This window comes from Triticum aestivum, chromosome 7B (genome assembly GCF_018294505.1).
Source record: "Triticum aestivum cultivar Chinese Spring chromosome 7B, IWGSC CS RefSeq v2.1, whole genome shotgun sequence".
Lineage (NCBI taxonomy): Eukaryota > Viridiplantae > Streptophyta > Magnoliopsida > Poales > Poaceae > Triticum > Triticum aestivum.
The window spans coordinates 44,833,459-44,905,547 of NC_057813.1; positions in this window are offsets into that span (position 1 = coordinate 44,833,459).

Genomic DNA, 72,089 nt, shown 5'->3' on the forward strand with positions numbered 1-72,089 from the left:
TAATCCATGATCCATGTGAGATGATTTTGGACCAATCAGAATGCAACATCCCTTTTGATGATGTTAAGACCATTTAAATTGGTCGTAATCGATTGAAAATAAGAGTTTAAATCATGTCTCCTATTTGACGACCTAAGAAATTTATAAAAATAAATTGAAATAAAAAACCTTCGCATTGTGTCACCAAGTGCGACCTACTTGTTAGTAAAAATAACAAACTTTGAATAATGTAAATACCATAAAAAAGTGTTCTAAGAAATGAGGTTTTTGTAAGAGAATCATTTTTCGAGTGCCCAAAATAAGTTCTTTTGTGAAGGACCTACCTTATATTTGTTGCAAAATTGAACCAAATCAATTTTCTAAAATATTAGGCCATATTTAATGTACAATTGACAAAATGGTTGGGTGTCAAAAGATTTTATCCACCTATCGTGAAAAAGATAAGTTTTCGCCGATTCAGTTGGAAGTGGGTCAAATTTGAACTGTGGCCGCCTCATAGTTTGCCCTTTATTTTTTCCAAAAATTATTTCTAGGTACATATGTATCTATTTAATCATAGAAACACAAAAAAATTCCAAGATTCAACCAGTAGCTAGGGACTGTCATGCCCGTGGTTTTGACCTCAGTTTGAAACGGGCATGAAAAATTCAAAAAAACAAAAAATTGGAAAACCTCCGCATTGTGTCATTATATGGGACCAAGTTGCCAGAAAAAATAATGAATTTGTAATATGGAAATTATTATTAAAAAAGTGTTCCTAGAAATGAGCTATCATGTGTGAAGATTCATGGCTTCCAAGCCAAATGATTAGTCTTATGGCCACATTCATGACATAGTTTGTTCAAATGACCTCATCTCGTGCACAAGGGCGCATCTTGGAGTGGCCGACAATGTTGCCTAAGGAAGTTTTCATTTTCTTTGGACGAAAAATCAATTTTCCATTTTTTGAGTGCCCAAAATGAGTTTTTTATGAAGGACCTACCATATATTTGTTGCAAAACTGGACCAAATGAATTTTCTAAAATAGTAGGACATATTTAATGCACAATTCACCAAATGGTTGGGTGTCAAAAGCTTTGATCCACCTCTCATGAAAAAGACAAATTTCTGCCGATTCAGTAGGAAGCGGGTCAAATTTGAACTCCACCTCCCTCATAGTTTGCTCTTTATTTTTTCCAAAAATCATTTCTAGGTACATAAGTATCTATTTAATCAGAGAAACATCAAAAGTTTTCCAAGATTCAACCACTAACTAGGAACGGTCAAGCCCGCCGTTTTGACCGCATTTTGAAACCGGCATAAAAAATTCAAAAAATTCAAAAAATTGGAAAACCTTCACATTGTGTCATTATATGTGACCAAGTTATCAGGAAAAATAATAAACTTATAATACATCAATTCTTTTAAAAAAGTGTTCTCAGAAATGAGCTATCATGTGTGGAGATCAATGACTTTCAAGCGAAATGATCAATCTTATAGCCACATTCATGGCATATTTTGTTCAAATGATCTCATATTGTGCATAAGGGTGCATCTTGGAATGGCAAACAATGTTGCCTAAGGAAATTTTCATTTTCTTTGCACGAAAAAATCATTTTCCATTTTGCGAGTGCCCCAAATGAGGATTTTTTGTGAAGAACCTACCAAATAATTGTTGCAGAATTGGACCAAATCATTTTTCTAAAAAACCAGGACATATTTAATGCACAATTGACCAAATTGTTGGGTGTAAAAAGTTTTGATCCACCTCTGGTGAAAAAGACAAATTTCCGCCGTTTCAGTTGGAAGCGGGTCAAATTTGAACTGCGGTTGCCTTATAGTTTGCTATTTATTTTTTCAAAAATCATTTCTAGGTACAAAAGTATCTATTTAATCAAAGAAACACCCAAAAAAATCCAACATTCAACCACTAGTTAGGAATGGTCATTCCCGTCGTTTTTACCGCATTTTGAAACGGGCATAAAAATTAAAAAAAAACAAAAAATTGGAAAACCTTCGCATTGTGTCATTATATGTGACGAAGTTACCAGGAAAAATAATAAACTTGTAATACGACAATTCTTTTAAAAAATGTTCTCAGAAATGAGCTATCATGTGTGAAGATTCATGGCTTTCAAGTCAAATGATCAATCTTATGGTCACATTCATGGCATAGTTTGTTCAAATGATCTCATATTGTGCACAAGGGTGCATATTGGAATGGCAAACAATGTTGCCTAAGGGAGTTTTCATTTTCTTTGGACGAAAAATCAATTTTCCATTTTCCAAGTGCCCAAAATGAGTTTTTTTTGTCAAGGACCTACCATATATTTGTTGCAAATTTGGACCAAATGAATTTTATAAAATACTAGGACATATTTAATGCATAATTCACAAAATGGTTGAGTTTCAAAAGTGTTGACCCAGCTCTGGTGAAAAAGACAAATTTCCGCCGTTTCATCTTGAAGCAGGTCAAATTTGAACTGCACCTGCCTCATAGTTTGCTCTGTATTTTTTCGAAAAATCATTTCTAGGTACATAAGTATCTATTTAATCAGAAATACATGGTTTGGTGGCGATACATTGAGGTTTGCACGGTGGCCGAGGGGCCCAACTCCAGAACGCGTAAACTCGCATGTCCGCCGCGTGGTCACCGCGTGACCGTGGTGTTGCCATGCGTTCTGGGCGGCCTAGGCATGTGTAGTGGGTTGGGCACTCCCCAGGTAGGTGCTAGAAAGAAAATTACAACATAAGATTCTGACGAGGAGACCGATCTATGCTCAAACATGAATTAGCAGCCAAGTGTTTGATTAGCGGTACGGGAAATGCACATGGCTAATGGGCGTGAGTTTTGGTTGAGGATCATTAGTTACTAAGAAGACTGTCTTCACAAATGTTCAGCTCAAAAGGAGGATCCTAGGTGGTACTTGCTTTGCAAAGCACCACAATGGACATAAATACGAATGTTGAAGCTGGGCTCAAAATAATGAATGGATTGAGCTGAAATTTGGTGGAGCATGGTTATTTGGGCATAGGAAAGCACTGTAGAAAATGGATACCATTTGGACATGCCAAAGTGGTACTTTATTCACAATGCTCTTCTCTGGACAGAAACTTCGAAAAATTAGTGAGAGAAATTGGCTAAATTAAATGAGCTCAAATTTGGTGTAGGTAAGTTACATAGGCATATAGAATATGTGGCAAAAAATTCAACTCATTAGGATATGCATAGCTCGTACTTCTTTCACAAAGGCTCTAGGTGGACAAAAACTTTGGAAATTTGCCGAGGAAGAGTTGCTGGGAAAATGGAGCTGGATTTTTTCATGAGGAAATGATTTGGATAAGAAAGAGTACCCAAAATTTTTGAGGGCAAACAAGAATATATAAATAGCCATTCAGTTACAATGCTCTTCTCTGGACAGAAACTTTGGAAAATTAGTGAGAGAAATTGGCTAAATGAACTGAGCTCAAATTTGGTTTAGGTAAGTTACATAGGCATATAGAATATGTGGCAACAATTAAACTCATTAGGATATGCATAGCTAGTACTTCTTTCATAAAGGATCTAGGTGGACAAAAACTTTGTAAATTTGCCGAGGAAGATTTACTTGGCAAATGGAGCTGAATTTTGTCATGATGCAATGATTTGAATAGGAAAGAGTGCCCAAAAATTTTGAGGGCAATCAAGAATATATAAGTAGCACTTCCTTCACAAAGTGTTATTCTGAACAAAATAGGAAAATGAATATTGTTGAATTATTTTTGAACTTGGCAAGGAAGTTTTTTTACATATTTGATGAAGATATGACCCAAAGCATTTATGAGATTTTTTTGGGGAATTTTAGGAATGACAGAAATATAGGTTGCTTCACAACATAGGGCAAAAATTGACACATGGACATGACACATAGGCAAAACTGATGAGGTGGCGCCTAGTCATAGCAACCCACCACAATTTACAAGGTTATGACCATCTATATTGGTCGTGATCAGCTAGAAATAAGGCAGCGGACCAGTGCTATCTGCTTTATGGCCTTTTTGTGTAAGGAAATTACGACCTTTGTGACCAAAATGGTCGTTATAGTTCAGGGTTTGGAGCCCCCCGAACACCTTTTGACCAATTGGTCTCAAATGGTCGTAGATTTATGACCAATTCTTCCAGGGTCACTGACAGAAGGTCACAAGTTGACATATTTCTTGTAGTGCACCCACCCTCCCCCCACCCCCCACCTCCATTCTTTCTCTCATTCTTCCCTCCCCTGCGTCCACCAGCGAGCCCCTCTGCTCTCCCTCGCTCCGATCTAGAGAACTCCACCGAGAGGTGGAGCCGCCGCCCCTCACTGACACGTTTCGCCCGGCCTCCGCACGTAGTTCACCATCCTGGATCACCATTGCCCCTTCCATCCCCGTCCCCATCCCCGATCCACCACCACACAAGAGCAGAGCAGAGGAGATCGAAATCCAGTAGACCTTCCCCTGAGCCGACAACCCCCCTCCCGCTCCTCCTTGCCAAAAATGACCAACCATGGAAACGCGGTACTGGATCGCTGCCCTGCCCGCCGCCGATGACAAAGTCACGCTGGCAAGACCGCCCTCTGGGCGCGCCTCCAGGACGCCATCTCCCACCACTCCTTCGACACCCTGCTCTACCGCGTAAGCACCCCTCCCTCCTCCTCCTCCTTTCAATAGCCTTCTTCCACCTGCCCCTGACTGACCTCCTCCTCCGCGTGCAGCTCACCGTCCCGGATCTCCGCCCCGGCATGCTCAGCTCCCTGCTCGCCCTCAATGACAACCTCGACAAGGTACCTGCTTGCCCCCATCCTGATCTTGCCTCCGACCCCTCTACTCTTACCACTAGCCTGATCCGGCCCTGGATGCAGTCCAACATCTTCATCGAGGGCGTCTCGCACAAGATCCGTCGACAGATCGAGGACCTGGAGCGCGTCGGAGGGATCGAGCCCGGCACCCTCACTGTCGTCGGCGTCCCCGTCGACAGCTACCTCACCAGGTTCGTCTCTGCCTGTGCCCAGTGCTGCTGCTTACATTCCTCATCTGCCCACCAGCGCTTTCTTATCTGGCGAGGATGGATGGATGGATGCAGGTTCATGTAGGACGAGGGCAAGTACCCCGTCAACGCCCCGCTCATGGACACCGTTGCCAGCATCCAGTCCCAGGTCGCCAAGATTGAGGATGACATGAAGCTAACTCTGCTCCTCTGTCTCTCCATTACTCCAGTTCTTCTTCATGTTGACCAAATCACACATGGATGCCAGTAAGATTTTGGAACATTGGCAGCAACTTAACACTACATTAGCAAGGCTAGGTGGGTACTATGTTTTTAATAGTGTTGCTTATAAGAGTTAAATTTTCTCCTCACCGCTCAATTGGAACATTTTGGATGTAGCTTAGCTATTGTTTTGTCTTGGTTTGTTTGGTTCCTACTAGCTATACCTATTTGCGCAGCTAGTTTCATCAGTATTTAGTCTTCTGTCCCCTTTTCTGGCATTGAATTGCCCCAAAATGTTCATTACACAAACATCTGTTGGACAGTGTTGCTTACCAGTTACATATGATTACTCCCGGCTTGGTATGTTTGGTTCCCTCTCACTACCTATTTGCGCAGCTACTTTCAGAGTTATTAGTCAAATATGATTACTGTTGGCTGTGGAGGGGCTTTTTTCTGGAGCAACCAGTCAGTAGGAGGGGCCCTTTTCTGCTGCTTGTTTTTGCTTCAGTTGGGTACATGAATCTCTGGTTATAAGGATTTCAGAGCCAGGACTTGTTTTGAATCTCTGGTTGTTTCATGGTGCTAGTCCGCACTTACAGTATATACTCCTAAGGTGATGCATCCATGATCAGTACCAGTGTGAGATGTCGATTCATGTATCCGTGTTTGGTGCGACATTCATGCACCTCGTCGTGTGTAATTATTTGGTGTGTACGTGACCTACGGTATATACTTACCAGTACTGTCTACTATGATTGAGTATTTATTGATGGTGCTTCGACTGCGTATTACTTACCCATTTACATCTTCTTAATCTAGCATCAAAGGCCCCCCAAATAACTAATAATCCTTTAAATGATGTATAATTTACTGAGTACTTTTTAGTTATTGAACGAACTCATACTGGTTAGTGTTGGTCATATGCAAGTAAACTGGATACCCACCAGAGTAACTATTTCCCAAAGTTATAGTGATACATTCTGTACTACACTGCTAATGCTTATCCGAGTTTGTTGTTTTATTTTCATGGTAACTAAATGTTGATATATTAGCTAATTGTGTACCTAAATATGACCCAGGTATAGCGGCGCTGTTGGTTCCTTGAGGCCAGGTCGAGTTCAGGTAGGGGATAGGAAGGTTGAGCCACTCGGGTGCTGATCATGTACAACCGCGCTCTTTTCAGCGTTGATCCGACCAAACCAATGATGCAAGGCTTCTCCTGCTACTGCATGTCTTCACCAACTTATTTCTTCCACAGGGAGAGATTTAAATCCTTCACTTGTTCACTATGTAAGGTGCAGATTACTTCTTCCATTAATCACCTAGTGCTCCTGTTAGTGAGATTCATCTAGTATATTTTTGCAAAGCATGCAATGGTTTGGAGTAGTTGATCATGGCCTGATGGAACCTTTATGTCGTTAGCATGTATATATGTAGTATTACAGCAGCCAGAAGCAATCCATTTTATTAAATGCATTTTGCTAGCTTGTCCTCCCTGTCTCAAATTCGTTGATGCCAAAATTAGCAAGCCATTTTGCTCTGTTTCTGAAATATTTGGCAGCTGATCCACCTCATGGTCTCTGCTTCATTCTGTTCATTAAGTGGTCTTCTTGATGCCTCATATAACTACTTGTTGAACTAGAGAATTGATTTAACCACTTGATCAATGGTTTTCATAAAAGTCAAGTTTCAGTGTGTTTCCTGTTTGCACCCGTCATCATAGCTGACACTGAGAAGATGCGTATTTTTCTTCATGCTGGCATGCAAGCTGCACCTGGCATGTGGAATACTTTGGAGCACTACTGACTAAATTAGTTGCTTGCACGATGCATCATATCCAACTTCTCCATGAAGTATTCTATTATAGTAATTCAGTTTTCTTCATGCACCTATCTACTGCACGCATCTACCACCGTGAATGGTGGTTGCCTGTGTTGCTGGTTGTAATGCTCGTTGCCACAAGTCTGGTGAACTGGTGATAGCGTGTCTGCGTAGGCACATGTTTTTTGTTTTTTTAGGGGTCGTAGGCACAAGTTTAACTTGGAAAAATGCTTGCTACAACAGACGACGACTTGCACGACTATGCATAAGTTTAATCTGGCTAGTTTAGTTGGTATCTATTTTAGAATAAATTATTTTCCCATTTTTTTGTTTCCTTGTTGGACATGTCATGGTACAAGTGTTGCTGCTGCTGCTGTTTACTATCCCCGTCGTAAAGAAATATAAGAGCGTTTAGATCACTACTTTAGTGATCTAAATTCTCTTATATTTCTTTACAGAGGGAGTACATGGTATTATTTCTAGCTATATATATACCCGCTGCTGATTCATGCTCTTGTGGTTAGGATTCTACTCCTCGAAGTGATGCTTTTGCATTGCTTTCCTTCCTCACACACCTGCAAACTATATGCTATTTCCTGCTCGATTTGACCTCAAAACTTCTGACTCCTTCTGTCCATGTGCAACAGCGATGCTTTGGATTTCATCCGTGAAGCAGAGGACAAGGGCTTCATGGCCAACCAAGGTGCATGGTGCTCGCAAGCGAGGAACGGAGGCTGTTCGACATTGGCTACATAAACAACCACTGTGAGCTCCTCCCTTTGCTATGCTACAACCATGCTCTGTTTCCTGAGTCAATTAGGATTTCAATGCTTTTGGCGCCATCGTCGAGTCCTTGCCGACTGTTGTGTCGATGATCAAGTGCTGGTGCTTCACCTGGCTATTTCATTTGCTGCTGCTAATTAGTAGTATTAGAGTGCCGCTGGTTTATTAGAATGTGATTGAAACCATTGGATGGCCTTCCTGGACATGTTATCTAGAATTAGCACGTGTTCCATTTTTTGTTTCCTTGCTGGATATGTTATGGTTCAAGTGTAGATGATGTGTAGATAGTTTGCTAGCTATATACCTGCTGCTTATTGATGCTGTTGTGGTTAGTGTTATACTCATGGAATCATATTACACTATATCTAGTGTTCTTGTGGTTCCGTGAACATGCATCACAAACATCTAGTGTTCTGATATAAAATTGGTCTCTAAAATATCTAGGTCTTTGAAGTTGGCTGAATCTGTTGCTTTATCATATATTCGGTCCATAAATCTACATTTCTATGAAATCTCTTTCAATATATATTTTTTCGATCGTCTGTACACTAAACCTGGAGGTTTGCAGATCTATTCGAGGAATAATAGCTACTCCAACGCTGATAGCCTATGTGTTCACTCTTTTACAGGAGCTCCAGGTCTACGAAATTTCAAGTTTGAAGCCGGATAGCCCTACTCAGCAAAGAGTTGTCTCTTTTGTTTGACTCTAATAGACTGTAAATATTGTAATTGTAGGCATATTTTGGTTGTAATAGAATATGTATAGATTGTAGTAGACTTGTGTCGGTGTCAAAACCGGCGGATCTCGGGTAGGGGGTCCCGAACTGTGCGTCTAGGCGGATGGTAACAGGAGACGAGGGACACGATGTTTTTACCCAGGTTCGGGCCCTCTTGATGGAGGTAAAACCCTACGTCCTGCTTGATTAACATTGATGATGTGGGTTACAAGAGTAGATCTACCACGAGATCAAGGAGGCTAAACCCTAGAAGCTAGCCTATGGTATGATTGTTATTCGTCCTATGGACTAAAGCCATCTGGTTTATATAGACACCGGAGAGGGCTAGGGTTACACAGAGTCGGTTACAAAGGTAGGAGATCTACATATCCGTATCGCCAAGCTTGCCTTCCACGCCAAGGAAAGTCCCATCCGGACACAGGACGAAGTCTTCAATCTTGTATCTTCATAGTCTTGGAGTCCGGCCGATGATGGTAGTTCGGCTATCCGGACACCCCCTAGTCCGGGACTCCCTCAGTAGCCCCTGAACCAGGCTTCAATGACGACGAGTCCGGTGCGCATATTGTCTTCGGCATTGCAAGGCGGGTTCCTCCTCCAAATAATTTATAGAAGATTGTGAACACCAGGACAGTGTCAGGCTCCGCAAAAATAAATCCCACATACTACCGTAGAGAGAATAATATGACACAAGATCAATCTGCTGACGTATTCTGTGGCGTGACGTCACACCACTTCCAAGCCTTTACTCAAATTGTTTTTATTGTTCCACCTCAGCGCATTTAGCGAGGCGGTTTCCTTGGCACGTCTTGTCGAAGCAGAGATCTTGTTCCCCTTATTCCGGGATTCTCATCAATATGGACGTGGTTAACCCAACCGCGCCATTGATTGCGGCGCTTGGGAGATAAGCGAGTTTTATCAGGCTGGTGGGGACGTATGTTTCCGTCCGCCCATATAAGGGGATAAAGATCCAATCCTTTTTCCTACGCCTTCTTCCTCCTTGGCTTATCCATCTCCGTGAACTCGAGCTCTAGCGCCCAAGCCCACACATCTCGCCTCAACCTTCTCCAAATATTTCCGGAGCGGGAGGCAAGTGGATGGCCTCCTCCGTCACGGTGGGGCATATCCAGAAGCTGCGCAGCGCCGGATACTTGTCCAGCGACATCGCACATCGGCTCCCCGATGAGGGAGAGCTCATCCCCAACCCCAGGCCCCATGAGAGGGTAGTTTTTCTTCCCCATTTCCTCCGCGGACTGGGCTTCCCACTTCATCCCTTTGTCCCGGGGCTCATGTTCTACTACGGCCTAGATTTCCATGATCTGGCTCCGAATTTTATTCTCAACATATCGGCGTTTATCGTCGTGTGTGAGGCTTTCCTATGCATCCAGCCCCACTTCGGCTTGTGGCTCAAGACCTTCAGTGTCAAGCCGAAGGTTGTGAAGGGCAGCCAAGCGGAGTGCGGAGGCGCCATGGTGGGCAGGATGTCCCACGTTATGTGGCTGGAGGGCACCTTCGTGGAAACCATCAAGGGGTGGCAATCGGGGTGGTTCTACATCACCGAGCCACGTGACGCCAATTGGGTGGCGGGCCCCGAATTCAGATCCGGCATCCCTACACGGCTCACCTCCTGGAAAGAGAGTGGCCTGATCTGGAGGAATTCGGAGGAGCTGACCGGACTCCAAGCCTGTATCCAGAAGCTGGTGGACAAGAAGCTCAAGCTTGTCAACGTAGTCCAGGTCATGCTCATCCGCCGGATTCTTCCGTGCCAACGACGGGGTTTCAACATGTGGGAGTTCGATCCGGCGCAGCACCAGACCCTGAGCGGGCTCCTCGACACTACGTACGAAGATGTCTGGAAGGTGCTGTTCAAGGGCGCCAAAGCTCCCGCATCCGCTACCGAAGATCGCGGATTCCGCTCACAGCGCCCGGCTGATGAGGTAAATGATTTTGTCCTTTAAGGGACGCTTGTTATTCATAGTTTTGAATCTATGCGGGATCTAAACTCCCTTTGCTTTGACAGGACTGGCGGAAGAAGGCGGCACAGGCTATCTGTGCGGCCCCATTGCCAGAGGACCCAGCTGACGCCCGCCTAACGGGGCTGCTGGCTCCGGCACCCCACGTGGTGCTGGAGAAGAAGGCCAAGAGGAAGGCCACGAGGACTCGGAAGAGTTCCCGTTTTCAGGTGCTATCGGACGATGAATCCGAGGCCGACACCTCCCACCAAGGTGAGGAGGAGAAGAAGAAAGCCTCTCCCCCAGCGGGGGGAGGGAAGAAAAGGATGGCCTCCCCAACAAGGGAGGCCGAAGGGTCCAAGAGGGGAAAAACTCTTCCCCCGGACCGTTCCGCCAACGCCAGTGACGACGACGAGGACTGGCCTCCAAGGGCTAAGCCTCTGGCGAGATCGTAAGTATCCGGACTCCCGAATAACTTCAAGGTTTTTTATTTTCCGCCACATAATGTCTTTCTAATGCCGCATTCAACCCTCCAGTCCGCCTAAGGATGATCTCCCCACTTCGTCGAGCGGGTCCTTAGGGGCGTCGGATATGGATTCTCTTCCGACTGCCTCCACCCCGCATGATGTGGGCGATGCCGAGGTGCGATCCCAGGAAGGGACCCACCAGGAGGAGAGGGCCCCGGAGGTGTCGCAGGACAACCTTCCGGACTTTGCACCGGACTAAGCCCCGGAACCTATAGTAGCTCCAGAGTCTGGCGGGCGACCCCTTCGTAAGAAGGGCGAGACTGCGACGCCGGCTGCCTCCGTCCAACCGGAGGTGCCGGATAATTTGCTGGAGGCGCTCAATGGCGCCTCCATCAAAGAGGAACACCGCACTATTATGAGTGCGGTGATTCAGAAGGTTCAGCTCGCCAAGAGCGGGCTGACCGAAGCCTGCAGCATCCTTCTAACAGGCTTTGAGGTAAGAATTTCAATATATGTAAAATGGTACCGCATAGACAGTAGCCCCTGATGCTCGGTTCGTGTTCGGAAAGAAAAGTCGGACCGAGGATCTTTAGAAAGAGAAATGCAGGAGTCATGAAAATATGTCAATATGGGATTGTAGGCTGTGCTGCTGACCTCTGCCGCACTGACTGCAAAGGTCAATACTTTGAAGGAAAACCTCGAGTGGTCCGAGAATGAGCTCGGCCATGCCAAGAAGCAGCTCGAGGAAAAAGAAGGTGAGTAATACCTTAGGAAAATTGTACCTTACAGAAAAGGATTTGGTTGCAAGAAAAATGACATGTATAATTGGGGTATTGCAGGGGCCACTAACGAGGTGGTGACCCTGAAGGAGGCGGTGGCCGTGGCCGAACGCAATGCGGCCGCGAAGCGCACCGAGCGAGAGAAACAGGAGGTGCGGGTGGCGGAGGTACATCAAGAGCTCCATGATCTCGTGCAGAAACATGAGAGCCTGGAGCGTGACTCGAAGACTCGAGAGTCTGAGCTTGCAACGGCTCTTGAGAGTGCCAAGGCCGCTAAGGCCGAAGCCTACAAGGCCCTCCAGGAGATCGAGGCGGTAAAGAAACTAGCAGCGGGTAAGGCATTTTTCATGCAAAGTAAGCATGTGAGTGTTAATTACCTGTCGCTTACCCGAATTCGGAGCTCTCCAGGAGCGTTCGCAGATCTTCCTCGCAGCGTGTCCGATGCTGCCGCATTCTACCGGGCCGAGGAGGGGAGCTCGACGGAGAAGGTCTTCTGGTCTCAGTATGCTGAGGCCGAACATCCGGTGCCCCTTAGCGACCAGCTGAAGCAGCTGGTCGAGCTCCACAAGGCTGCCAAACAGGCCATGAAGGTCCTCATAGTTCGGCTGTGGCCGAAGGAGGCCATGCCTGGGAGCTACTTCGGCCTGGTGCGGCGACTGGTGGACGCGTGCCCGTGGGTTGAAGTTATCAAGCACTCCGCCTGTATCGAGGGTGCGTGTCAGGCCCTTGCCCGCGCAAAGGTGCACTGGGGCAAGATGGATGCCCAGAAGCTTATGACGGACCCCCCACCAGAGGGCAAGGAGTATCGTACGCCCGAGATGTATTATAAGAGTGTGATGAAGGGCGCCCGCACTATTGCGGGTGAGTGCTCCAAAGATGTAATATTTGAGTAGACTCGCATTTTGTTATCCTGTGCGCTGAAAACTTGGTTCATATGCGCTAAGCAACGCTTGTTAATTTAAAATATTACCTTCTGCGCGGCGGTCTATCAAATCTGAGAGATGGCAAGTCGTCGGCTTCAGCCCCCATGCCACGAGTGTTGGGGTGTTCGGGATAAACTCGAGCGCTCTTGTTCCCATTTTTGGGTCCATCTAGGGAGGCGCTCAACACAACGAACAAGGCAACCGGACTTATAATGCTTGAACACTCTCACTTAGCCATAGAATTCTATAATTTTAAATTTCGGCGAAGCCCCTAGTTTTCGGAAGACCGAATTTGGGGCGCTATCCATGCCTTGGCCAGACAGAATCCGGCTCCTCGCTCGAAGCGGCATAAGTCTTTAGGGACTCGCAAAGAACCTCTCGAATAGCGACCAGCTCTCGCCTCATCATGACGGTCATTTTTAGCTTTCTGCACTGAGGCGTTAACCCAACTCAACTGGGGCGCAATCGCAGTGGTTCTCCCAGTTCTACCTTAGCCGATAAAACGGAACGTAAGGTACCAAAACATGGGAGCCGGGCAAACCCAACTATTGACCCAAGAACATGATTCGGAGCCGATGCATATAATGCTATAAGTTCGGGGTGCCGCACTTGTGAAAGTGTTCGGACTTATCACACCATAACACGGGGAACATAAGCCCCTGGTGTATTTAGCCGTACGAAAATGTACGGATGCAACATGTCATAAATGAACATATGTGTAAGAAAGAAATGCAATTAGAGGCAAAAATGTGCTACATTGCTTTATTCAATAAAAACTGTTGTAAGTGCAGGACGATACAAGTGGTGCGGTAAGCAAGGGATGGGACTGTTTAACATGTCCCCCTCCAGGGGTAGGCTACGGTATAAGGCATAAAACAGATTTAATGCTCATAATGGAGACCATCTGGATTTTCGTCGTGGCCTTTCTCCTTCCCTGGCTGATGCATCTTGGGTTCGGCGTGTCTGCTGCCGGACAGGGCCTCTGACAAACGGAGTCCTGTAGGTAAAAAATAAAAGGAAAAGAAAAAGAAACGACACACTTAAGAGCCCCTGGTGCGGTTGAGCCGCAGTCTGGGCTTATCGTGGTCGAGCCCCTTGCCCCATGCCCATGGTATCTTCAGAGCGTAATGGAGTACGCGAAGGGTCTGTCTTAAAGTTTGACAGGGGCTGGGGTTGGGGCCGCACTGCTACGCGTGCTCGAAACGTGCCAGGTGGTCGTGTTGTAGGTTACTCCGGGCACACTTAGCTGTGTCCGGCCGCTTGGCAGCCGGACTCGAGAATTGCCTTAAAAGGCTGCTTTGTACTTCTACCCCGAGAGCCGCTGTATGTTCCTCCGTTCGTAGGGAGCGTTCAGTGTTTCCGTTGACCGTGATTACTCCTCTAGGGCCTGGCATCTTGAGCTTGAGGTATGCGTAGTGCGGCACCGCGTTGAACTTTGCAAACGCGGTACGTCCGAGCAAGGCATGATAGCCGCTGCGGAACGGGACTATGTCAAAGATTAACTCCTCGCTTCGGAAGTTATCCGGGGATCCGAAGACCACTTCCAGTGTTACTAAGCCTGTACAATTGGCTTCTACACCTGGTATGACGCCTTTAAAGGTCGTCTTGGTAGGTTTAATCCTTGAGGGGTCTATGCCCATTTTGCGCACCGTGTCCTGATAAAGCAGGTTTAGGCTGCTACCGCCGTCCATCAGGACTCTGGTGAGATGAAATCCATCGACGATTGGGTCTAGAACCAATGCGGCAAACCCACCATGGCGAATGCTGGTGGGGTGGTCCCTTCGGTCAAAGGTGATCGGGCAAGAGGACCATCGATTGAACTTCGGGGCAACTGGCTCCATCGCGTATACGTCCCTGAGTGCGCGCTTCCGCTCCCTTTTGGGTATGTGCGTGGCATATATCATGTTCACCGTCCGCACCTGTGGGGGGAAACCTTTCTGTCCTCTATTGTTCGGCGGTCGGGTCTCATCCTCGTCGTCGCTATGTAGCCCCTTGTCGCTGTTTTCGGCAATTAACTTGCCTGCCTGCTTGAACACCCAACAGTCCCTATTGGTGTGGTTAGCTGGCTTTTCAGGGGTGCCATGTATCTGGCACAAGCGGTCGAGAATTCAGTCCAAATTGGACGGATCCTGAGTTGTTCTTTTGAATGGCTTTTTCTGTTGACCGGGTTTAGAGCCTCTGAATCCGGCATTTACTGCCGTATTCTCACTGTTGTCGCCGTTAATGCGGCGTTTGTTTTTGTTGCGACGCGACCTGCCAGTACGGTCCTTGATATTCGGACTGCCAGAATTTTTGTTGAGGTTGTTGCTGCATGCTAGCCAACTGTCCTCACCCACACAGAAGTGGGTCATGAGTGATGTGAGGGCTGCCATGGATTTCGTCTTTTCCTGTCCCAGCTGCCGGGCAAGCCACTCGTCGCGAATGTTGTGCTTGAAGGCCACGAGGGCCTCGGCATCCGGACAGTCGACGATTTGGTTTTTCTTGGTTAAGAACCGTGTCCAGAATTGTCTGGCCGATTCGTCTGGCTGCTGAATTATGTGGCTTAGGTCATCAATGTCTGGTGGTCGCACATCAATGCCATGGAAGTTATCAAGGAATGCGACTTCCAGGTCGTCCCAACTCCCAATTGACTCTGCTGGCAAGCTGTTGAGACAATGTCGGGCTGGTCCTTTAAGCTTGAGGGGGAGGTATTTGATGGCGTGAAGATCGTCACCGCGGGCCATGTGGATGTGAAGGAGATAGTCTTCAATCCAAACCGCGGGGTCTGTTGTGCCATCGTAGGATTCAATATTGACGGGTTTAAACCCTTCTGGGATTTGATGATCCATTACCTCATCTGTGAAGCACAGTGGGTGTGCGGCGCCTCAGTACTGGGCGATATCGCGACGGAGCTCAAAAGAGCTTTGTCTGTTGTGTTCGGCCCGGCCGGACTTACTGTGTCCGGGGTGACGGTGATCATCACGTATCGTGGGGCGCCCACGTGATCCATAGATCGATCTTGATTGTCTTGCCTTATCCTCCAATATGTCTCGTAGGTCCGGAGTGTTCCCTTGTGGCCTTGTGCTTTTCGAGCGATGCCGGGGTACAGGTCTAGTGAAGGGCCTTGAGGCCTCTCTGTCGCGACCACAGGGTGGTCGATCAGCCGTATTGTCTCCTGGTGAAGCGGGATCATATGCCTCCACCTCTAATCGGGGGAGCAGCTTACGTTTGGGGTAGGTTTTGGAGGGGCGTTCGAGTTCATGCTCTTCGGTCGCGAGGACTTCGGTCCATCTGTCGGCTAGCAGATCTTGATCAGCTCTAAGTTGCTGCTGCTTTTTCTTGAGGCTGTTTGCCGTGGCCATAAGCCTGCGTTTGAAACGCGCCTGTTCGACGGGATCCTCAGGTACGACAAATTCGTCGTCGTCGAGGCTTGCCTCGTCTCCGGAGGGAGGCATATAGTCCTCTACCTCTTCTTCGGCCGCCCTCTCATGAGGGCTGGCGTCCCCCTCCTCCCGTGCTGGATCTTGCTGGAGTGGGTTGTCTTCGGCGCTATCCGGTGTATTATTGTCTCCGGTGCCGGAATCTTCATTCTTGCTATGGCGGGATTTAGAGCGGCGCTGCTGACGCCGGCGCTTGGGCTGTTTCTTGGAGGGGTCATCCTCCGCTATTCCTTCGCCGTTCCCATCCTTTGGGATATCCACTATGTATATGTCATATGAAGAGGTGGCTTTCCAGTGCCCGGTGGGCGCTGGTTCTTGGTCGTCTCCGGCATCGTCGTCCATACCGTCGATGTCCTCAGAGTCGTAATCTAGCATGTCGGTTAGGTCGTCGACAGTGGCTATCAAGTGGGTGGTGGGTGGGCTCTGAATTTCTTCGTCGTCCGCATCCCAACCGTCCTGGCCGCAGTCCGGCCAGACCTCTCCTGATAACGAGAGGTATTTTAGGGAACTCAAGATGTCGCCAAAAGGTGAGTGTTGAAAGATGTCCACCGCGGTGAACTCCATGATCGGCGCCCAATCGGATTCGACTGGAGGGGGCGCGGGAGGTCCGGAGTTCGGCAAGGAGTCCGGCACCTCGGAGTCACGAGCTTCATGGGGGACAAGATTGGTGTTCGGCTCTATCGTCGTAGAGGTTGCAGCCCCCGAGGCGGTGTCTAGGCATCCATCCTCAATCGGTGGAGCTGACTCCGAATTGAAGATCGGAGTGGTTTCGAGTGCGGCCTCGAGGGTACTGTCCGGTTGCAGAGCTAAATCATGCCCGTCGTGACAGTGCGGCATGCTCGGCTGTGGCTCGAATCCATCGAGGATCAAGTCCCCGCGGATGTCAGTCGTGAAGTTCAAACTTCCAAATCTGACCTGACGGCCAGGGGCGTAGCTTTCGATCTGCTCCAGATGGCCAAGCGAATTGGCCCGCAGTGCAAAGCCGCCGAATACGAAGATCTGTCCGGGGAGAAAAGTCTCACCCTGGACTGCGTCGTTGATGATGGTCGAAGAAGCCATCGAGCCTATCGGTGACGACACAGAGGAACTCTCAATGAAAGCACCAATGTCGGTGTCAAAACTGGTGGATCTCGGGTAGGGGGTCCCGAACTGTGCGTCTAGGCGGATGGTAACAGGAGACGAGGGACACGATGTTTTTACCCAGGTTCGGGCCCTCTTGATGGAGGTAAAACCCTACGTCCTGCTTGATTAATATTGATGATGTGGGTTACAAGAGTAGATCTACCACGAGATCAAGGAGGCTAAACCCTAGAAGCTAGCCTATGGTATGATTGTTATTCGTCCTATGGACTAAAGCCATCCGGTTTATATAGACAACGGAGAGGGCTAGGGTTACACAGAGTCGGTTACAAAGGTAGGAGATCTACATATCCGTATCGCCAAGCTTGCCTTCCACGCCAAGGAAAGTCCCATCCGGACACGGGACGAAGTCTTCAATCTTGTACCTTCACTACTAGAAAAACCGCTACTAATGGCGCACCTAATTTGGCCATTAATGGCGCATCACTGGTGCGCCATTACTAGCACGCCATTAGTAATTTTTACTAATGGCGCACCAGTGGTGCGCCATTAGTATAGGCCACGGTGCGCCATTAGTATGCCTCCCAGGGCCATGTATACCAAGGTGCTTTGGCATACTAATGGCACACGATGAAGGGATGCGCCATTAGTAACCGGGGCATACTAATGGCGCACTGTCCAGTGATGCGCCATTAGTATGCTTTGTCATACTAATGGCGCACTGTCATGTGATGCGCCATTAGTATGAATATTAGGTTTTTTTTATTTTTTTTCTGTTTTTTGCACAGGTTACAAAATGTATAATTTGAAAAAATATAGACAGCACACATCAATAACAGATTCATCGAATACAATAGAAGACTAGTCTTTGAATACAATTCATCATATTAGTCTCCGAATACAATTCATCATATTAGTCTCTAAATTGAAAAGACCGAACAAAGATAGAACATTATATTACAAGTCTCGAGACCGCGAGTAGCGAGTTTGTCTTCACATTACAAGTCGATATCGATCATCTAAACTACCATCACATAGAAGAGAGCTGCGGTCATCACGATGAGCATCATCACGATGAAACTCGTCTTCATCCGGTTCCTGCAACGCTCCCTCCCCTCTCCCGCTAGATAGCGGGCGTATCTAGATTCGGCCTCGGCCCTAGTGGTGTACCCTTTGTAACTGTTACCACTGAATCGGTGAACCTCTCTCCAACACTCCTCCCAGTCATCGTAGACTCCGGGAACCTTACCCTTGTACACGACATACGTCGGCATCGCTATACAATCTGAACTTTTTTGTCATCTATGTGCTCATTTAACTTTGATCCAGATAGTATCAAAGTTCTTAGAAACAAGCAGCTCTGCTAACAAAGAACAGTAAAAATGGGGCTTGCCTTAAGATGGGAAGTAAAGTTGCAAACTGAATATGTAGCTGCTAGGACCCAGTTTATCTTTCATGCACTCTGCTTCAACACAAATGTGCGCTGCTTCAACACATTGGAAACTGAGTTCTGACTGCTACAAATTCAGTTTTCAGATACCAGCAATCAGGAGCCTACATGGTACCATTTTGTTATCCTAGCAAGAACAGCATGAGCCAAACAAGTAAATGGAAAACATGTTTCCTCAACAAGCAAAAAGGGAAAATGCAATTTATGGCACATAGATGTTGATCCACTGACATTCATAAATTTCAGAAGAGAAAACAGCAGGCATTGCGCATGCAGTATTTACTGCTAACCAGGGAGAAGAGGTTCTTATTTTCACTCCCAACAACAAGCAGGAAAACGTCTACATCGATGCACTCGGACGAAGAAAGTGCAGCATACATATAGTTCATAACAGAGTGCACTGTGTGCAGAAATAGGAAGCGTACTATCAATCATCCACATATTTTTCGACAAAGATCAATCATCTATATAGTAAGGGATAGCTAAATTCGCACTTTACTAAACAAACTATCCCTCAAGTTATGCTATGAAAACATATTCAGTTTTTGAGACACCAACAATCAAGAACCTACAGACAAGTATTAAGAGAGCAGCTACACTAGGATTAAGGAAATTGACTCCTAACTACTACCCAGTTCAGCGTTGAGACTCCACCAATTAAGGTCCTACATAGTAATAGACCATCTAAAATAGCATTCCACTACTACCCACTACAAGCAGTATGTGCTAAACTAGCATGTCACTACTACAGACTAGATTGGAAACTGGGTCCTAGCAGCTACATATTCAGTTTGCAACATAACCAATCAAGACCCTACAAGGTGCCACTTGTTCATCCTACCAAGAACAGCAGCATCTAGAAAAGCCCCATATTTCATGCACTCTGCTTCTACACAAATGTGCTCCGCTCCTAGCTAGTTTCAGTTTAGATCTGATTACTCTTTTGCTCTTATCCTGGTTTAGATCTTGTGGTAATTAAATAAATGTCCGTATATGCAATTGCAGACCAAAACAAAACTACAATTAACAGCCCCTGTTTTATTGCAAGTTAATTTGCTATCTTATACTCCCTCCTCTCTGGATTAGAGATCCTGCGTGTAAATCTAGGTTGTCTATTTTACCAACATAACAATACGTATCACAAAAGTTATACAGTTAGTAGAAAGTACAATAAATCTTCAGCAAGAACCAGTAAGGTCCATATAGGGCTCGGCTCCAACTATATCATGTTTTATTTAAACACAGTATGTTTCAATTCCTCCTCTATACAAATCTTGAGCAAGGACCAGCATATAGTATATGTCAACGATTCCGCAAGCAAGAACACGAGGCTTACTTGAGATCCAAAGAGTAGCTACCGGACTAGAGATATCGGGAACTAAACTATCAACGAAATCAATCACAGCAACTAAATCGATCCAGCACAAAAACGAAACGATAAAGATCACCGATCCGTAGAGCCACGCGTGAGGAGGCGTAGGGGAGGGAGGGAGGGAGGGAGGGGAGGGGAACCTTTCTTGGGCTGCTGGCGATGGGGATCGCTGCTTCTGCTACGACGGCGGAGGCCGCGCTTCTGCTCCCTGGTTCGGGGCGGCAGGGCGACGGACGGTGGTGTCGGGGCGGCGGGGCGACGGTGGTGTCGGGGCGGCGTCGAGGGCGGTGGGGCGATGGTGGTGTCGGGGCGGCGTCGAGGGCGGCGGGGCGACGGTGGTGTTGGGGCGGCGCTGGGGTGGCGGGGCGACGGTGGCGTCGGGGCGGCGTCGAGGGCGGCGGGGCGACGGTGGTGTCGGGGCGGCGCTGGGGCGGCGGGGCGACGGTGGCGTCGAGGGCAGCGGGGCGACGGTGGTGTCGGGGCGGGGCGACGGTGGCGTCGGGAGAGGAGATCGGGGAAGGGGATCGCGGGCGAGGGCGAGGGAGAGAGAGGGGATCGGTACGAAGTAGGGGCGCACAATACTAATGGCGCACCACCCCTCGGTGCGCCATAAGTACATTAGTAGTTTTGCAAAAAAAGGAATAAAAAAATAATAAAAAAACAACATTAGTGGCGCACTCTCTGGCAGGTGCGCCATTACTAGTTACAACTAGTAATGGCGCACTACCTATGGATGCCCCATTAGTATGTTTGGACAGGTGCACTAGTTCAAAAAAAAAATTTTATACTAATGGCGCACCATGTGCCAGGTGCGCCATTAGTAGTTTCAACTCTAATGGCGCATCAGAAGGTGGTGCGCCATTAGTATATACTAATGGCACACCACTTGTCTGGTGCGCCATTAGTGTCAATCCCATCTATAGCCCTTTTTCTAGTAGTGCTTCATAGTCTTGGAGTCCGGCCGATGATGGTAGTTCGGCTATCCGGACACCCCCTAGTCCGGGACTCCCTCAACTTGGTTAGTGTTATTTGATGAACTACATTCGTAATGTTCTGTTTGAAATATTGATTATGTATGTGATTTGGAAACATGTGGAATGGATACTTGACTTGTGGGCCCCATTTATGAAAATAATTTGAGCATTTTTGAAATTCCTGTCAAATGGGCCCAATGTGTGAGATGACGAGAAATGGCATCCATTTGATTGGTGGGACTAGCTCTAAAATATAATGGCCCAAACAATGTTAAAAGGCCATGGACAAGAAATAAATAAAAGGTTGAATTGTTTTTTTGACTATATACTACAAGGCAACAACCTCACAGTCCTTTATTAAAGCCAAGTAGAAAAAGAGATACAAAGTTATAATAAAAAAACCAAGGTTAGGGAGAAGAGGCTACTTAGAAAGAGTGTTTAAGGTATGGCAACTATCCAAGAAGTTAGACTATTCCTATATTTACACTTGATTCTATGAGCTAAAAGAGAAATGTCATGAATAAAATTCCTCCTCCAGGATCTGAAAGTAGGCAACTCATTTATGAAATCTTCCCATTCCTCTGTGTCCAAATATTCCAAGTAGCCGTGAAGACTACCTCAGAAAAAAATGGGTAGCCAAAGTCCTTCCTTGTAGCGCAAGCCATCTCAAACATAGTCTGGTTAGGATGAACACTCCATGAGATGCCCAAGTAATTCCAGACACGTTGGCTGAAGTTGCAAACAATAAATAGATGAGCTCTGTCCTCATGCAAAGCTGAGAGACACATAACACACGTGTCATCTTGGATAATCCAATGCCGTCGCCGCGTCATGTCCCTAGTGTTTAGACGATCCATCAAGAGGAGCCAGCCAAACACCTTGAGCTTGAGGGTGCAAGAACATTTCCAGATCCACCCAAATATGGGGTCAACCACGATGTCTGAAAAACAAGACAAGTAATAAATCCTTGACTGATAATCACCATATTTTGAAGGCCATTTCCAGACATCATTCTCCCCCTCCTGAAGATTAATCAAAGGCATTAAAGGCTAGAGCTGATTGATTTCCTCGAAGCCTTCAACCGATAAAGGCAGGTGAAAATTGTCGGTCGGGTCAGACAACTCCATCACATCCTTGATGGTAAGCATGTCATCAATCACAAAAGAGTGAAGCCTCGAGAATTGTTGTTGCATGAGAAGCACATGGTTATTAAGTTGCCAACGATCCAACCAAAAAACCACCGTATCCCTCGACCGCATGTGAGGGACTGCCAACTTGCAAAACTTGTCATACAGCTTCAACACGTCTCGCCACCAGAAAGAACCACAACTTTGAGTGACTTGGGGGGTGAGACAGCATAATATGTGTCCCAAATGAGTGATACCCAGGGCACGTCCAACTTATTAAAAAATTTGAAGAGATGCTTGATCAACAAGGCATCGTTTTGTATGCCTAGGTCAAGCACTCCAAGGCCTCCCCAATTCTTAGGCCGACAAACCAAATCCCAAGCCGCCAATGATTGTCATGGCGTATTCGTGTTCCCCCTCCACAAACATTGCCGCATGATACGTTCAATCTGCTTCAAAATTCCTTGTGGCAACTAGAGAGTGCACAAAAAATATATTGGCATAGAACAAAGAACAGATTTTAAAAGTTCCAGCCGGCTCCCTTGGTTCAACAGAAAAGAGGAAGCATATAATCTGCTCTCAATGCGATCCACTAAGGGCAACAAGTCATAAATTGTGGGTCAAGAGGTACCCATTGGCAATCCAAGGTATGCAAATGGCATGGAACCAACATCACACCCAAGCAAAGCAGCCACACGCTTGCCCTCATCATCGGACATATTTATTGGTATTAACGAAGATTTACTAAGATTGACCCGCAGACCCGTTGACTTAGCAAAGACCTCAAGAATTTCCTTGAAATAAATGAGCTGGCTGTCAATAGCGAGAAGAAAAATTAAGGTGTCGTCAGCGTACTGCACAATCGGATAATCCATCGAAGAGGTTGGTATGGGAAGTGTGAGAATGTTCCTTGAGCACATCTCATTTACCACCGACTGTAATAAATCAACAACAATCACAAATAACAAAGGAGATAATGGATCTCCTTGGCGAACAACCGAACGGAAGACAAAGTGATTACCAGGCACTCCATTTAGAAGAACCGAAGAGGACCCAGTGGACAAGATGCTATAAATCCAACTTGTCCAACGGTTATCAAATCCCTTACATTTCAAGATCCTGAGAATCAGCTCATGCTCAGTTGTATCAAACGCCTTCGTGAAGTCAAGCTTAAGAAGGATTATAGGCCTTTTGGATGCCTTGGATTGATGGATGTATTCAAAACACCACGCCAGACAGTCTTGTATGGATTGATAGAAAAGAAACCCGTATTGATTGCGGTGAATACACTTTAAGATCACACCCTGTAAGCGATTAGCCAAAAGTTTAGTTAAAAACTTTAAGCAAGTATTTGTCAATGGTATGGGCCTAAAATCACCAACATATTCCGGGCTCAACTTCTTTGGAATGAGGGTGATAAGAGATGTATTCAGACACTCCAAATCGCACCTTCCCTCATAAAAATCTTGGACTAGCTTCATAAAATCCTCCTTCAAAATATTCCAACATTTCTTTAAAAAAAGACCAGTAAACCCGGCCGGACCCGGAGCGCGATCAATGGGATGTTCTTAATTACCGCATCCACCTTGGAGTCCATGAAAGGCAAGGATAACTCCTCAAGACAATCAATCCGAGTAATTAATGTGTCTAGATCAAAACCCATTTGAATACCTTTGGCTTGGCCCATTCTTTGATTAAAATCAGACCAAAACATCCCCGCTAGCTGTTGATGGTCAGTGACCACCACCCCATCCACAGACTTGATCGAGGAAATGGTGTTCCTCCGAAACCTTTCCGTTGACATAGCATGGAAGAATTTTGAATTTTCCTCGCCAACTTGGATGTTTCTGATTGTGCAATGTTGTTTCCAATAAATAAACTGCCAATGCAAAATATCCTCAAGATGCTATTTAACAATCCTGCGAAAATTGAACTCCGGCTAACTCAAGGACCTAATTTCCTCAATATTGTCAAGAAAAATTATCACTCTATTGCAATCAGCAATGAGAGCCTTGACTGTGGACAGGTTGAGGTGCCATTTCTTAAGAGCATAACGAAGGGATTTGAACTTAGCAGAAATGGTTAAGGCAATAGAAGATTTGCCCACTACCTATTCCAAACCTCAGAAACACAATCAGTAAAACCAGGCAAATCAATCCAATAATTTTGAAAGCGAAAAACTTTTGCCTTGGGAATACAAGTGGCAATTGAGACCACACATGAGACGTGATCAGAGACAGTGCGCGCAAGAGGAAAAACCATTGTGTTGGGTTGATCGTGTGTCCAAGCCACAGATGTGAAAAACCAATCAATCTGCTCGAGAAGCGGTGAAGTTTGCATGTTGGACCATGTATACTGACGGCCCTTGATTGGCAACTCGACAAGACCCAAATGATCAATTATTTCATTGAATAAAAAAATATCATTCACGTCACCACCCAGAAGATTTCAGTTCTCAAGCGAGCGCATAAAGTTGAAATCACCCAAAAGCAGCCAATTCTCATCAAACTGAATATCAAGGTTATATAACCACTACACAAAATCATCACGCGCAGAACCTTGACACGGGCCATAAATTGAAACAAGAGACCAAGATTCAGATGTGTGTTTAGACTGAAACTTCACAATAATTCCATAGGGTTTAGCCTCAATTAAGTTGCCTATGAAAAAGGACGAGTTCCAAATAACGACCATACCAGCAGATGCCCCAGCCGAGGGCACATAGACAAAGTTATCAAAACGCCTTGGACAGAATTTTCTAATGAAACGTTGATCAATATGCATGCATTTGGTTTCCTGGAGGCAAACAACAGAGCACCCGCTTTCATCAATCTTTTGCCTAACCGCAAGCTGACACGCTTCAAAATTAAGACCCCGAACGTTCCAACATAGAACTTTCCACTCTCTAAACATTGTATGATTCATTACAAACCAAAAGTAAACGAATTAAAAGTAGGCCACGCAATGACCTACAACCCACTAAACAGACGAGCACTACAAAGTTCCAAACAGATAAAAACAGATGCATGGCGATTACGGTACGCCATGGACCTAAACCCTGGATGATGTAGCTAATCATCAAAACTCGTGCTGTTATTGGACTTGGCAGGATTAGCCGCAAGCTTATCTGCAGAGATCTTCTCTGGCGCAATGCGAAGACGAGCACCGATTCTCTAAAGATCGGCTATAGCAGTTAGAGGAGGCACTGCAGAGCTATCGTCGGGCTGGGATGCCATGGTTTTACGCTTCTACAGAGTGTGTGGCTTCTTAGGTGGAGTACCAGCAGTCACCTTACGATATCCATCACGTAGGGCGATGAGACGAGCACTGCGCCTAACCTCAGAATCAACAATGACATGAGAGGACTTGGGATTTCTTCCACGCTTCAGAGAAACTTGAGGAACAACAGAAAACTCGAAAGCTTCAGCAACAGGCTAATCAATATCATCAAAACAAAGAGCCCGAGCTACTGGCCTTTTAACTGGTGGCACCTCCCTCCTTTGGCTGGGTGAAGGAGCAGGTGCAGGCAGCGGTAACAAATTGGGGGCTGGATCACTGCAAAGAGGCTTCCACGACTGCTTGTTCAGTAAAGCACCAAGATCAGACTTGAGGACAAACTTTGGGATGTCAGAGGTCCAGATAAATGGCAGCACCTTCTCAAAAGTGCGCTGCCACTGCATCATAGGGGGTAAGATGGGCCCAAAGACAGTTAACACTTGCCCAATCATAAGTGGAGGCTGCTGTGGTCCCATTGGGTGCTGGAAAACAGCCACATCCGCAGTGACATTCCCATTGTTAACTGAATCTTCAGAAAGTTGCAGAACAATGGATTCCTGAGACTGAACTTCCTCAATGTTAGCTTGCTGCACAACATCATGGACAGGTGGTGGAACATTCTGTTGCTGCTCATTGACAGGGTGAGGCACATCATTCCATCCTAGCTCTGGAAATTCAGGCATGACCCAATTGTGGTTATTGAACTGCATATTGCCAGGGAGTGGGTGCAGATTGCTATTGAAGGGCATTGGGTCTTCATCAGCAGGCAGGATATCAGCATAATCCACTGAGAGTATATAGATAGGCGCAGTCCAAGAAATCCTAGCCCCTCCAAAATCAGCATATTCTCTGTATGCCACTGATCTAGGAACCAGAGACAGTGCAGGGAAAGAAACATAGGCAAGAGATCGGACCATCATCGGGTTATCCTGATGCCAATGGTGGAAACGGCCAAAAGTGCTGATAACATCGGCAAGATATTGAGAGCGCCTATAATCCAGAGGAACACCTAGCAGCATAATCCATCCACGACGAAAACCCTGTGCTTCTCTATACTTGGTACCCTCATCGTGCGGAATAAACCTGACAAATCTATCGTTGCCCAGATCGAAAGGAGGATGATCAACTAAAGCTTGGCGAGCTAGAGCACTACGGAAATGAAACAAGCCAACCCCTTGAATCCACGATTGAGCATCCAGAACAGCTCTCCCCAGGTTATTGACAACAAAATCACTGACCAAATTCCGGAAGATGATGACTTCTTCAGGCACACGAGCTGGCTCGACAATGGCAATGGCATAATCCTCATGCTGCCGATCCGGTGCCACCGCCGGCGCGAAGAAAGTGCGGGCAGCCGTAGCTCACCGTCGTCGATGATGTCGAAACCATGCGGGAGAAAATCCATCGGGTCAAGCGCAAAGTTTGCCATAGCCGGAGCCGGGGACGGGGAGCAGTACTGGTCAGTGGTGTTGTGGTATGCGGGCAAGGCCGACAGCGGTGAGGTGATAGGCGATGGAAGAGGGGAGGAAGGCGGAGGATGCATTATGGGCGGTGGCTCTGCGGGCAATGGTGGAATAGGTGGGGTGGCAGGCTCGATAGGACTGGGTATGGACCCAGCGGGACTAGATATGGGGGAAATCGAGGAGTCCCGCTCCGAAAATTTTGTTGACCGGTTGGATTCAGAAGATTTGCACTGAGGGACCCACATGTAAGAGGGAGAAAGGCTAGAATCCGAACAACCCTTTGCCCGGTGCCCCAACCGAAAGCATCTACGACACCTAACCCGGTTGGTGCACTGCTACGTCTTGAGCTTGCGTTGGTTTTCCTCGAAGAGGAGAGGGTGATGCATCAAGTGTAGCGTAAGTATTTCCCTCAGTTTTGAGAACCAAGGTATCAATCCAGTAGGAGGCTCCTCAAAAGTCCCATGCACCTACACAAACAAACTGAGAACTCGCAACCAACGCAACAAAGGGGTTGTCAATCCCTTCACGGCCACTTGCAAAAGTGACATCTAATAAAGATAGTATGATAAAATAAATATATTTTTGGTATTTTATAATATAGATGCAAAAAGTAAAGATGCAAATAAAAGTAGACTGAAAGCAAATATGATGAACGATAGACCCGGGGGCCATAGGTTTCACTAGAGGCTTCTCTCGAGATAGCATAAGTATTACAGTGGGTGAACAAATTACTGTCGAGCAATTGATAGAAAAGCGCATAGTTATGAGATTATCTAGGCATGATCATGTATATAGGCATCACGTCCATAACAAGTAGACCGACTCCTGCCAGCATCTACTACTATTACTCCACACATCGACTGACTCCTGCCTGCATCTAGAGTATTAAGTTCATAAGAACAGAGTAACGCATCAAGCAAGATGACATGATGTAGAGGGATAAACTCAAGCAATATGATATAAACCCCATCTTGTTATCCTTGATGGCAACAATACAATACGTGCCTTGCAACCCTTTCTGTCGCTGGGTAAGGACACTGCAAGATTGAACCCAAAGCTAAGCACTTCTCCCACGGCAAGAAAGACCAATCTAGTAGGCCAACCAAACTGATAATTCGAAGAGACTTGCAAAGATAACTCAATCATACATAAAAGAATTCAGGGAAGACTCAAATATTATTCATAGATAAACTTGATCATAAACCCACAATTCATCGGATCTCGACAAACACACCATAAAAAGAGTTTACATCAAATAGATCTCCACAAGAGAGGGGGAGATCATTGTATTGAGATCCATAAAGAGAGAAGAAGCCATCTAGCTCATAACTATGGACCCGTAGGTCTATGGTAAACTACTCACAACTCATCGGAGGGGCAAGGATGTTGATGTAGAAGCCCTCCGTGGTTGATTCCCCCTCCGGCAGAGTGCCGACGGAGGCTCCAAGATGAGATCTCGCGGATACAGAAGGTTACGGCGGTGGAAATTGTGTTTTGTAGTGCCCTTGGATGTTTTCGTGGTATGTAGGTATATATAAGTGGAAGAAGTACGTTGGTGGCCGCGCGAGGGGCCCACGAGATAGGGGGGCACGCCCTATAGGGGGGGCGCGGCCTCCTATCTCGTGGCTTCCTCGGCAGCTTCTTGACTTGCACTCCAAGCTCTCCGGTTCACGTTTGTTCCAAAAATCACGCTCCCAAAGGTTTCATTCCGTTTGATATTCCTTTTCTTCGAAATACTGAAATAGGCAAAAAAAACAGCAATATGGGCTGGGCCTCCGGTTAGTAGGTTAGTCCCAAAAATGATATAAATGTGTAAAATAAAGCCCATAAACATCCAAAAGGGGTAATATAATAGCATGGAACAATAAAACATTATAGATACGTTGGAGATGTATTAAGCATCCCCAAACTTAATTCCTGCTCGTCCTCGAGTAGGTAAATGATAAAAAGAGAATTTTTGATGTGGAATGCTACCTAGCATAATTCATAATGTAATTTTCTTTATTGTGGCATGAATGTTAAGATCCAAATGAATACAAAATAAAAGTTCATATTGACATAAGAAATAGTAATACTTCAAACATACTAATCAAAGTAATCATGTCTTCTCAAAATAACATGGCCAAAGAAAGTTATCCCTACAAAATCATATAGTCTGGCTGTTGCTCTATCTTCATCACACAAAGTATTTACTCATGCACAACCCCGATGACAAGCCAAGCAATTGTTTCATACTTTAATAATCTCAACCTTTTTCAACTTTCACGCAATACCTGAGCGTGAGCCATGGACATAGCACTATATGTGGAATAGAATGGTGGTTGTGGAGAAGACAAAAAAGGAGAAGATAGTCTCACATCAACTAGGCGTATCGACATGCTATGGAGATGCCCATTAAAAGATATCAATGTGAGTGAGTAGGGATTGCCATGCAACGGATGCACTAGAGCTATAAATGTATGAAAGCTCAACAAAAGAAACTAAGTGGGTGTGCATCCAACTCGCTTGCTCACGAAGACCTAGGGCACTTCGAGGAAGCCCATCATTGGAATATACAAGTCAAGTTCTATAATGAAAATTCCCACTAGTATATGAAAGTGACAACATATGAAACTCTGTATCATGAAGATCATGGTGCTATTCTGAAGCACAAGTGTAGAAAAAGAGATAGTAGCATTGTCCCTTCTCTCTTTTTCTCTCATTTTAATTTTTCTTATTTTCTTTTTTTCCCTTTTTTTATTTGGCCTTATTTTTTTTCTTTTTGGCCTTTCTCTTTTTTTTCTTTTTTTTTTCCTTTTTTCTTTTTTTTCTTTTTTAAAGTCCGAAGCCTCATCCCGACTTGTGGGGGAATCATAGTCTTCATCATCCTTTCCTCACTAGGACAATGTTCTAATAATGAAGATCATCACACTTTTTATTGATCTATAACTCAAGAATTACAACTCAAAGCTAGAACAAGATATGACTCTATATGAATGCCTCCGGTGGTGTACCGGGATATGCAATGAATCAAGAGTGACTTGTATGAAAATTATGAAGGTGGCCTTGCCACAAATACGATATCAACTACGTGATCATGCAAGGGGCAATATGACAAAGGTAATCCGTGTCATATGAACAGATCGGTGGAAAGTTGCATGGCAATATATCTCGGAATGGCTGTGGAAATGCCATAATAGGTAGGTATGGTGGCTGTTTTGAGGAAGGAGTATGGTGGATGTATGGTACCGGCGAGAGTTGCACGGCACAAGAAAGGCTAGCAATGATGGAAGGGTGAAAGGGTGCGTATAATCCATGGACTCAACATTAATCAAAAGAACTCATATACTTGTTGCAAAAATTTAGAAGTCATCAAAAACCAAAGCACTATGCGCATGCTCCTAGGGGGATAGATTGGTAGGAAAAGACCATCGCTCGTCCCCGATCGCCACTCATAAGGAAGACAATCAATAAATAAAATTGTGCTCCAACTTCATCACAAAGCGGTTCACCATACGTGCATGATACGGAAATCACAAACTTCAACACAAGCATTCTTTAAATTCATAATCACCCAACTAGCATAACTTTAATATTACTACCTCCATATCTCAAAACAATTATCAAACATCAAATTGATCATAGCATCCAATTCACTTCCTATGATAGTTTTTATTATACCCAACTTGGATGCTCATCATTCTAGGACCAACTTTATGATAATAGCAAATACCATGCTGTTCTAAAAGACTCTCAAAATAATATAAGTGAAGCATGAGAGACTAGAAATTTCTTCAAAACTAAGACACCACCGTGCTCTAAAAGATATAAGTGAAGCACTAGAGCAAAAACTATCAAGCTCAAAAGATATAAGTGAAGCACATAGAGTATTCTAGCAAATTCAAATCAAATAGGGTTCTCCCAAAAGGTGTGTACAGAAAGTATGATTGTGTTAAACTAAAAATCAAAGACTAATATAATACACGATGCTCCAAGCAAAACACATATCATGTAGCGAATGAAAATATAGCTCCAAGTAAAGTTACCAATGAATGAAGACGAAAGAGGGGATGCTTTCCCGGGGCATCCCCAAGCTTAGGATTTTAGCTATTCTTGAATATCTTGGGGTGCCTTGGGCATCCCCAAGCTTAGGATCTTACCACCCTTTATTCCATAGTCCATAAAAGCTTTACCCAAAACATGAAAACTTCACAACATAAAACTCAACAGGAAATCTTATAAGCTCCGTTAGTGAAAGAAAACAAAACCACCACATAAGGTACTGCAATGAACTCATCCTTTATTTATTTTGGTGTTAAACCTACCGTATTCCAACTTCCTTATGGTTTATAAACTAATTTACTTGCCATAGATGCATTGAAATAAGCAAACACCACACGAAAAACAGAATCTGTGAAAAACAGAACAGTGTGTAGTAATGTGTAACTAACGCAAACTTCAGAACTCTAAAAATCCTACCAAAATAGGAAGTCCTGGACAATTTGTTTATTGAACAGCAGCAAAAATAATCAATGCAAAATCACGTTCCTGTGACTTAACAAAATTATATTCGTGTGCACAAAGTTTCTGTTTTTCAGCAGAATCAAATCAACTATCATCATAGGTTATCCTATAGGTTCCACTTGGCACAAACACTAATTAAAAGATAAAAACACATCTAAACAGAAGATAGATGCAAGATTTATTACTAAACAGGAGAAAAAACAAAATAACATAAAGAAAATTGGGTTGCCTCCCAACTAGCGCTATCGTTTTACACCCCTAGCTAGGCATAAAAATGAAGATAGATCTAAGTGGTGCTATCTTTGGCACTAAATTCATAAGTAGAACGCATGATAGATTCATAAGGTAATTTGACTTTATTTCTTGGAAAGTGCTCCATGAATTTCTTTAATGTAAATTTGAATCTAATGTTCCCTTCCTTGATATCAAGAATCGCACCAATCGTTCTAAGGAAAGGTCTACCAAGAATAATAGGGCAAGAAAGATTGCAACCTATATCAAGAACGATAAAATCTACGGGCACAAAATTTCTATTTGCAACAATAAGAACATCATTGATCCTCCCCATAGGCTTTTTAATTGTGGAATTCGCAAGGTGCAAATTTAAAGAGCAATCATCAAGATCATGGAAACCTAGAATATCACATAAAGTTTTCGGAATCATGGAAACACTAGCACCCAAATCACACAAAGAAAAACACTCATAATCTTTAATTCTAATATTTATAGTAGGTTCCCACTCATCATTTAGTTTTCTAGGTATAGAAACTTCCAAATTAACTTTTTCATCATAAGATTGCATCAAGGCATCAACAATATGTTTGGTAAAAGCTTTATTTTGACTATAAGCATGAGGAGAATTAACAACAGATTGCAACAAGGAAATACAATCTTTTAAAGAACAATTATCATAATCAAATTCCTTGAAATCCGAGATAGTAGGTTCAACGTTATTAGAAGTTGAGGATTCTCCGATCTCACTTTTACCAAATTTAGCATCAAGATCTAAAGATTTCGAATTCTTGGGATGCCTTCTAGGCAAAGTTGATTCATCATCAGTCCCATAATCATCAAAATTCATATTGCAAAACATAGATCTAATAGGAGACGCATCAATAACTTTAAGATCCTCATCATTATTTTCATGTAACTTTTCTGGTTTAGCGGCCATCTTATTGACTAAGGTGGCTTGCTTGTCAGACATTTTGGCTATAGCATTTTCAAGACGGGTAATTTGAGCGTTAACACCATAAAATTCTTTATTCATATCATCAAGCTCTTTGTTCATAAACCCCAAAAAACTCTTTGGTTCCTTAACTTCTTTTCTAAAGAAATTATTGTGCTCAAATTGCAAATTCATAAAGCTTCTAATATTTGATTCAATCTCCTCCATCCTTCTGAGAAGGTGGTCAGGACCCTTAGGCGAAGCCATAAGGACAAACAGGCACACAAGCAAGCAGAAAAAGGCAGGCGGAAGAGAGAAGAGGAGATTGGGAAAGAGAGGGCGAATAAAACGGCAAGGGTGAAGTGGGGTAGAGGAAAACGAGAGGCAAATGGCAAATAATGTAAATGCGAGGGAGATGGGTTTGTGATGGGTACTTGGTATGTCTTGACTTGAGCAAAGACCTCCCGGCAACGGCGCCAGAAATCCTTATTGCTACGTCTTGAGCTTGCGTTGGTTTTCCTCGAAGAGGAGAGGGTGATGCAGCAAGTGTAGCGTAAGTATTTCCCTCAGTTTTGAGAACCAAGGTATCAATCCAGTAGTATAAATCCAGTAGGAGGCTCCTGAAAAGTCCCACGCACCTACACAAACAAACTGAGAACTCGCAACCGACGCAATAAAGGGGTTGTCAATCCCTTCACGGCCACTTGCGAAAGTGAGATTTAATAAAGATAGTATGATAAGATAAATATATTTTTGGTATTTTATAATATAGATGCAAATAAAAGTAGATTGAAAGAAAATATGATAAAGGATAGACCCAGGGGCCATAGGTGTCACTAGAGGCTTCTCTCGAGATAGCATAAGTATTGCGGTGGGTGAACAAATTACTGTCAAGAAATTGATAGAAAACCGCATAGTTATGAGATTATCTAGGCATGATCATGTATATAGGCATCACGTCCATAACAAGTAGACCGACTCCTGCCAGCATCTACTACTATTACTCCACACATCGACTGACTCCTGCCTGCATCTAGAGTATTAAGTTCATAAGAACAGAGTAACGCATCAAGCAAGATGACATGATGTAGAGGCATAAACTCAAGAAATATGATATAAACCCCATCTTGTTATCCTCGATGGCAACAATACAATATGTGCCTTGCAACCCTTTCTGTCACTGGGTAGGGACACCGCAAGATTGAACCCAAATCTAAGCACTTCTCCCATGGCAAGAAAGACCAATCTAGTAGGCCAAACCAAACTAATAATTCGAAGAGACTTGCAAGGATAACTCAATCATACATAAAAGAATTCAGAAGACTCAAATATTATTCAAAGATAAACTTGATCATAAACCCACAATTCATCGGATCTCGACAAACACACCGCAAAAAGAGCTTACATCGAATAGATCTCCACAAGAGAGTTGGAGAACATTGTATTGAGATCCAAAAAGAGAGAAGAAGCCATCTAGCTAATAACTATGGACCCGTAGGTCTGTGGTAAACTACTCACAACTCATCGGAGGGGAAAGGATGTTGATGTAGAAGCCCTCCATGGTCGATTCCCCCTCCGACAGAGTGCCGGCGAAGGCTCCAAGATGAGATCTCACGGATACAGAAGGTTATGGCGGTGGAAATTGTGTTTCGTGGTGCCCTTGGATATTTTCGGGGTACATAGGTATATATAGGAGGAAGAAGTACGTAGGTGGCCGCCCGAGGGCCCACAAGATATGGGGGCGCGCCCTACATGGGGGGGGGGGCGGCCTCCTATCTCGTGGATTCCTCGGCAGCTTCTTGACTTGCACTCCAAGCTCTCCGGATCACGTTTGTTCCAAAATCATGCTCCCGAAAGTTTCATTCCGTTTGGACTCCGTTTGATATTCCTTTTCTTCGAAATGCTGAAATAGGCAAAAAAACAGTGATATGGGCTCGACCTCCGGTTAGTAGGTTAGTCCCAAAAATGATATAAATGTGTAAAATAAAGCCCATAAACATCCAAAAGGGGTAATATAATAGCATGGCACAATAAAAAATTATAGATACGTTGGAGACGTATCAGGCACGCACTGGTTAAAAGTTCCATGGACAAACAATTTTGACATTTCCAAACTTTAAAAACCATGTCATCAACAAGATCATTAAACTTATCATAATCTCCAGGTGAGTCCGATGTTTTGGAATGAATAAACTCCTCATTTCTGAAAACAGATGGATAAGCAGGTTGAGATACGGAGCTAGCTTGGCCTAAAATAGCCTGGGCCGGGGAACTAACCTGGGATGGAGGCGTGACTAGACCAGCCATCTCCCTCTCACGCACATGCAGATTCACGTCTGAACTAGATGGGGTGGCCACTGAAACCCCGCCGAAGAAATAGCTTGGACATTGACTGTTCCGAAAATGATGGGTGGTTCCGCCATCGTCCATCGGAGTTCAGTCGCCGACTGCGGAGGCAAAATAACTCTCTCACGAGGCACCACAGAATACCCAGCATCAGAGACCGCATCAACAAGGCCTGGTGAAGAAGGAAAACAATAACCCTTGCAAGCATCACACTGTTGAAAGTGCCAAAAGAAATCTTCTTCGAGGATCTAGAACCCGAACACAAAGCAGACTTGGAAGGTGGCTTATGCATAGCAATCAAACCAAGAGAAGCACGCCTCTTAGAAGGACTGATGATAATACATTCGGCATCACACTCTTTCTTCCAAATAACAAACTCGCGTTTCCAATGAGGACCACCATTACCCCATAGATGGAAAGAGCATAATTGCGGGCACGCGAAAGATCTCAAATGAAGAATAATAATGCCAACACATTCGCTTGAGACCATAAATGAGAATACCTTGTCTTTAGTGAGTTGCACAGACAAATCAATTGCAGATCCTCCAATTGCAGATTCCAATGCCGCCACAACTAAATCCTCATCAAGACGAAATCTATACCTGCTAAAAGACACGACCATAATAAAATGGCCCGTGTCATCCGAGGGATGAATCCATTTCCCACAGGATCTAAAAACCTCCTAGGGCGCCGGTGGGAGGAGAGGTGGGATTAGAGAACGCCGGAGAAGATGGGTGGAGAGGGAACAAGATTTACTGGTTGGAGAGGGAGATCGCCGGAGAGCCTAGGGCGCCGGTGGGAGGAGAGGTGGGACTCTCATTCTCCGCCTTCCACTTGAAGGTTGCCAAGTACCAAAAGGTTGAATTGTTGGGCTTGGCCCATGTAGCTGACCAAAATTATTAGGGCAAAAATATATAAAAGGCTGACTTTTTGGGCTCGGCCCATGTAAAACATCTAATCGGACCGGCCTGAATCTTATCAACGACCTTTTCAATTGGTCACAATTTTTCCACGTCATATCTAACGTGGCCTGGGCAGTCAGCCAGTGACCAAAACAAATGGTCATGGATTCAACGACCTTTTGTTTTGGTCATAAACGTCTACGACCTTATCCCGAAGAAGGTCGTTAATTTCAATTTACGACCGCCAGCTTTTGACCTTCTATTTTTGGTCACAAAAAGGTCGCAAATGAAAAACAATGACCTTTCAGTGACCAATAGTGATGGTAGCAAGTTGACATATTTCTTGTAGTGCTATGAGATTATGCAACTACCGAATATCAGAGGAACACTTTGTGTGCTACCAAACATCACAACGTAAATGGGTGATTATAAAGGTGCCCTACAGGTGTCTCCGAAGGTGTTTGTTGGGTTGGCATAGATCAAGATTAGGATTTATCACTCCGTGTTTCAGAGAGGTATCTCTGGGCCCTCTCGGTATCAACTGGATCAAGAGCACGAGGGACGTCATCGACCTGAACATGTGCTGAACACGGAGGTGCCGTGCGGTCGGTACTTGATCGATTGGATTGCGAAGAAGTTCAACTACATCAACCGCGTTATTGAAACGCTTCCGCTTTCGGTCTACGAGGGTACGTGGACACACTATCCCCTCTTGTTGCTATGCATCACCTAGATAGATCTAGCGTGATCGTAGGAAATTTTTTGAAATTACCGCGTTCCCCAACAATATTTTGATTGCATGTGATGTTTATCTTTATGCATCTTATTTTTCTTAGTACGGTGGTAGCATTATAAGATGATCCCTTAAATAAATTTCAAGGTATAAGCGTTCTCCCCTAGTATGCATCGTTGCAACAGTTCTTCATGCTGAGACACCACGTGATGATCTGGTGTGATAGGCTCTATATTCACGTACAACGGGTGCAAGACAGTTTTTTGCACATGCGGAATACTCGGGTTAAACTTGATGAGCCTAGCATATATAGACATGGCCTCGGAACAGTGGAGACCGAAAGGTCGAACGTGAATCATATAGTAGATATGATCAACATAGAGATGTTCACCATTGATGACTACTCCATCTCACGTGATGGTCGGACATGGTTTAGTTGATTTGGATCATGTATCATCTAGATGACTTGAGGGATGTCTATCTAAGTGGGAGTTCTTAAGTCATTTGATTAATTGAACTTAATTTATCATGCACTTAGTCCTGATAGTATTAGCAAATTATGTTGTAGATCAATAGCTCGTGTTCTAGCTCACCTATGTTTTTTGTTATGTTCCTAGAGAGAACTAAGTTGAAAGATGATAGTAGCAATGATGTGGACTGGGTCCATGATCTGAGGATTATCCTCATTGCTGCACAGAAGAACTATGTCCTTGATGCACCGCTAGGTGATAGACCTATGGCAGGAGCAGATGTAGACGTTATGAATGTTTGGTAAGCTCAATATGATGACTACTTGATAGTTTAGTGCGCCATGCTTTAGGGCTTAGAATCAGGGCTTCAAAGACATTTTGAACACCATGGTGCATATGAGATGTTCCAAGAGCTAAAATTGGTATTTCAGATTCATGCCCCATGTCGAGAGGTATGAGACCTCTGGCAAGTACTTTGCCTACAAGATGGAGGAGAATAGCTCAGCTAGTGAGCATGTGTTCAGAATGTCTGGGCAGTACAATCGCTTGAATCAAGTGGGAGTTAATCTTCCAAATAAGATAGTGATTGACAGAGTTCTCTAGTCACTATCACCAAGCTACTAGAACTTGGTGATGAACTATAACATGCAAGGGCTGACAAAAACGATTCCCGGGCTTTTCACGATGCTGAAATCGGCGAAGGTAGAAATCAAGAAAGAGCATCAAGTGTTGATGGTTAACAAGACCACTAGTTTCAAGAAAAAGGGCAAGGGGAAGAAAGGGAACTTCAAGAAGAATGGCAAGCAAGTTGTCACTCCCGTGAAGAAACCCAAAGCTAGACCTAAGCCTGAAACTGAGTGCTTCTACAGCATAGGAAATGGTCACTGGAAGCGGAACTACCCCAAATATTTGGCGGATAAGAAGGATGGCAAAGTGAACAAAGGTATATTTGATATACATGTTATTGATGTGTACCTTACTTGTGCTCGTAGTAGCCCCTGGGTATTTAATACATGTTCGGTTGCTAAATATTAGTAACTCGAAACATGAGTTGCAGAATAAATGGAGACTAGTTGAGGTTGAAGTGATGATGTGTGTTGGAAGTGCTTCCAAGATTGATACGATCATCATCGCACACTCCCTATACTTTCGGGATTAGTGTTGAACATAAGTAAATGTTATTGGTGTTTGCGTTGACCATGAACAAGATGGGATCATGTTTATTACAATACAGTTATTCATTTAAGACAGAGAATAATTGTTATTCCATTTACATGAATAAACCTTCTATGGTCATACACCCAATGTTAATGGTTTATTGAATCTCGATCGTAGTGATACACATATTCATAATATTGATGCCAAAAGATGGAAAGTTGATAATTATAGCGCAACATACTTCTGCCATTGTTGTTTAGGTCATATTGGTGTAAAGCACATGAAGAAACTCCATGCTGATGGGCTTTTGGAATCACTTGATTATGAATCATTTGATACTTGTGAACCATGCCTCATGGGCAAGATGACTAAAACTCTGTTCTTCGGAACAACAGAGCGAGCTAATTACTTATTGGAAATAAAACATACGTCCAATGAGTGTTCAGGCTCGCGGCGGGTATCATTATTTTCTAACCTTCACAGATGATTTGAGCAGATATGTGTATATCTATTTAATGAAACACAAGTCTAATCACTTGAAAAGTTCGAAGAATTTCAGAGTGAAGTGGCGAATCTTCATAAGAAGAAAATAAAGTTTCTAAAATTTGATCGCTGATGCAAATATTTGAGTTACGAGTTTGGCCTTCATTTAAAACAATGTGGAATAGTTTCACAACTCACGCCACCTGGAACACCACAACGTAATGGTGTGTCCGAACATCGTAACCGTACTTTATTAGATACTAGATGATTCCCCGCGCGTTGCTGTGGTTGTCTAAAATTAGTGTTTTACACTTAAAATTGACTCCTAAAAGGATGAGAATCTGTTGAAAAAAGAAGAGAAAACAATTAACAAATGATTATATGGTCATTTACATGTGGAACCAACTGATTTAAAGCTCCAATATATAGGCTACCACCTCCGCTTCTTCTGCAAGGGAAAAAACTTCAAAGATACAGCTAAAACATCACCACAAAGCTATAACCCAGGTCTTGACTATGTGTAATTTCCATCAGAACTTCCAAGTACGTTTACTTTGATCCATCCTACAACATGAAGTAAGCAAATGTCACTAGTCTGATAGAACTTCACTTTTTGAATGTCTATACTGTTTAGTTGTATCTTACATGTTTTATCTGAAAGCTCCCTCCTGTGACTAATATTATGGATTGGATAAAAAATTCTGCAGAAATATTAAGAAACTAACCCACTGATCGGTGCATTACCTTTACAAAAATGGCATCAAATGGTGGTGCCAAGCTAAATCAGTTAGACACCATGTATACAGGTGTGGTATGGGTTTACCTTGCTCCATTTTCCTCATAGTAGGTAACACTGAGGAGAGTCCGTGGCAGTATGCGTACATGTTGAAGTAACGCCAAATATACATACATGTTGAAGTAACATCGAATATTTAATACATAAAAATTGCTGAAAGGAAACTGAAAATCAGGACAAAAGCAACATGTAAATAAGATAATAAATTTGTTCAGAGAAGATACATTTATTTTGCATTAGCATCAAGTAATATAAGAAGACATGGTGAACGACAAAGAAGATTATGGATGGCATGCCCTCACAGCAAACTTCTGCGCTTTTACAAAGTAATTGCATTGGAAATCTCGAGCGGTATACAATATATAGTAAGATATTGCCAAGTGTGTTCCTAAAAAAAGGAATAACATGAGTTGCATCCGGTGGATAATATTATTTCCCTCCCTAATGGTTCAGTAACAGGGTTGATGAAATATGAAGAAAGTATATACACTTAATTGATTATTTTGGGATCTAGGGTGTACCTAGATGGCGAGATAGTCATTACAAATTTGCATATTTGTCATAATTTGAGAAGCTTGTGACACTAGTAAACTCTTTAGTGTGGATAATCAAATAAAATGGGCAAAAATAGCACATCAATAGTCAACAAAGCTAAATCATTGTCTTAAGGGACTATAGTGTTCATAATTTTTATCCCTGTAAAAAAGTTCATAATTTCTAGAACACCATTTTGGTCATCTGCCATCGACCAAGCAAAAGAAACTCCAGAATATTCTATTTATGCATACATAGTATATGCTCTTTACCTTTGTGGAATGTCTTCAGTAAGAAAATATATCAACTCCAGAATATTCAGTTTTGGTGATCTGCCATCAACCAAACAAAAGAAACTCTTCAGTGTGATCTGCTATGGAACACTTACATAGATGGAAGTATAGAGGAATTGTTGTGGAATTTCAATTAAAAAGGAAGCGAGCCAAGATGATATGTAGTAAAACATGTACAACAACTCAGAAATATAAAAATTGCATATACCTTCAGATTGTAGCGTGTGTGGGATAACCTTCAGTATGAAAACAAAAAGTAAAAAACATTCAGAGTTGGACTGCACCACTACGTAGGACATAATGCTTATAGTCAGTACACCTGAAGAATGAAAGATGACAGTGACTAGAAGTAGGAAAGAAGACGTCTTCAGTACGGTTTCAGAAAGCAGCAAGATAACTTATTATGCCTTCTGTATATATCCAGGAAGATATTTAACAAAAAAATAGATTGAGAGAGCCTACTTGCAGATGGTGGCAAATAGAGCTATTCAACAGGAACAAATTACTTATTATGAATGTAATACTTGAACAATGAATATGTGTTCATGCATAAATTCCATTGGACAAACTCAAATCAGACAAATGCCAACGCAGCCGAGATGATACCCCTGCTAGTATGTAAGGAACATATACCAATCTACTGTTTGTTGATTATTACAACCAAACAATCAGCAAGGACATCAATTGTTAAACTCACTCACGGAAACAGGATGGAAGGTTCACCTACTTAATTGCAAAAAGAGAAGTCCAAATCTGGCCACTCCCACCTTCGACACCGGCAATGTGAGAAGGTAGCACCACCGGCGACCTCTCTAGGTAGGGCGGGGCCGCTCTCCCAGGATTTGAATCGCTCAGGGCAATGGAAGGGCGGGGCCTCTCTAGGCAGGTCGTGGGTAACCAATGTAACAGCAAGGCACAACAGAACGAGATGAGGGCAGAGGCATGGTGCACCGTGAGGCCATCGATGGCTTGAACAGAGAAAGACGGGAGAGATCGGGATGGAGGGATGGAGGAGATGCATGCGGTGACTAGATGCGGCTGGTGGTGCGTTTTTATGGATGGGGAGGCGTTTTGCCATGGAAGAGGGAAACTGCTAGATTGGATCGTTTCTCGGTTACGGAAGCGGAAGAGGATAGCTCTGTTCTGTGGCCGCTCTGTTCGTTTGGAGTACAAAAGACAAATAAAATCACACAATTTGTTGATTTCTTCCTTTACGTACCAGAATTGATGTGCGAAAGTGAATTGCTGACGTGGATAGCCTGCTGACATGGATAGCTTGCATGTGTAGAGAAATCACATAGTGGGGATGAACTATTTAGGTATTATAGATAAGGTGCGATCTATGATGTCTCTTACCGATTTACCACTATCATTTTGGGGTTAGGCATTAGAGACAGCTGCATTCACGTTAATTAGGGCACCGTCTAAATCACTTGAGACGACACCGTATGAACAGCTTGGTGTTGCGACACTTATGTCAAAAGGCTTCGGCTTGATAAGCTCGAACCCAAATCAGAGAAGTGCGTCTTCATAGGATACCCTAAGGAAACAATTGGGTACACCTTCTACCACAGATCCAAAGGCAAGATCTTTGTTGCCAAGAATGGAACCTTTCTATAGTAGGGTTTTCTCTCGAAAGAAGTGAGTGGGAGGAAAGTAGAACTTGATGAGGTAATTTTACCTTCTCTCAATTTGGAAAGTAGCTCATCCGAGAAATCAGTTCACGTGATGCCTACACCAACTAGAGTGGAAACTAATGATGATGATCATAAAACTTCTTATCAAGTTACTACCGAACCTCGTAGGTCAACCAGAACAAGATCGACACCAGAGTGGTACGGTAATCTGAAGGAAATATGCCCTAGAGGCGATAATAAAGTTGTTATTTATATTTCCTTATATCATGATAAATTTTTATTATTCATGCTAGAATTGTATTAATTGGAAACTTAGTACATGTGTGAATACATAGACAAAACAAAGTGTCCCTAGTAGGCCTCTACTTGACTAGCTCGTTAATCAAAGATGGTTATGTTTCCTGACCATAGATATGTGTTGTCATTTGATGAACGGGATCACATCATTAGAGAATGATGTGGTGGACAAGACCCACCGTTAGCTTAGCATAATGATCGTTAAGTTTTATTGCTATTGCTTTCTTCATGACTTATACATGTTCCTCTGACTATGAGATTATGCAACTCCCAAATACCAGAGGAACACCTTGTGTGCTATCAAATGTCACAACGCAACTGGGTGATTATAAATATGCTCTACATGTGTCTTCGAAGGTGTTTGTTGGGTTTGCATAGATCAAGATTAGAATTTGTCGCTTTGTGTATCGGAGAGGTATCTCTGGGCCCTCTCGGTAATGCTCATCACTATAAGCCTTGCAAGCAATGTGACTAATGAGTGACTTATGGGATGATGCATTACAGAATGAGTAATTAAAGAGACTTGCCGGTAACGAGATTGAACTAGGTATGAAGATACCGATGATCGAATCTCGGGCAAGTAACATACCGATGAGAAAGGGAACAACATATGTTGTTGTGCGGTTTGACCGATAAAAATCTTCGTAGAGTATGTAGGAGCCAATATGAGCATCCAGGTTCTGCTATTGGTTATTTATCAGAGATGTGTCTCGATCATGTCTACATAGTTCTTGACCCCTAGGGTCCGCACGCATAATGTTTGATGACGATTTGTATTATGAGTTATGTGTTTTGGTGACCGAAGTTTGTTCGGAGACCCGGATGAGATTACGGACATTATGAGGCGTCTTGAAATAGTCGAGAGGTAAAGATTCATATATTGGAAGGTTATGTTCGGTCATCGGAATGGTTCCGAGTGATTCGGATATTTTTTCGAAGTACCGAGGGGTTACCAGAACCCCCACGGGAAGTTTTGGGCCAACATGGGCCGAAGGGAGAGAGAGGGAAGCCCGCGGGGGGTTGCCGCGTGATACGTCCATTTTTCATCATGCTTTTATATCGATATTTATTGCATTATGGGCTGTTATTACACGTTATGTCACAATACTTATGGCTATTCTCTCTTATTTTACAAGGTTTATCATGAAGAGGGAGAATGCTGGCAGCTGGGATTCTGGGCTAGAAAAGGAGCAAATATTGGAAACCTATTCTGCACAGCTCCAAAAGTCCTGAAACTCCATGAAAGTCATTTTTGGAATAAATAAGAATTATTGAGCAAAGAAAGTACCAGAGGGGGCCCACACCCTGGCCACGAGGGTGGGGGTGCGCTCACCCCTACTGCGCGTGCCCCCTGCCTCGTGGGTCCCCTGGTGGCCCTCCGGTGCCCATCTTCTGCTATATGAAGTCTTTTACCCTCGAAAAATTTACAAGCAAGCTTACGGGATGAAACTCCGCCGCCACGAGGCGAAACCTTGGCGGAACCAATCTAGGGCTCCGGCGGAGCTGTTCTACCGGGGAAACTTCCTTCCGGGAGGGGGAAATCATCATCATCGTCATCACCAACGATCCTCTCATTGGGAGGGTGTCAATCTCCTTTGACATCTTCATCAAAACCATCTCCTCTCAAAACCTAGTTCATCTCTTGTATCCAATCTTTTATCAAAACCACAAATTGGTACATGTGGGTTGCTAGTAGTGTTGATTACTCCTTGTAGTTGGTGCTAGTTGGTTTATTTGGTGGACGATCATATGTTCAGTTCCTTAATGCATATTAATACTCCTCTGATCATGAACATGAATATGCTTTGTGAGTAGTTATGTTTGTTCCTGAGGACATGGGTGAAGTCTTGCTATTAGTAGTCATGTGAATTTGGTATTCGTTCGATATTTTGAGGAGATGTATGTTGTCTCTCCTCTAGTGATGTTTTGTGAACGTCGACTACATGACACTTCGCCATTATTTGGGCCTAGAAGAAGGCATTGGGAAGTAATAAGTAGATGATGGGTTGCTAGAGTGACAGAAGCTTAAACCCTAGTTTATGTGTTGCTTCGTAAGGGGTTGATTTGGATACATATGTCTCATGATGTGGTTAGGTTTACCTTAATACTTCTTTCATAGTTGTGGATGCTTGCAATAGGGGTTAATCATAAGTGGGATGCTTGTCCAAGAAATGGCAGTACCCAAGCACTGGTCCACCCACATATCAAATTATCAAAGTAATGAACGCGAATTATATGAGCGTGATGAAAACTAGCTTGACGATAATTCTCATGTGTCCTCTGGAGCGCTTTTCTCATTATAAGAACTTGTCCAGGCTTGTCCTTTGCTACAAAAAGGATTGGGCCACCTTCTGCACCTTATTTACTTCCATTACTTGTTACCCATTACAAATTATCCTATCACGAAACTATCTGTTAACTATAATTTCAGTGCTTGTAGAGAATACCTTACTGAAAACCGCTTGTCATTTCCTTCTGCTCCTCTATGGGTTCGACACTCGTACTTATCAAAAGGACTACAATAGATCCCCTATACTTGTGGGTCATCAAGACTCTTTTCTGGCGCCGTTGCCGGGGAGTGAAGCGCCTTTGGTGAGTTGAACTTGGTAATGAAACATTTATATAGTGTGCTTAAATTTTCTGTCACTTGTTACTATGGAGACTAATCCTTTGAGGGGCTTGTTCGGGGCATCTTTGCCCCGACCAGTAGAGCAAATAGTTTCTCCTCAACCTACTGAACCTACTGAAAATGTTTACTTTGAGATTCCTTCTGGCATGATAGAGAAACTGCTAGGTAATCCCTTTGAAGGAGATGGAACATTGCATCCCGATTTACGCCTTATCTATGTGGATGAAATTTGTGGATTATTTAAGCTTGCAGGTATTCCCGATGATGTTGTTAAGAGGAAGGTCTTCCCTTTATCTTTGAAGGGAGATGCATTGACATGGTATAGGCTTTGTGATGATACGGGATCTTCGAACTATAAACGATTGAAATTGGAATTTCACCAGAAGTTCTTTCCTATGCATCTTGTTCATCGTGATCGTAATTACATATATAATTTCTGGCCTCGCGAAGGAGAAAGCATCGCTCCAGATTGGGGGAGGCTTAAGTTAATGTTATATTCATGCCGCAATCATGAGCTCTCAAGAGAAATGATTATTCAAAATTTTTACCCTCGGCTTTCTCTAAATGATCGCACCATGCTCGATACTTCCTGTACTGGTTCTTATATGCTGAAGACTATTGTATTCAAATGGGACTTATTGGAAAGAATTAAACGCATTTCTGAAGACTAGGGTTCTGACGATGGTAAGGAGTGACGTATGACACCTAAGTTTGATTGTGTTAAGTCTTTTATGGATACCGATGCTTTTCGTGGATTTAGCACTAAATATGGACTTGACTCTGAGATAGTGGCTTCTTTCTGTGAATATTTTGCTACTCACATTGATCTCCCTAACGAGAAGTGGTTTAAATATAATCCTCCCACTGAAGTAAAAGTAGTTGCACCTGTTACAGTTGAAGAAAAGATTATCACTTATATTGATCCTATTGTTCCTACTACTTATGTTGAGAAACCACCTTTCCCTGTTAGGATAAAGGATCATGCTAAAGCTTCAACTATTTTCCGTAAGAGTAACACTAAAACATATACACCTCCTGAGCAAATTAAAGTTGAATCTAGTATTTCTATGGTTAAAGATCTCTTGGCTGATAATATTGATGGGCATGTTATTTATTTCTGTGAGGAAGCTGCTAATATTGCTAAACCCGATGCTAAGATACATAGACCTGTTGTAGGCATGCCTGTTATTTCTGTTAAAATAGGAGATCATTGTTATCATGGCTTATGATGGGTGCTAGTGCTAGTGAAATACCTATTTCATTATATAATGAAATTATGCATGATATTGCACCCGCTGAGTTAGAAGATATTGATGTTACAATTAATCTTGCCAATAGGGATATTATTGAAAACACAACTTGTTAGAGATGTTGATGTCTTGTGTGGGAAAGTTAAATATCCTGCTGATTTTCTTGTTCTTGGTTCCCCACAAGATAGATTTTGTCCCATTATATTTGGTAGACCCTTCTTGAATACTTTTAATGCTAGGATTGATTGTGAAAAGGATGTTGTTACTATTGGTTTAGGGGATATGTCTCATGAGTTTAATTTTGCTAAGTTTCGTAGACAACCCCATGATAAAGAATTGCCTAGTAAGGATGAAATTATTGGTCTTGCTTCTATTGTCGTGCCTCCTACTGATCCGTTAGAACAATATTTGCTAGGCCATGAAAATGATATGTTTATGAATGAAAGAAGGGAAATAGATGAAGTATTCCTTAAACAGGGTCCTATTCTGAAACACAACTTGCCTGTTGAAATCCTGGGGGATCCTCCTCCACCCAAGGGTGATCCCGTGTTTGAGCTTAAACCATTACCTGATAATCTTACGTATGCTTATCTTGATGAAAAGAAGATATATCATGTTATTATTAGTGCTAACCTTTCAGAGAAAGAAGAGGAAAGATTATTGACAACTATGAAGAAGCACCGTGCTGCTATTGGATATACTCTTGATGATCTTAAGGGCATTAGTCCCACTCTATGCCAACACAAAATTAAATAGGACGAAGATGCCAAACCAGTTAGAGATCATCAACGACGGTTGAATCCTAAGATGAAAGAAGTTGTAAGAAAGGAGATACTAAAGCTCCTTGAGGCAGGTATAATTTATCCCATTGTTGATAGTGATTGGGTAAGTCATGTCCATTGCGTCCCTAAGAAGGGAGGTATTACTGTAGTTCCTAATGATAAAGATGAATTGATTCCACAAAGAATTATTACAGGTTATAGGATGGTAATTGATTTTCGTTAATTAAATAAAGCTACTAAGAAAGATCATTACCCTTTACCTTTTATTGATCAAATGCTAGAAAGACTATCCAAACATACACATTTCTGCTTTCTAGATGGTTATTCTGGTTTCTCTCAAATACCCGTGTCAGCGGATGATCACTCAAAAACTACTTTTACTTGCCCTTTCGGTACTTTTTCTTATAGACGTATGCCTTTTGGTTTATGTAATGCACCTGCTACCTTTCAAAGATGTATGATGGCTATATTCTCTGGCTTTTGTGAAAAGATTTGTGAGGTATTCATGGACTTCTCCGTTTATGGATCCTCTTTTGATGATTGCTTGAGCAACCTTGATCGAGTTTTGCAGAGATGTGAAGACACTAGTCTCGTCTTGAATTGGGAAAAGTGCCAATTTGTGGTTAATGAAGGCATTGTCTTGGGGCATAAAATTTCTGAAAGAGGTATTGAAGTTGATAAAGCTAAAATTGATGCTATTGAAATGATGTTGTGTCCCAAGGACAATAAAGGTATAAGAAGTTTCCTTGGTCATGCCGATTTTTATAGGGGGTTCATTAAGGACTTTTCTAAAATCTCTAGGCCTTTGACTAATTTATTGCAAAAAGATATTCCTTTTGTCTTCGATGATGATTGTGTAGAAGCATTTGAAATACTTAAGAAAGCTTTGATCACTTCACCTATTGTTCAGCCACCTGATTGGAATTTACCCTTTGAAATTATGTGCGATGCTAGTGATTATGCTGTAGGTGCTGTTCTAGGGCAAAGAGTTGATTAGAAATTAAATTTTATCCAGTATGCTAGTAAAACTCTTGACACTGCCCAGAGAAATTATGCCACCACTGAAAAAGAGTTCTTAGCAGTTGTATTTGCGTGTGATAAGTTCAGACCTTATATTGTTGATTCTAAAGTTACTGTTCACACTGATCATGCTGCTATTAAATATCTTATGGAAAATAAAGATGCTAAGCATAGACTTATTAGATGGGTTCTCTTGCTACAAGAATTTGATTTGCATATTACTGATAGAAAGGGAGCTGGGAACCCCATTGAAGACAACTTGTCTAGGTTAGAGAATGTTCTTGATGACCCACTACCTATTGATGATAGCTTTCCTGATGAACAATTAACTATCATAAATGCTTCTCGTACTGCTCCATGGTATGTTGATTATGCTAATTACATTGTTGCTAAATTGAAAACACCTAGTTTAACATACTAGCAAAAGAAAAAGTTCTTCTATGATTTAAGACATTACTTCTGGGATGACCCACACCTTTATAAAGAAGGAGTAGATGGTGTTATTAGATGTTGTGTACCTGAGCATGAACATGGACAGATCCTACACAAGTGTCACTCCGAACCATATGGAGGACACCACGCTGGAGATAGAACTGCACATAAGGTATTGCAATCCGGTTTTTATTGGCCTACTGTCTTCAAAGATGCCCATGAGTTTGTCTTGTCTTGTGATGAATGTCAAAGAATTGGTAATATTAGTAGACATCAAGAAATGCCTATGGATTATTCTCTTGTTATTGAACCGTTTGATGTTTGGGGCTTTGATTATATGGGACCTTTTCCTGCCTCTAATGGATATACACATATTTTATTTGCTGTTGATTACGTTACTAAGTGGGTAGAAGCTATTCCAACTAGTAGTGCTGATCAAAACACCTCTATTAAGATGCTTAAAGAAGTTATTTTTCCGAGGTTTGGAGTCCCTAGATATTTAATAATTGACAGTGGTTCACATTTTATTCATGGTGCTTTCCGTAAGATGCTTGCTAAGTATGATGTTAATCATAGAAATGCATCTCCTTATCACCCACAGTCTAATGGTCAAGTAGAGTGAGTAATAGAGAGCTCGAATAAATTTTGCAAAAGACTGTTAACAGATCTAGAAAGAATTGGTCCAAGAAACTTGGTGATGCATTATGGGCATATAGGACTGCATATAAAAATCCTATGGGTATGTCTCCGTATAAAATGGATTATGGAAAAGCATGTCACTTACCTCTCGAACTTGACCATAAGGCATATTGGGCCATTAAAGAGCTCAACTATGATTTCGAACTTCCCGGTGAGAAGAGGTTATTTTACATTAGCTCACTTGATGAATGGAGAACCCAAGCCAATGAGAATGCCAAGCTGTTTAAAGAAAAAGTCAAAATATGGCATGACAAAAGGATACAAAAGTGTGAGTTTAACGTAGGTGATTATGTGTTGCTATTCAACTCTCGATTAAGATTTTTTGCAGGAAAACTTCTCTCTAAATGGGAAGGTCCTTACGTTATCGAGGAGGTCTACCGTTTCGATGCCACAAAAATCAACAACTTCGAAGGCACAAATCCCAAGGTGGTGAAAGGTCAAAGAATCAAACATTATATCTCAGGTAACACTATAAATGTTGAAACTAATATTATTGAAACCATAACCTCAGAGGAATACATAAGGGACACTTCCCAGAACGTTTCAGACTCCGAAAAGGAATAGGTATGTGGTACGGTAAGTAACCTGACTCCAAAACAGTTCTAATAGCAATTTTTCTCCGTTTTGGAATATTTAAGAATTTAGGAAAAAAGAACTAGTCCGGGAAGGACACGAGGCCTCCACGAGGGTGGAGGGCGCGCCCACCAATACTGGGCACGCCCTCCTGCCTCGTGGGCACCTCGTGTGCCTTCTGGACCCCGTTTTCTTGCACAATACTTCTCTTGGTCGGTAAAAATTCATTATATAATCTGCCGAAGGTTTTGACCACTGTATCACGCAAAATTCTTCTGCTTTCGTTTTGAGCTGTTTTTCTGACAGATCTAGAGCACCATGAAGTCTCCAAGCGCTCCCAAGGACAAGTTTTTCGAGAGGGTTATCAACCCCTATCTCGCGGAGGTGTTGCAGCACCCTCAAGCCATTGAGACGCGTGAGGGGGTGCTGCACATCCTCGTTGTGGAGGGACCAAGGCATACCGGAAGCATGGAGACAAAGCTCGAAGCTATGGAACAACAAGTTTTCAAGTGTCAAGGGATGGTGGAGCGTGGACTTAATGCCAACCGGGTGATGATCGTGGAATTCACCAACAACCACAAGCTCGATGCCAAGAACATTGGGGAGACCATCTTCAAGCTTCATGAGAAAATCGAGCACCTCCAAGCCCAGATCTATGACCTGCAAAACCAAAACTGTGAGTATGAATATAGATTCAAGGGGATGAGTTTGGCTGCAGATTTGAGGATCCCGGAGACTCAATCATCCTTCTATGATGGTGAGCCTATGCCTTGGAAGACGGACGACAAGCCTACATCATCAACAACTCCTTCACCACCTCCGAGGACATAATCACATGGGTATGGGCACTCCCCTTGGCAACTGCCAAGCTTGGGGGAGGTGCCCCAGTATTGTATCACCATGACACTCCTATCTTTACCGTTTTACTTAGTTTGATCCTTTTGGTAATATCTTTGATCTAGTAGAATAAAGCTTTGGTATGAATTAGTTTTGAGTTTTGTTTGTGATCTCTCTATGTAATCGAGTCTGTGAGCTTTATATAATAAATATTAGTGTTGAGTCAAGGGCTTTGCTATCTTGCTATGATCTAGAGAAAATGGAAAGAATAAAAATAATAAAAGAGTTCATATTGATCTTATGGATAGTAATGACTTCACACATAGAGAGTATGAGCCTTAAAAGTTGTTGAGAGTTGACAAACATAGTTTTGGTCATCGTTGCAATTAATAGGAAGTAAAGAAAGAGAGGTTTTCACATATAAATATACTATCTTGGACATCTTTTATGATTGTGAGCACTCATTAAAGTATGACATGCTAAAGAGTTTATGTTGGACAAGGAAGACAACGTAATGGGTTATGTTTTCTCACATATTAGTTAAAGTATATTGTCATGGATCGTCCAACATGTTGAGCTTGCCTTTCCCCCTCATGATAACCAAAATTCCTTGCACCAAGTAGAGATACTACTTGTGCTTCCAAATATCCTTAAACCCAGTTTTTGCCATGAGAGTCCACCATACCTACCAATGGATTGAGTAAGATCCTACAAGTAAGTTGTCATGTTGCAAACAATAAAAAGTGCTCTCTAAATATGTATGACTTATTAGTGCGGAGAAAATAAGCTTTATACGATCGTGTGATATGGAAGTAATAAAAGCGATGGACTGCATAATAAAGGTTCATATCACAAGTGGCAATATAAAGTGACATTCTTTTGCATTAAGAATGTGTGCATCCAACCCTAAAAGCACATGACAACCTCTGCTTCCCTCTGCGAAGGTCCTATCTTTTAGATTATATCTTTTACATTATGCAAGAGTCAAGGTGATCTTCACCTTTCCCTTTTTCATTTTATCCTTTTGGCAAGCACCTCATGTTGGAAAGATCCTGATATGTATAACCAATTGGATGTAAGTTAGCATGAACTATTATTGTTGACATCACCCAAAGGTGAATACGTTGGGAGGCTAAATTATAAGCCCCTATCTTTCTCTATGTCCGATTAAAACTCCAGAACCATAAGTATTGCATGAGTGTTAGCAATTGTAGAAGACTATATGATAGTTGAGTATGTGGACTTGCTGAAAAGCTCTATTCTTGACTCTTTCTATTGTTATGATTGAGCGAAGAAAGTACCAGAGGACTATATGATTGACTCTTTCTGTTGAGTATGTGGACTTGCTGAAAAGCTCTATTCTTGACTCTTTCTGTTGTTATGATTGACTCTTTATGTTAGCAATTGTAGAAGACTATATGATAGTTGAGTATGTGGACTTGCTGAAAAGCTCTATTCTTGACTCTTTCTATTGTTAGCAATTGTAGAAGACTATATGATAGTTGAGTATGTGGACTTGCTGAAAAGCTCTATTCTTGACTCTTTCTTGACTCTTTCTGTTGCTTCAATGACTGAGATTATAGTTTGTTAGTTCTCAATGAAGTTTCTGAACCATACTTGACATTGTGAATAGATTTTTACTTGAGCATAAGAAATCATATGACAAAATCTATATATGTTGTTGTTATAAGAATGATCATGATGCCCTCATGTCCGTATTTTATTTTTATCGACACCTCTATCTCTAAACATGTGGACATATTTTTCTATATCGGCTTCCATTTGAGGACAAGCGAGGTCTAAGCTTGGGGGAGTTGATACGTCCATTTTGCATCATGCTTTTATATCGATATTTATTGCATTATGGGTTGTTATTACACGTTATGTCACAACACTTATGGCTATTCTCTCTTATTTTACAAGGTTTATCATGAAGAGGGAGAATGCCGGCAGCTGGGATTCTGGGCTGGAAAAGGAGCAAATATTGGAAACCTATTCTGCACAGTTCCAAAAGTCCTGAAACTCCAAGAAGTCATTTTTGGAATTAGTAAGAATTATTGAGCGAAGAAAGTACCAGAGGGGGCCCACACCCTGGCCACGAGGCTGGGGGCACGCACACCCCTACTAGGCGCGCCACCTTGCCTCGTGGGTTCCTTGGTGGCCCTCCGGTGCCCATCTTCTGCTATATGAAGGCTTTTACCCTAGGAAAAATCATAAGCAAGCTTACGGGAGAAACTCCGCCGCCATGAGGTGGAACCTTGGCAGAACCAATCTAGGGCTTCGGCGGAGCTGTTCTGCCGGGGAAACTTCCCTCCGGGAGGGGGAAATCATCATCATCGTCATCACCAATGATCCTCTCATGAGGAGGGGGTCAATCTCCGTCAACATCTTCATCATCACCATCTCCTCTCAAACCCTAGTTCATCTCTTGTATCCAATCTTGTATCAAAACCACAAATTGGTACCTGTGGGTTGCTAGTAGTATTGATTACTCCTTGTAGTTGATGCTAGTTGGTTTATTTGGTGGAAGATCATATGTTCATATCTTTAATGCATATTAATACTCCTCTGATCATGAACATGAATATGCTTTGTGAGTAGTTATGTTTATTCCTAAGGACATGGGTGAAGTCTTGCTATTAGTAGTCATGTGAATTTGGTATTCGTTCGATATTTTGATGAGATGTATGTTGTCTCTCCTCTAGTGGTGTTATGTGAACATCGACTACACGACACTTCATCATTATTTGGGCCTAGAGGAAGGCATTGGGAAGTAATAAGTAGATGATGGGTTGATACAGTGATAGAAGCATAAACCCTAGTTTATGCGTTGCTTCGTAAGGGGCTGATTTGGATCCATATGTCTCATGCTGTGGTTAGGTTTACCTTAATACTTCTTTTGTAGTTGCGGATGCTTGCAATAGGGGTTAATCATAAGTGGGATGCTTGTCCAAGAAAGGGCAGTACCCAAGCACCGGTCCACCCACATATACGCGAATCATATGAGCGTGATGAAAACTAGCTTGACGATAATTCCCATGTGTCCTCGGGAGCACTTTTCTCATTATAAGAACTTGTCCAGGCTTGTCCTTTGCTACAAAAAGGATTGGGCCACCTTGCTGCACCTTATTTACTTTCATTGCTTGTTATCCGTTACAAATTATCGTATCACAAAACTATTTGTTACCTACAATTTCAGTGCTTGCAGAGAATACCTTACTGAAAACCGCTTGTCATTTCCTTCTACTCCTCGTTGGGTTCGACACTCTTATTTATCGAAAGGACCATGATAGATCCGCTATACTTGTGGGTCATCACCGCGTGCGCCCCTCCTAGGGAGTCTGAATAGGACAAGGAGGAGGGGGCGGCGCCCCCTTCCCTTTCCCTCTACCTCTCCTGCCTAGTCCCTCCGGGGGAGAAAGGAAAAAGGGGGGGGGGCGAATCCTACTTGGACTAGGAGTCAAAGTAGGACTCCCCACATGGTGCGCCCCTCCTGGCCGTCGGCCTCTCTCCCCCCTCCTTTATATACGTGGGAAAGAGGCACCCAAAAGGCACATCAATTGTTCTCTTAGCCGTGTGCAGTGCCCCCTCCAGAGTTTACTCCTCCGGTCATAGCATCGTAGTGCTTAGATGAAGCCCTGCGCGTATCACATAACCAACACCATCACCATGCCGTCGTGCTGACGAAACTCTCCCTCGACCCTCTACTGTATCAAGAGTTTGAGGGACATCATTGAGCTAAACGTGTGCTGAACACAGAGGTATCGTATGTTCGGTACTTGGATTGGTTGGATCATGAAGATGTTCGACTACATCAACCGCGTTAACCTAACACTTTCGCTTTTGGTCTACGAGGGTACGTGGACACACTCTCCCCCTCTCGTTACTATGCATCTCCTAGATAGATCTTGCGTGATCATAGGAATTTTTTTGAAATTGGCAGTACAAAAAAATACACTTCCGTAATGATACGTGTTTGTCATAGTAGGTCGCGTTTTCTGTCATGCATGTACATCCATAACGATTTTATGATAGAATCAAGATAGTCATACCTGTGATGTCGTAAAAGTGTTCCATGACATTACCAAAATTATCATTACGGAAGTTTCCACTTCCATGATGATAAATCTCGTGTCATAGAAGTGCTTTTGTCAAGGGTGACCGTCATGTGGCATCCACCGTAACGGGACGCGGTTAAGCTATCGGTTCCAGTTTTGGATCCGATAACCCATTAACAGCCTGGACCAATGGGGATTTTCCATGTGTAAAATTCTCATTGGCCAGAGGAAACACATGTTGGCTCACCGTTGGGACAGATGTGATACACTCATTGGACAGGAGGAGCCTATGATACGTCGACACGTGGCACGGCCCAACATAGGCCCAATCCGGTGAAAATACCGGCCCGTTTGACTTGGTCAAAAGGTAACGGGCCAGCCCATGGAAAGCCTGTTAACGGTCGGTTCGTATATAGCCCATTTACCGCCCGCTAACTCCCGGCCCGTTACGGCCTATCGGAATTAAGCCCAATACCTTCATCTGGGCCGTCCAATACGATTCCAACCCATTGTAACTTCCGGCCCATGTATGGCCCATGATGTCTTTCAGCCCATATGAGGCCCTGTGTAACTCTCGGCCCATTAAAGGCCCAAGATGAAACTGGCCCATAATGAACAGTGTATCACTTTATACCCATTGATGGCCCATTATTCCGTCAGCCGTTTCCAGCCTGTGTTAACTATCGGCCTTATAAGGGCTCATTTCTAGAATTCGGTTAGTTACAGTATGTCACTGGCATGTTCCGTTTGTGGGCCAAATTCATCTCATGGTTAAATTCGACCCATTTATGGCCCATTAACCAGTTGGGCTGTTTTCATAGCGTTATCAAATACGGCCTATTAACGACCCGTTATGGTCCATGAATAGTACGGCCCATGTTTTGCGAAATGATTATACGCCCCATAGAAGGCCCATGGATCCTACGTCCCGTAGATGACCAATGGATCCTACGGCCCGTAGAAGGCCCATGGATCATACGGCCCATAGAAAGTCCATGGATCCTATGGCCCGTAGAAGGCCCATGGATCCTACGGCCCGTTGAAGGCCCACAGATCCTATGGCCCGTAGGAGGCCCATGGTTACAAAAGTCCGCGTGTTGCCATGATTATTGTGGCCTAGTTACCAAGAATAGGTTACTGTGGCCACTAGATAAATATGGAAAAAGAACTGGAGTGACTACAAGCAAACAACTAAACAAGACAATAAGGAAATAAATAAGCAAGAAACTAACGCTAGCCTATTACCGCTATTACACATATTACATCCACTGGGCATCAAATTTCGCCACCAATGCAAATATAGCGGACAAAGCAGCATATTACATACACTGGTCGTCAAAATTGGCCACCAGTGCAAATAAATGCGGCAGCAAAACAAGAGCATAACTGAAACAACTTCAGAAGAGCTCAAGAAACCTTATCCTGGGTATCCACCATGCTGGCAATAAGCTTAGCAAGCTTATTAGCTTTGTCCTGTTTGGCGCTGAAATCCTCCAACGCTTGTTATTGCACCAGAAAGTATGCATCTGAATGCTCCAGGGACTTCCGCAGTCCTTTCGCTTCTTGACGCAGCACAACTGATCGATGTCTTTCAGCTTGTAGTTGAGACTCAAGAAACTAAACTGATTCAGACAGTGAGTTTGAATAGCTTGTACAAGCTGCAATGGCCAGTAATTCGAACAATAAACCAAGACATGACTTTGGGGTTGTCTCACTGTCCTCAAGATAGTCTTCCTTAGCTGTTTTATCAGTTTTGTTGGAGACCAACAAGGATGTCTCACTATCCTGAACCTTATCTGCATTACTTCCTTTACCATTGCTTAATAAGGCACTCTTCCCCAATATTCCGTCAGCATTCTAAAAGAAGAAACAAGCAGAAAAATAATAGGTTTAGCACGTACTTGTATATGGAACTCATTTCGGTGAACCCGTTCATTAGTAAGGTGGACATGATTAAACTACCAAGTCTTCTATTGCCAAGTAGTAGTACATAATAAAAGCATCAAACAAACATATATCTATGTCCTATGGTCACTGCACTGTCTTGCCAAATCAAAATAGAGACACGGTTCAAATCATATCAGTTCAAGACAAAGCAGCAGTGAAAGAATACAAAGCGTGGGAAACTACACGGCATAACAAGATTTCAGATGGATACCACGGGTCTACATGTACAACAACACTATTGGCTCTGTTGTGATGCTACTAATGTGCATTATATGAGAAGTCACCTGTATACACAATTGAAATTGAAATCAACAGAGTTATTGATAAGAGAAAACCTGTTAAAGAAACATGCGTGAACATACCTGCTGTGTCGTTGGAGTTTCGATTGGATCCTTCAATTTAAATAAGAGCAAAGCAGTATGCATGATGGCAATGGAATCTTAAATTAGAACAGTTGTTCTTCAGGTTTAGGCACTTGTTCTACATGAACAGAGTACAATAAGACGCAAGAATATAGTACTTAAAAAATAGAAAATGAGCTCATAGACCTTACCACATTCTTGGTTCGGCACCAGTATAGAACAAGGCGTTCCCAGTCATCGTACAGTAAATGTGTCTCAGGAGAACGTAAGGGAATTTGATGAGTTTCTTTACCGGTGAAGTACGTTTTCTACAGGTAATTCCGATACTGCCACCAAGCATTCTTGAAGATAGCAGAGGTATTAGCACAGGTTACCTCATCCTGAGTATCCAAATCGGTGTTGTTTGGGAGCTCTGTGGTGGAGATGGTGTTGTGTCAACAAGAGCTGGGTTACTATCTGTTGGGCTTGGGGTTAGATTGGGTGAAGCTGGTTCTTTGTCCATCAAAGTAGGGCTACAATCTACGAGAGTCTGGGTTATGTGTGGTAGGGATGGTTCTCGTGCATGTACAACCAGGGTGCTATCTCCACCAAGAGGTAGCACTATTTTATCTGAAGACCATGTTTTTACTCCGCTAGATACTGGCATCACCCTCTCCAATTCAAATGGCGATAAACAGGAAACATAGTTGAATGTACAGACATTGTATGAGAGACAAATGCAATAGATAGTGTGGAAAAAAAGGGCATGAAATAGTTGACATGTATATTGTTTAACTAAAACTGATAGCATGACATAATTTCACATATATGATGTCTATCTAAACTGGATAGCATAGCATAACATAATTCAAAGATATGATGAATAACTAAATAGGATCGCATGACATAATTCACCTACATGTTATCTAAGTAATCAGGATCGCATGATTTAATTCATATATGAGATTAATATGCTAAACAGAGGGCATTCGATATGATGTCTGAACTAAGAACATGGTGTTGAATACTGTGTATATGATGTCTAAACTATGCAATGAAAGACACCATATGCATGATATGAGCAGTATAACCGTGCTAAGTTAGAGTATACACCTCGGTGGGGGAATATGACTGGTCATCTGTCTCTGAATCCATCTCTAAGGACCTATCGGGACCCAACAAGAGATCTGCTTCGAGAGGTAGCACTGTCTGCTCTGATGGCCTTGTTTTCACTCCAGATTTTTCCATCTCCCACCCAAATGGTTGATTCACAGGAAGAGTAGTTTAATGTACAAACATTGTCGACAAATGGAAATGTAATGAAAAAACGATGGGCAAGATATCATTCAAATATATGATGCCTGGTTAAACAAGATGGCATTGCACATTTCACATATATTATGGCTGGCTAAAAGACATGAGACTGCATAATTCCCATATATGATATAGAAACTAAACAGGTGGCATTACAGAACATGTCTAAACTAAGCAGATGACATATATGATGTCAAAGGTAGGCACTGCAAGGCAACATATGCATGATATGACTAACATCATCACTCCAAGGTAGAGCAAACACCTTGGGGGGGGGGGGTAAATAGGAGTGGTCAGCTGCGTCTGAATCCGCCTCAGAACAGATATCTTCCTCTGGATTACAATCTGGAGAGGGGGTAAGGGTTTGCCGTTGAACCCACCATGGAGTGATGTCTTCATGACCTTGTATTGCCGTGCAAAACTCTTCTCTTTTTCTCTACATGTTCAACATGACTGTGTACAATATCTGACATGCATACGAAAAAATATGGTGAGATTATGTAAGGAGAGCACCCGGAAATTTAGAGTGATGGTAACAACCAGTGGATGGATCCAAAAATAATGATAGCAGGCTGATGATTGCTTTAATTTAATAAAACACAGATGATGATTGCTTTACTATTTGTTTCCCACCCAAGATGAACAACATAGGCATACCCTAGGTGAACCAGATATTAGACAGAGATACTATTCATTGCTGCCTCGATATGTGACCCACAACTAATTTAGAACTCAAGTTTGAACATTAATTTGGACCTGACTTGGACTATAAGAGGTGAACAGGATGATAAAGTAGCAGGCAATTTTAAGCAATGCATAACATAAGCAGAAACAAAAGAGTGCGACCTCTGTTGGGGACCCGTGTACTCCTCGGGTTCATCTGCTGAGTCGATGATGGTGATGTCGTTGCGGTGGGTGCCGGTGGCAGGGAAGGAGATCTAAGGCAGCGAAAGACGGTCAGGAGTCGTGATGTCTAGTTTAGTGGATGCTTCTGTCGATGGAGCAGCTCAGCTGAGGTGGACGACGTTCCGGCAGGAGCAGGAAAAACCACATAAAGTTCCCTTTGATACCTACCTGTAACTGAAGTAATTCTGTAAGGGCTCATTTGGCTTGCATGATTCTAAAAACACAGGGATAGGAAAAGCACCGGAATTGGATAGGAATGCACATGGTAAACATAGCATTTGTAAACACAGGATTTCTGTCAACTTGGGTGTTTGGTTCATAGGAATTGGATGAGCAGAGGAATGCAAAGACACATGGCCAAAATAAAGTGAAACCATATGAAAGTGTGTACAGTTAGAATGTTATTCTGCCACTAATGCACTTGGTCTTGTTTCCATGCATAGGATTTTGAAAAGTAGGTCCAGGTGGATGTTTTGCTCCAGTCCTTTCAACAAAATGCATGAATAATTGAATAGTAGAGTGCCATAGGAAAAATCCCCTATTGCTATGTTTTTTCCGTTGAACCAAAATAGCCCTAATGGATCGACATGAATGTAGAGTAATAAGTGATGCAACAAGTGTACAACCTCTTTGCCGTAGACGTGTCGACCTCAGCATCATTGGGTTGGTCGCTGAAGAAGTTGAGGCAGAGGTGGCTGTCGGAGGTGTGGACAAAGATCGGAGGAATCTGTAGACGACATGCACGGCACTGCACGGTTGTGATGGATCGTTCTGTCATTGGAGCAGCTCCGGTGAGCCGTAAGACGTCAAGGCTGAAGGAGCACAAGACAGACATCTTTAATCTCAAGTGGGATTCTAATAGCATCTCCATTAGATGATGTAAAAAATATGTAAAATTTACATCACCAAAAACCACCTAACTACAATAGATGAGGTAAAAACTATTTACTCAGAACTTAACTATCAAAACTAAAATTTACTGTGGAATCTGAATGTTACTATCGAAACTGAACGCAATGGTAGCAGAGAGGCACTTGACATGTAGTTTAGGGATGGTCTGTAGTTCATCTTCAACCTGCACTCCCATGAGCCACCAGCCACCACCGGCCAAACCACCGGCCCCAGCGCCACCTCGCCGCCCCAAAACAACTCCCCATCACCGGTCCACTGCCGCCCTGCCGCCCTGGATAGCCCTCTAGGCCCCCCGCCCCCACCCCAAACCCTAAGATAGATAGTGGGCTACCTCTCCGGTGAGCCCCCCTCCCTGCCGCGGGTGGTTCTTCCTTAACTCCAGCGAGCCCCCACCCCACACCCCCTGAAAATTGACTTACCCAAAAGTCGATTCAATCGACTGAAGTGTAGCTAAATCGGAGCAGAGCAGCAGTACGAGCGAGGGGGAGAGCAGCAGCAGCAGCGCGAGCAAGCGAGTGAGATCCGGGGCAGCAGTAGCTATGCGAGCAAGCGAACGAGCGAGAGCTGGAGCAGCAGCAGCAGCCCGAGTAAGCGAGCGAGCGAGAGCCGGAGCAGCAACAGCAGTGCGAGCGAGCGAGAGCCGTAGTAGCAGAAGTTGGGCGAGCGAGCGAGCGAACGAGAGCTGGAGCAGCAGCAGCAGCGCGAGGGAGCGAGCGAGAGCCGGAGCAGCACCAGCTTATCCGGCTGGTATGGACGCCGCCGCCGAAGGTGCCTCGCACTGGGGGAGAGCCCCCGTGGAGATGTCGCCCGTGGCACCGGCTTCAAGGTAGTCGCTCCATGAGGGTGCGGGATGGAGCACCGTCGGTGCCTGGAGGTCGAGTTAAGAAGAAGGTGCGATGTGATGAGTGTACAACCTCTTTGGTGGTGCCGAGTAGGCCTCAGCATCGTCCGAGGAGTCGATGAGGATGTTGCGGTCTCGGTGGAGCAGGTTAAGTCGGCGTTGTGCGTATGGAGCAGCCGCGATAGACGAGGCAATCGTCGGAGCAGCTCCTTGGAGGTGGAGGATGGGGCGGCTGAACCGGCGGGACGACGAGATGGATGATGGTCCTCATCCGGGGACGTGGACGAGGGATGTCGAGCTGTTGCGGTGGACGACATCGTCAGGGACGAGGCTCCGGCTGGGCATCGGTGAGGTGGCGGACGGAGGAGGTTGGGGTTCCACGGCAGGAGCGGAGAGGTTATGGCGGCCTGGGATTTCAAATGGTGAAAAGGAGGTGATGGGAGGGGGGAACCATGACTTAGGGACGCGCTTGTCCAAAATGTAGGGTGTGTTACAAAAGTACCCCCACCAATTTGAACTAGCGGCCCTTTTGGTTCAGGGTTAGAAGGGGGATTTCGCGTGTCGGGATATGACAGCTGGAGGGAGTTTTGGGGCGCGTTGTAATTTCGGGCCTAATGCGTTTTTTGATGCTAACTTTGACCAAATATTAGAGCAATAATATATGACATTGTCAGGACCGGCTTTTCGGGATATCATTTCCCAGAAAATGGCCCTTGTGCTCACCAGCCCCAGGATTACTGTTAGCTGATGAGGCACCAACTTGATACAGAAATTCCAAGCCAAATACAAAATGTGTAGTACAAGACCATTCTGGCCTAGGAGTACAACAATTGGTTTCTAGTGGTTGACGGCGGAAACGGTTTGTGGTCTTTCAGCGTCTATGGGACTCCATTTCTCACAGGAACAGCTGACCCGGTTAACTCCTATCTTCGCAAGGCTGTTGTCACCATTGCGTGGGTTCCGGGGCTGACATCGCAACGCTCCTCTCCAAGCAAGAAATCTGGCCAAGACAACAGCCAGGGACAAGCCAGTGAGTACTTTGAATGTACTCGCAAACATTATGAACACGAGTATAATATAACAAACGACCATCATGCTCTGAAATAGTCCATGATCGCAATGCCATTCGTAAAATAAAATCCCCGATGCATGCAAGCAGGTTATTTATATACAACATGAATTTGCAATAACAGAGTAGGAATAAAATGCACCGATCGGGTGTCTGAAGCGACACCTCGAAAGGATAGTAAATAACAAGCATGCCTCAGTCGGGCGTCTGAGCGACACCACATAAAGGGCTCATAAGGTAAATAAATAACAAACATGCCACAGTCGAGCGTCTGTGCGACACCACATAAAGGGCTTATAAAGTAAAAAATTAACAAGCAGGCCACAGTCGGGCGTCTCAGCGACACCACATAAAGGGCTTATAAAGTAAATAATTAACAAGCAGGCCACAGTCGGGCGTCTCAGCGACACCACATAAAGGGCTTATAAGAAAACAATTGCAGTTAATATCCAGGAGGTAGAACCGTCCCAGGGATACTCGATACTTCAAATAATATAAAGCGGTTAGTTCATAATATCAAATAATAATAATAATCATAAGTCATACGTCATGATCCATGTTCTGGTTTAGTAGTTTCTCCTCCGAAGACCGACACTAAGACCGACGCTTGACCCATCCCAGACTGTAGTCCTTAACCATGGACACGGCTATTCAAATAGATGTAATCTCTGCAGAGGGTGTACTCTTTACCCACGAGTAACGGATTCCTTTAGTCCATCAGGCTAATTCTGTCCACGGTCTTTTAATTGAAAACACACCTGACTCGCACACACCAGCTTAACCTACCAGTGTCTGGAATCACCCACGACACCCGTCAAGCAAAACTCTAAGTGGGGAGGGTACAACCTCGATTAGCATGGGATCAAATTTATACCGCGCGCTACTAAGGGGTGCCCCCCTGTCGGTCCCAACCGGAAACACCCATGCCCCTGGACCAGGTGGCATGCCTACCGGATGCACCCGGTATGTTCCACCATGGCCTCTTTGTACGGTGTGTGCTAGAAAGGGGTTGACAACTTACTGAACCGTACCCTACCTGCGGCAGGGACAAGTGGTAGTACGAAACAAGTATGGGGGTTAATGGAACAAGACTCGATCTATGGTCGACTCAGGAGGTTTAAAAAAATTCCCTGCACGATAAGTACAACAAATATATTTCGACCAACAGACAGAATAATCACTCATCATACCCCCTCATGCCATACCGGTCACAATCGTCTCGACGAGGAACTAGAGACAAGCTCGTGTCTACCCAAGACAGAGACTTTCCCGGTTTCCTTCCGGCAGGCATGAAAGGCATACGAGGATGATTACCATCACCCACATATCCATTTCCAACAGCAAGGAAATCTCCAATATGCACTCATGCGTATTATCGTATCACCACATAAAATAACGAGTTCTCCGTATCAAGGTGGTGTTGTAACCGTATTAAACAACGCAAAAAAATATTATGCGGTTCTGAATGCTTGCCTTCAAGTTGTGGAGAGGCAGGGTGCATTCCACAACTTTGAAAGTTTTCTTCTTTCTCCAACAAATCCTATTTTTGAAAATATTCAAATTAATACATAGTTTCAAAACAGTGTAAACAATTTTCCTAATATTTTCGAAATAAATTTTAAAATAAACTAGATGAAATTTGAGAGAGGTAGGAAAAAGAATCAACTGATTTGGAGTTTTATTTAAAAAGATATAGCCAGTCAAAGTTTCAGTCAAACTCTATTTTTAAATAGAAATAGAAAAAAGAAAAAAAACGTTTCAAATAGATACACGTTGAAGACGTAATTTGAGTTTATGCCTCCACTTAAACCACGTGGACCGATGCGGCTCACTGACAGTGGGTCCAGGGGGCCCACTGGTCAGGTTTGACCAGTCGCCCCCGCCTCCTTTCTCCTCTGGCCAAACAGAGGCGGGGCTTTGGCGATCGTCACCGGCGATTGGCGGCTCCTTGCGGGCTCCGGAGGGCAGGGATGGATCCTCCAGTCCGGGGCGTTCCTCCCGGTGGTCGCTAGGTTGGTGGGGGTGGAGGGAGTCGCTGGCAGCAAGCTCCGCAGTGGACGGCAGCTTCGGGAGGAATTGGGGTTTCGGGCTATGGTGGCTCTCCGTCGAAGCTGAGGGTTTGGGCGGCTCCGCAAGACCAAGTGGAGTCGGGTGGTGGTTCCAGATGGACGGGGGAGGGTCTGCTCATGACGAATGGAGCCGGAGAGTGGCGGCGGCCAAACTAGCCGGAGGCGAGGAAGACGGCCTCCCGTTGTTGTCTGCTGGCTGTAGGGGCCCTGGGGGAATGACACGAGGTTGCCTGGGTGTCCGCATGGGCTTGGAGCTCCTTTTATAAGCGGTTAAGGTCGGTCCCGTGGTGGCCGGAGATAAGAACAACGGCGAACCGCCGTTCTGTAGCTGCAGGGCGACGTGTCGATGGCTGGGGGTGGCGGCATGGAGTAGAGGATGAGCGGGCACTGCTCTAGGTGCAAGCTGGCGAGCGCAGGTGGCTCGGGCGGCGCCGTCCAGGGCAGGAGCCTTTGGAGCGGTGGTGGCGGCTTGCGTAGGTGGCGCTGTAGGGCGCCAGGAGGGGGCCAGGGCCGCTCTGCAGTGAGGGAGGTGTCAGGGCGCATTGGCTGCAAGCGGAAGAGGATCAGAACGGGCGCGGGGGAGGTGGCAACGCGACGCGGCGACTCGAGCGCACACACGTGTAAAACGTGCGCTCTGGCCGCGCCCAGAGCACGCAAGCTAAGTGCTCGGCAAAATGCCACGACATGCCAGTGGCTCCAATCCACATGAGGTTTAGCAGGGTGGGGTTATAGACTAAGGTAGAGCCATGAGACATACTGGTTTGGCAAAGCAAACAGATCCAATGTGCAAACTAAAAACCATGTCAAATCTTACCATGCACGCAAGGTGCTTGACAAAATGCCATGTGCATCTAGGCAACTATTGGGGTGGCCAAAAACTCCAGACCAGTGTCTCTTAAGATTTTAAAGAGGGTGGCAAGGTTAGTTTGTCAAAAACAAAAACTTGTTAGTGTAAGTCTTTGAGAAAATCATTTCTGGACAGAAAGAAAAGGGCATAGTTTCATGGACCAAAAATACTCCAATGGGTCCATTCTCCTGGACTTAAGGGTTTTGCAGGGTGGTGTATAAGCAGGAAAAAGAATCATGGGCAACAGAGCAAAATAAAATGGGGTTGCAGTAGAAAATGTCAAACTGGACAAGAGAGCAAAAGAGGATGGTTTGCTCAAATTTTTCAAAGAACACCAGTGGGTTTTTGTACAAAGTTGCATAATATACTCCTACTGACATCCCCTAATTTTGGTGGAAGTTTTCAAAGAATATTTAAATAGGTTGTAGGTCAAAAGTGCAATCGGATGAGATTTGAAAACTTGGGGTAAAGCTCAAAATCTCCAAATGACTAAAGGATATTTTTGCATAAAAGTGATCTAGGAACCTCACATAACATCCCCAAATTTTAGTGTGATTTTTAAATAATTTTATCAAAGGGTTGTAGTGCAAAAGAGGCTCTCAAGTTTATGAAAAATCATTTTTAAAGCAATAAGGCTTAGGGAGAAATAATTATGCAAATAAATCCACTAATAAAAGAATCATTTTATTGAGAGAGTATATAAGTCCAACAATACTTTTGAAAAGTTTTTTTACTTGGGGTGAAAACCCCACAATATCTAAGGAAGTAAAGGTTCTAAAATCAAAAGATAAAACCAGAAACAAAAAATAAATCTCCTGGCAAAATTTTAATAAACAAAACATGGTTAAATTTTTGGGGTGTTACAATACTACCCCCCATAAGAAAAATCTCATCCTCGAGATTTGCTAAGAGTCGGTTTGAAAATTTTACTCCTATTAGCCGAAACGAAATAGTTTACTCATAGCACAACTTTGTGTCGTTGGGGTTGGTTTTTGTTAGTTACGCCGGGCATTAAAATGCAATCGTACACCAACATACTTATGCATGGCTACTATTAAAATAGCGGCGCACAAGCAAACATCATTTAATCATGGCGATACAGGATCACATAATTACAGGGTGTGGACATACTAGGACTCGGTACTACTCGAGCGACTCTAGTCTACCTCGTTAATATCTAAGCGAGCGTGCCTTGTGGACGTCGAGGCTTCTCCACAGGTTTCACCGTCAGGATTTGCTGGAGGGGGTTGAGGGGCTGCAGGGTCGAGGTAGCGATGATGACCATCCCGGGGATTGTTGGCCACAATCCCGTTGGAGCGTGTTCCCAAAAGGCGACGAAGCACTTCTGGGGACACCAACGCATTTTGGTCGATGGCTGGGGCTGTCCTCAAGGACTCGATCGATTGTCCGAACAGCATGACTGGGTTGTCGGCGTCGGGCTCATCTTCACTTCTTGCCGGGGCTCGGCGTATTAGTTCTCCACGAGCTGCGATCAGATCAAGGGTGATTTGATCGAATAGTTCCTCTAGTGCACTTACATAGAACACCAGATGCAAAGCAGGATCCGTCTCGTGATCTCCGTTGGTGACCTGGGGTGGCCTGCCATACCCGTCACGGCTGGGGTAGTAGTAGAACGAGCGACAGTTAACTCTGGGCGACAAGTGCCAGAGTTGAACTATAGCCTCTCGTGCAGCTAGTTGGATGGCTTGTGGCTTAAAGGAAGTTGTCCTTCCGGTGAACCTGTAGGGGCGTTCTGGAGATAGACCCCTACCATAGATGTGCACGGTGTCCCAGAATTGACGGCTCTCACCATTCATGGGTCCTTGATACACAACATACTCCGGGGGCTCTTCTAATGCAAAGGCACGGTGGGTGAGGTTTGCTAGCACGGTCACAAAACCTCCAAGGTTCTTTGCTGTGGTTTCATTGTGCACGACGGGGCCAGGCCTTATGGCTTGGTTTTGGGGAAGAGATTGTGCTGTGCTCTGTTGAGGCTAGCGTGCCCTTTTTATAGAAAAAGGGGATAGAGTCTTCCTTCGCACGCTTGCGAATGAGACAAATCGGGTGTCGGCCACAGGCGCGTGATCGACATGCTAGGCTGATAGGTTGGGCACCGACTGCCAAAAGTGTCGAGGTCACTGTGTGGCTATCTTGCACGAGAAGCTTGGCCGGGGTTAGGTTAAGGTTTGGTGGGGTTGGTTAACCTAGGTTTATCGACCTAGCTAAGATAGGATTAGCTAATGGTCAGCCTGGCTCTGATACCACGTTTGTCAGGACCGGCTTTTCGGGATATCATTTCCCAGAAAATGGCCCTTGTGCTCACTAGCCCCAGGATTACTGTTAGCTGATGAGGCACCAACTTGATACAGAAATTCCAAGCCAAATACAAAATGTGTAGTACAAGACAATTCTGGCCTAGGAGTACAACAATTGGTTTCTAGTGGTTGATGGCGGAAGCGGTTTGTGGTCTTTCAGCGTCTATGGGACTCCATTTCTCACGAGAAAAGCTGACCCGGTTAACTCCTATCTTCGCGAGGCTGTTGTCACCATTGCGTGGGTTCCAGGGCTGACATCGCAATGCTCCTCTCCAAGCAAGAAATCTGGCCAAGACAATAGCCATGGACAAGCCAGTGAGTACTTTGAATGTACTCGCAAACATTATGAACACGGGTATAATATAACAAACGACCATCATGCTCTGAAATAGTATATGATCGCAACGTCAGTCGTAAAATAAAATCCCTGATGCATGCAAGCAGGTTATTTATATACAACATGGATTTGCAATAACAGAGTAGGAATAAAATGCACCGATCGGGTGTCTGAAACAACGCCTCGAAAGGATAGTAATAACAAGCATGCCTCAGTCGGGCGTCTGAGCGACACCACATAAAGGGCTCATAAGGTAAATAAATAACAAACATGCCACAGTCGGGCGTCTGTGCGACACCACATAAAGGGCATATAAAGTAAATAATTAGCTAGCAGACCACAGTCGGGCGTCTCAGCGACACCACATAAAGGGCTTATAAAGTATATAATTAACAAGAAGGCCACAGTCGTGCGTCTCAGCGACACCACATAAAGGGCTTATAAGAAAACAATCACAGTGAATATCCAGGAGGTAGAACCGTCCCAGGGATACTCAATACTTCAAATAATATAAAGGGGTTAGTTCATAATAATAATAATAATAATAATCATAAGTCACACGTCATGATCCATGTTCTGGTTTAGCAGTTTCTCCTCCGAAGACCGACACTTGACCCATCCCAGACTGTAGTCCTTAACCATGGACACAGCTATTTGAAAAGATGTAATCTCTGCAGAGGGTGTACTCTTTACCCACGAGTAACGGATTCCTTTAGTCCATCGGAACTAATTCCGTCTACGGTCTTTTAATTGAAAACACACCTGACTCGCACACACTAGCTTAACCTACCGGTGTCTTGAATCACCCACGACACCCTTCAAGAAAAACTCTAAGTGGGGAGACTTCAACCTCGATTAGCATGGGATCAAATTTATACTGCGCGCTACTAAGGGGTGCCCCCTCTCGGTCCCAACCGGAAACACCCATGCCCCCGGACCAGGTGGCATGCCTACCGGATGCACCCGGTATCTTCCACCATGGCATCTCTGTATGGTGTGTGCTAGAAAGGGGTTGACAACTTACTAAACCGTACCCTACCTACGGCAGGGACAAGTGGTAGTACGAAACAAGTATGGGGGTTAATGGAACAAGACTCGATCTATGGTCAACTCAGGAGGTTTAAAAAAATTCCCTGCATGATAAGTACAACAAATATATTTTGACCAACAGACAGAATCACCACTCGTCATACCCCCTCATGCCATACCGGTCACAATCGTCTCGACGAGGAACTAGAGACAAGCTCATGTCTACCCAAGAGAGAGACTTTCCCGGTTTCCTTCCGGCAGGCCTGAAAGGCATACGAGGATGATTACCATCACCAGCACATCCATTTCCAACAGCAAGGAAATCTCCAATATGCACTCATGCGTATTATTGTATCACCACATAAAATAACGAGTTCTCCGTATCAAGGTGGTGTTGTAACCGTATTGAATAGCACACAAAAATATTATGCCAGGGTTCAGAATGCTTGCCTTCAAGTTGTGGAGAGGCAGGGTGCATTCCACAACTTTGAAAGTTTTCTTCTTTCTCCAACAAATCCTATTTTTGAAAATATTCAAATTAATACATAGTTTCAAAACAGTGCAAAAAGTTTTCCTAATTATTTTTGAAATAAATCTTAAAATAAACTAGATGAAATTTGATAGAGGTAGGAAGAAGAATCAACTGATTTGGAGTTTTATTTAGAAAGATATAGCCAGTCAAAGTTTCAGTCAAACTCTGTTTTTAATATAAAAAACGTTTCAAATATATACACGCCGAAGACGTACTTTGACTTTACGCCTCCACTTAAACCACATGGACCGGCGCGGATCACTCATAGTGGGTCTAGGGGGCCCACTGGTCAGGTTTGACAAGTCGCCCCCGCCTCCTTCCTCCTCTGGCCGAACAGGGGCGGGGCTTCGGCGGTCGTCGCCGGCGATTGGCGGCTCCTCGCTGGCTCCGGAGGGCAGGGATGGTTCCGCCAGTCCGGGGCGGTCCTCCCGGTGGTCTCTAGGTTGGTGGGGGTGGAGGGAGTCGCCGGCGGCGAGCTCCGCGGCGGACGGCAGCTTCAGGAGGAATTAGGGTTTCGGGCTCAGGTGGCTCTCCGTCGAAGCTGAGGGTTTGGGCGGCTCCGCAAGACCAAGTGGAGTCAGGTGGTGGTTCTAGATGGACGGGGGAGGGCCTGCTCGCGACGAATGGAACCGGAGAGTGGCAGCGGCCAAACTGGCCGGAGGCGAGGAAGACGGCCTCCCGTCGTCGTCTGCTGTTGTAGGGGCCCTGGGGGAACGACACGAGGTTGCCTGGGTGTCCGGATGGGCTTGGAGCTCCTTTTATAGACGGTTGAGGTCGGTCCCGTGGCGGCCGAAGATAAGAACGATGGCAAAGCGCCATTCTGTAGCTGCAGGGTGACGTGTCGATGGCTGGGGATGGCGGCATGGACTAGAGGACGAGCGGGCACTGCTCTAGGTGCGAGCTGGCAAGCGCGGGTGGCTCGGGCTGCGCCGTCCAGGGCAGGAGCCATCGGAGCGGCGGTGGCGGCTTGCGTCGGTGGCGCTGTAGGGCACCAGGTGGAATCCAGGGCAGCTCTGCGGTGTGGGAGGAGTCGTGGCACGTTGGCTGTGAGCGGAAGAGGATCAAATCGGGCGCGGGGGAGGCGGCAAGGCGACGCGGCAACTCGGGTGCACGGACGTATAGAACGCGCGCTCTGGCCGCGCCCAGAGCACGCACGCGAAGTGCTCGGCAAAATGCCACGACATGCCAGGGGCTCCAATCCACATGAGGTTTAGTAGGGTGGGGTTATAGACTAAGCTAGAGCCATGAGACATACTGGTTTGGCAAAGCAAACAAGTCCAATGTGCAAACTAAAAACCATGTCAAATCTGACCATGCACACAAGGTGCTTGACAAAATGCCAAGTGCATCTAGGCAACTCTTGGGGTGGCCAAAAACACCAGACCAGTGTCTCTTAATATTTTAAAGAGGGTGGCAAGGTTAGTTTGTCAAAAACAAAAACTTGTTAGTGTAAGTCTTTGAGAAAATCATTTCTGGACAAAAAGAAAAGGGCATAGTTTCATGGACCAAAAATACTCCAATGGGTCCATTCTCCTGGACTTAAGGGTTTTGCAGGGTGGTCTATAAGCAGGAAAATTAATCATGGGCAACATAGCAAAATAAAATGGGGTTGCAGTAGAAAATGCGAAACTGGACCAGAGAGCAAAAAAGGATGGTTTGCTCAATTTTTTCAAAGAAAACCAGTGGGTTTTTGTACAAAGTTGCATAATATGCTCCTACTGACATCCCCTAATTTTGGTGGAAGTTTTCAAAGAATATTTAAATAGGTTGTAGTGCAAAAGTGCAACTGGACCAGATTTGAAAACTTGGGGTAAAGCTCAAAATCTCCAAATGACTAAAAGATATTTTTGCATAAAAGTGATCTAGGCACCTCACATAACATCGCCAAATTTTGGTGAGATTTTTATATAAATTTATCAAAGGGTTGTAGTGCAAAAGAGGCTCTCAAGTTTATGAAAAATCATTTTTAAAGCAATAAGGCTTAGGGAGAAATAATTATGCAAATAAATCCACCGATAAAAGAATTGTTTTATTGAGAGAGTATATAAGTCCAACAATACTTTTGATTTTTTTTTACTTGGGGTGAAAACCCCACAACATCTAAGGAAGGAAAGGTTCTGAAATCAAAAGATAAAACCAGAAACTAAAAATTAAATCTCCTGGCAAAATTTTAATAAACAAAACATGGTTAAATTTTTGGGGTGTTACAGACATGCAACTTACACAAAGCACCGTTAAATTCATGTGTGAAAGGAGCTTTCAATGATATAATTTTCACATTGTGCACGTCATGTACTATTAATCTTGTCAATAGTCAAAGGCGGTCTTAAAAAACGCATTAGGCCGTATATAGATGGAAGGAGGAAGTATGAATCAATCTTATGTCCAATTAAATTTTTCGCTGGTTGTATAATGCATGTAACCTACTCATACCAACATTTTAGTGAATTCCAAATGTCTATACTACCACTGCAATTCGAGCTGAATTTGAATTCGTTTCTCTATCAATAAGAATCTACAATCATGATTGTTGCCAACTGCAACCATCATTAGTGTATTACCTTAATAAGACACCACATGATTACTATAGAGATAGATATGAACTATGTGTACTATATGAACTCAAATTCTATTTTTTGAATACACTTGATGTTCATTCCAAATAATAGTACATTTGATGTACTAACTATATATTCATAATCCAAACCATGTTCCATACATACACCGTGTTTATCACACAAAGTATAGTGCCCCGCCCCCTACATTATGACAGGTATTTAGCCCTGAGCTGCAAAAGCCACACATTAGCCCAAATTATAATCAATGTTCTACATTATGATATCTTCTTCAAGTATCTGTATCCACTTTTTTATAATGAATTATGATCTTTGTTCGTCTTTTACACCTTCACGGTCCTCTTCTATTTGTAGCTAGCTAGCGCTAACTTTCTATCGTGCATGCACACGCCCGCCCCCCTCTCACCCTCCCTCAACGTCCCCTCCATCGCGCACATTCGTTATTTCTCTTTAGGTCATTCATCCGTGGTGTGTGTAGGCCCCCCAGCTCCTTCTTTCCGGCACACACCGATCGATATACCTCTCTAACCAAGTGTGCCTACGACAAACACATATATACTTCCCCTCTTATCTTCTAACCGTCCATGCCCCCTATGTACAATACGGTTCCACGCAGGTGCACACTCCCCTT